This window comes from Pituophis catenifer, unplaced genomic scaffold, assembly GCF_029215685.1.
Source record: "Pituophis catenifer annectens isolate HBS135680 unplaced genomic scaffold, rPitCat1.0.hap2 SCAF_2, whole genome shotgun sequence".
In the NCBI taxonomy this organism is placed as follows: domain Eukaryota; kingdom Metazoa; phylum Chordata; class Lepidosauria; order Squamata; family Colubridae; genus Pituophis; species Pituophis catenifer.
Window position 1 is genome coordinate 140,353,408 of NW_027256882.1, and position 72,089 is coordinate 140,425,496.

The following is a 72,089-nucleotide window of genomic DNA, read 5'->3' on the forward strand; positions in this document are numbered from 1 at the left end:
GTAGCTGTACCAATTTAGAATTGTGTTTCCCTTCTTCCAATACAAATCTTGCCATATAAATGATCTACTACAATGTCTCACTGACAATGTGGTTGATGATATGGGCCGGGGGTAGGATCTGTTCAATTTGCATAAACCTGTTTGGTAGTTTGTGAAGTACCTGTTGCAGGGCCGGATTTTCCTATAGGCTAACTAGGCTTCAGCCTAGGGCCTCAAGATCAAGAGGGGCCTACACAGTGGTGGGATTCTGGCGGTTCTAGGGGGTTCGGCCGAGCCCTTTGTTAAATTGCTGGCTCGCCCGCCCCTCGCCTCCCACCCACGCGGCGCCAGCCTACCGTAGCCAGGGGTAGGCAATTGTGGCTCTTTTACAACCTGTGGATTTCAACTTCCAGAATTCCTGAGACAGCTTGGCTGTCTCAGGAATTCTGGGAGTTGAAGGCCACAGGTTGTAAAAGAGCCACAATTGCCCACCCCTTCCCTAGCCTGAGTTCCGCTGCCTGGGATCCACGTGGGCTGCTGGACGCAAGAGAGCAGGATGGAGAAAGCAGCTTCCACGCCTTCACTCACCCTCACTCTCTGCTCTGTTGGATCGCCGGCCGTTCGCTTACCCCGCTCACTCCCCATCTATTGCTGCCTCCGATGGCTAGAAGAAAAAAAAACTTCAAATTCTTGCCACGGGGCTTCAAAGGGCCGCCCTAGAGCCAGTGGTGCAGCCGAACCCTTTGTTAAATTGCTGCCTTGCCCCGCCCCTCCACACCACTATTTATTGCCAATAAATAGTGGTGGGCGAGGGGCGGGGGAGCCAGCAATTTAACAAAGGGTTCAGTGTTTTTTTTGTAATTTTATTGGCCCACGGAGCTTCAGCAGAGGCTAATTGGCCTCCCGGCTCTCAGCTGATTTGTCTCAGCTGTTTTGCTCAGGGCTCTTCTGCTTCGGTGCAAAGAGTGCTGATTTTTTTCCCCTACCTATGCTGAGAAACGAAACTGAAACTGCTTTGCTGTTGCTGCAAGGTTGGAAAATTAGGCAGGCAGAATTCTTTTCTTTTTCCTCACCAAAAAAGGTAGATGCAAACAATGGGAAATTTAGGGAAAAAGAGGAGAGTTCAGGATTTTAAAACACAAAAGAAAAAAAGCTCTATTTAACTAGGGAATTGTAATAATTGAGATACTATTAATTGTATATTTCTGAAAGCAGAAATGGTTAAGTTGTGGTTTGGAGGAATATATGGGGGAAATTATTTGGTTTATTATTATTGGTAAATATAATTAATTGATTTGTAAGAAATTGGATTGCATGGAAATAATTGGAATATTCATGTTCATATTGATTAATATACAAAAAAGGTAGTTATATAACTAATTTATTTATATTAAAATGTTGAATTTATATTAAACAACTAATATTACATAATTAACCAATGTGAGGATGGATATAAAAATAGATGACAATGGGAAGGGGTATAATATAGAATAGAAGGGAAAAATTGAATTTGATTAAGATTACAGATGAGGATGAAGGGTAATATTGGTTTTTTACAAAAATAGATGAAGAATAAATATGGCAAAAAGGAAATGTAGAAATTGTAAATTTAATTGAAATGACTAAACACTGTTTAAATTTGTGAACTGGCCAAATACTCTGTTCGAAGAAAATACATTGTATGTTTGTATGTGTGTTTCTAATTATTGTTATTTATTCATATTTGTTCTCTTTTATTCTTTAAAGTTTAACAATTCATTCTTTATCTTAACATCTTTATATTTGTTTGGGGTTGGCTTTCTTCCCTTTCATCTTTTTTATTGTACAGCAATCTTTCTCCTCAAACCTACCACCTCTCTCTTTTCTTTCCTTCTTACTTTCTCTTCCTCCCCTCTTCTTCTTCCTACTTCCTCTTCCTTTCTCCTTCTCCTCCTCTCTTCCTCCCTCTCTTACCCTCCCTCCTACTCTAATTTCCCTTCCCTTCCTTCATCCCTCTCTATTGCTGTATCCTTTTATGCATATGGACTACTCAGAGGGCTGAAAAAGTTATTTTTTACTGGTCCTCGCACTTTTGACCAGTCCTCAAACTTACGACTGTCCTCACATTTTACGATTTTGCCCTATCTTGTCACCATGGTGAAGAGAAGCAGTTGTGAAATGAGTGACATGGTTGTTAAGAATGCTACAATGGGCATAAATGATGACTAGTCATAAGTGCGAAGACTGGTCAAAAGTGCGAGGACCTGTCAGAAATCACTTTTTTCAGCCCTCTGGGTAGTCCTTTTGTGCATATGGACTACTCAGAGGGCTGAAAAAGTTATTTTTGACTGGTCCTCGCACTTTTGACCAGTCCTCGAACTTATGACTGTCCTCAAATTTTACGTTTTTGCCCTATCTTGTCACCATGGTGAAGAGAAGCAGTTGTGAAATGAGTGACATGGTTGTTAAGAAAGCTGCACGGGCATAAATGTGAGGATGGTCATAAGTGTGAGGACCAGTCAAAAGTGCGAGGACCAGTCAGAAATGACTTTTTTTAGCCCTCTGAGTAGTCCCTATGCACATAGCCACGCCCACCCAGTCACATGACAAGCTACCCATGCCTACACAGTCACATGATTGCCAAGCCACACCCCCAACTAAGCCACGCCCACAGAACCTGTTGTTAAAAAAATTGAATCCCACCACTGGTGAAAGGGCCTCATAAGTGGAATAGCCTAGGGCCTCTTTTCATCTAAATCCGGCCCTGACCTGTTGAATGTTCATGAGCTGTAGTTTTCTTTTTCTTTAAAAACAAACAAACAAGACTAGTGTATTCTTGATGGATGTGTTTGAGTACATCTGTCTGTTGAAGAGAAGGAAGAAAAAATGCTCTAGTCATTTCTCTATTTTACCCAAGAGAGCTGAAAGAGTCAAGTGAGTAAAGAATTGTGTGTGTAAGTAAGCAGATTGTGAAAATTGACAAAATGCTGGTGGTGGGGCAGGAATTGGCTGAGATCCTTTAAGTCCCCTTCTCCAAATCCTGTGCAAGACTGCTGCTTCTATGTTGGGCAGGACAAAGATGGAGGATAAAACTACTATAGGAGCCATTCTTGGCTTCCCAAAAACATTATTTTGAGCCAGAGCTTTTGGGGACAGGATTTGTGGAAAGACAGAGCCACTTCCTCTGTATGGAGACATAATGCCAGTCTGTAATAGTGCTAAACCCATGTCTAAAACAGTCCAATTATTCTAATATTCTAATAGACTTCCTTTGAATGCAGAACGTTTGCATAGTACCAAAGCAAGTTTTGACAGGGGGCAAAATTGCAGCTCTAGTCATCTGACAAAATCTACCTCCTTTCCAGCCTCGGTCCCATCCCATATTGTTTCCCCAAAATCTGGAGGAGACACACAACCAGGGGAATCTATGAATCACTTCTTATAACTAATCTGTCACATATTACAATTAAAAGAGAGCATCAAGAACTTGGCCATAAGGGCAGCAACATAAACCAACATATTTTTCTGCCAACTCAAAGCATACTTTTCTTCCAGCATTGTCGCTATGACAGTGCTTTGTTTTTGTTTTGTTTTTTAAGAATACAATAGCAGCCTTTAAGGTACCTGTTAAGCTGATCCAATGCTTGGAGACCAAGATAGACAGAATTCATCTTCTGTTTCCAAAACATGTCTCTCCCATATAATCCTCTTAATACAAGAGCATAACTGTTGAAAACTAGTTGGCACCTTTATCATTCAACCATAGGGTCATTACAGATTCATTATAGCTTCAGTTGCCAGCTAATGTTCTGATTTGCTGTGTAACAGATTTTAACAGATTAACAGAGTTGGAAGGGACCTTGTAGCTTATCTAATCCAACCCCCCGCTCAAGCAGGAAACCCTACACCATTTCTGACAAATGGCAGTCCAAAATCTTCTTGAAAATCTCAAGTGATGAAGCTCCCACAACTTCTGAAGGCAAGCTGTTCCATTGGTTGATTGTTCTCACTGTCAGAAAGTTCCTCCTCATTTCTAGATTGAATCTCTCCTTGGTCAGTTTCCATCCATTATTCCTTGTCTGGCCTTCAGGTGCTTTGGAAAATAGCTTGACCCCCTCCTCTCTGTGGAAGTCCCTCAAGTATTGGACAACTGATATCATGTCTCTCCTGGTCCTTCTCTTCACTAGACTAGCCATGCCCAGTTCCTGCAGACGTTCTTCATATGTTTTAGTCTCCAGTCCCCTAATCATCCTGGTTGCTCTTCTCTGCACTTTCTCCAGAGTCTCAACATCCTTTTTATAGTGTGGTGACCAAAACTGGATGCAGTACTCTAGGTGTGGTCTTACTAAGGCTTTATAGAGTGGTATAGTACCTCACTTAATCTTGATTGTATCCCTCTGTTAATGCAGTTTAGGATTGCATTGGCTTTTTTGGCTGCTGCTGCAAACTGCTGGCTCATATTTAGCTGGTTGTCCACTAAGACTCCAAGATCCTTTTCACAGTTACTGCTATTAAGCCTGGTTTCACCCAATCTATATGTGTACTTTTGGTTTTTCTTGCGTAAGTGTAAAGCTTTACTTTTCTCTACATTGAATTTCATTTTGTTAGATAGAGCCCAGTGTTTAAGTCTGTCAAGATCCATCTGAATCTTGAGCCTATCTTCTCGGTAGTCCTGCCAACTTAATATCATCTGCAAATTTGTTAAGTTCCCCTTCTATTCCCTCATCTAAGTCGTTTATGAAGATATTGAAGAGTACTGGGCCTAAGACGGAAACTTGTGGTACCCCACTGCTTACTTCTCTCCATGTAGACTTAGGCCCATTAAGGATTACTCGTTGTGTTCGGTTTGTCAGCCAGTTACGAATCCATCTGGTGGTGATGCTATCTATCCCACTTTTTTCTAGCTTATAAAGAAGTAGGTTGTGGTCTACTTTGTTGAATGCCTTGCTGAAGTCTAAGTATATTATGTCCACAGTATTTCGCTGGTCTACTAATTTAATCACTATGTTGAAGAATGAAATAAAATTGGTTTGGCATGATCTGTTTTTAACAACCCTGTGCTGACTGCTAGTTATTACTTTACTCGTTTCTAGATGTTGGCAGATCTGTTTTTTTATTATCTTTTCCAGTATCTTTCCAGGTACTGATGTTAGGCTGATTGGTCTGTAGTTTCCTGGGTCTGTTTTTTGTCCTTTTTTGAAGATGGGAACCACATCAGCTCTTTTCCAGTCCTCTGGTAGTTCCCCGGTGCTCCAGGATTTTTGAAAGATGTGGTACAGTGCAGGGGTGGGTTCTAAAAAATTTTACTACCGGTTTTGTGGGCGTGGGTTATTTTGTGGGCATGGCTTGATGGTCATGTGACAATTATTTAGGATTTAGCAGAGGTACTGGTCTACCAGGCTTTTAACTGCTTGCAGAGCTGTACCGATCTACCCATTTATTTTTGCAGGCACTGATCTACTCATGTATTTTTGCAGGCACCAGTCTACTCATTTGTTTTCTTTTAACATTGATCAGCTGTAGGGCGGCCCTTTGAAGCCCTGCGGCAAGAGTTTAAACAGTTTTTTTCCCTCTAGCCATCAGCTGGGACTCAGGAGGCAGCAATGGATTGGGGGTGGGGCCAAATAAAAGGTAAGAATAACATGGGTGGGTGGGTGGGGTGGGTGGGCCAGAACCGGTTCGGTAACATCATATCGTCACCGCTACCGGCTCAGCAGAACCGGGCGGAACTTGGAGGAACCTACCACTGGTACAGTGGTTCTGAGATGACATCTGCTAGCTCCTTTAGAACTCTGGGATGTAATCCCTCAGGTCCTGGTGATTTGTATTTGTCAAGATCAGACAGGTGTTTTCTTACTATCTTTTTGCTTACTTTAACTTTTATTTCTAGTCTGTAGTTTGCAAGTTTTTGGTAGGTTGGGCTATAGTTTCTTTTTGCGTGAAGACCGATGCAAAGAATGAGTTAAGCAGCTCTGCTTTCTCTCTGTTGCCTGTTACTTCCTTGCTGTCTTCTGTCTTTAGTGGACTGACTGTTTTCTTGATTTTTTTCTTAGAGTTTAGAGATATGACATCAGACACTTTGGATTCACTGCGCAACGCAACAGCCAGAGAGGGTAGCTTTGAATTATCTTCCATATTCTAATCTATTATGAGGTTAGTACTCAAAGGTAAAGGAGGAGGGGCAGGAGAATCTGCTCAACAGCATCCGGAAAGGAAGCTCAAATGATCCTTCTCCAACCATTCTCTCTGGAATAAACTCTTAAGTATTTTTAAAACCCATAATCTTTGGCAAGTGGATAATACATATTAATTAGGCTGATTGTATTGATTTTATATGGAGTGCTATGTGTAAGAATGCTTCTTTTCCTTCCGTATTCACGTTTTTCCTATAAAATCTTTATATCAAAGGCTTCATTGTTTTAAAAGGAAAATTCTCATTAAAGCTATTCCCATGTGCAAGATTTCACAACTGCACAGCTTCCCCTTTGTGATTTTAGGATTGACAAAAGTTTTGCAGAGTTTGTTGTGTGCAAAATTTTGCAAATCGCTCTTTCTATTTTCCTGAGCACTGGACAGAAGGGAGAAATACTAACAGAAGAAATTCTCTAGACAGACAGACTAGGATATGTTGGAAGGTTCAGTCTGATAGATGACAGCCAGTTTGATTGTTTTATTGGAGAACCCTTTGAAGTAGAGGTCTGTGCTACTTGTCTCTCCTTCCACGCCTTAACACATATCTGCCAGTGGTGGGATGCCCCCGGTTTGGTCCAGTTCTATAGAACCAGTAGTAAAACCGGCGGGAGGCCACGACATCATCATGGTTGATCTGCACGTGCACTCGCGCTCCCGTTGCAAACCGGTAGTAAAGGTAAGTAGAACCAGGGGTGAAATGCTCCCAGTTCGGACCGGATCACCCGATCCGGTAGCGATGGTGGCGGGTGGTTTGGAGAACCGGTAGCAAAAATCCCTGCCCCCCCCACCATGCCCAGCTGAGCCGCAGGATCATCAGAGGCTTTTTTAAAAAACTTTTAAAAGCTTTTTTTCTACAACCTCTTCCGACGAAAAAATGCTTTTAAAAGTTAAAAAAAAAGCCTCTGATGATCGCGCGGCTCAGCTGGGATCATCAGAGGCTTTTCAAAGCATTTTTTTCTGCAACCTCTTGGCCGAAGAGGTGGTAAAAAAAATGCTTTGAAAAGTCTCTGACGATCCCAGCTGAGTTGCCTGATCGGCAGAGAGGTATTTTTTAAAAAGCCTCTCTGACGATCCCAGCTGAGTTTCCTGATCGGCAAAGGCTTTTCAAAGCATTAGAAAAAATGCTTTGAAATGTTTAAAAAAAAAAAAGTTGCCCACGGCCACCCAGTCACATTAAACCCCCCTCCCAAGTCACACCCACAGAACCGGTAGTAACAAATTTTACATTTTACCCCTGAGTAGAACCCACCCCTGATATCTGCCCAGAAAAAGGTGGAGTACAATAGTTACAAGTGTCTCAGCACATGGAGAAAACCTGGCATTTGTATATTTACATTTACAGCAAGTAGCCTTTTTAAGAAGGGATAAATGTTTCCATGACAGTCATTTTGTGAGACTGTTCAAAATATGCTCTCAAAAATTCTGAACAGCAACAGCAATAGCACATAGACTTATATACTGTGGTGGCACAGTGGTTAGAATGCAATACTGCAGGCTACTCTGCTGCCTACCAGCTGCCTGTAGTTTGACAGTTCGAATCTCACAGGCTCAAGGTTGACTCAGCCTGCTATCCTTCCAAGGTGGGTAAAATGAGGACCCAGATTGTTGGATGCAATATGCTGACTCTGTAAACCGCTTAGAGAGGGCTGTGAAGCACTGTGAAGCTGTATATAAGTCTAAGTGCTACTGCTATAAAGCTCCACAGTGCTTTATAGCACTCTCTAAGCGGTTTACAGTCAGCAAATGACCTCCAACAATCTGGATCCTTATTTTACTGACCTTGGAAGGATGTGTTCTGACCCAGCCTTAGCAGAAACAAGAAACAGACTCCTTGTCATGAAAAAACCCTCTTTATTTATCTGTTGTGAATTAATTGCATTCACTCACCGAAAAGTCCAGGAAATAGACTTTCCTGGACTATTTCCTAATAAGGTCTGCAGTACAGACCTTATTAGTTCCTCTAATAATTGCAAGGCCGTGAGCTCCCAGCCGAAAGGCTACAAATTAAGTTCTGGCAAGCAGTCTTTGTGACACGAAACACAATGAACAAAATCTTCAGAAATACGAACTGTTGTCTCCTACAACAACCACCCCCCTTTCCTTCTATTTATTCCCCAGCCAGGGAGGGGCCATTCAGTGTTTTACTTCCCGAGTCGACTCCTTGTCCTCCATTGCTCACCTCTTCTAACTGCTCTGTGCATACGTATATCTGGAACAGGCCCCAGCTGTTCTTCTTCCTCACTCATATCAGCCTCCAAAGGCAGCTGCCTCTCCAGTGGCTGGGAAATGTCAGACGACCCTGGCTCTATCTCTGCGTCCCTCACAGAGCATCCATCAGAGCCTTCCCCAGACTCCAGCACTGACCCAAGTTCCTCCCCAACCTTCTCATCGTCTGAATCTGCCACCAGCTCTGATGGCAGCTGGCGGGCCACAACAGGATGGAAGGCTGAGTCAACCTTGAGCCAGTCAGAATCAAACTCCTGGCTGTGGGCAGAGTTAATCTGCAATACTGCAGTCTAACCACTGCGCCACCACAAACAGCCTCAGCAACCTAAAAAGATACACTCACCTCTTAAGTTGAAGAATTTTATCTACTGTGGTAGAATGAATTTGGAGAGAAGCAATGTTTGCTTGTGTAGCTCTAGTTCAGAAGTGTCCAACCTTGGCATCTTTAAGACACATGGTCTTCAGCTGCTGGCTGGGGAATTCTGGGAATTGAAGTCTTAAAGTTGCCAAGGTTGGACATCCTTGCTCTAGACTTTAAATTTTAACAGGGTTTTTTTTGGGGGGTGGGTGGGAGGGTGTCACTTTTTTTTGGCAAGACTAGCATTTCTGCTAGTGAGAAGCGGGTTGACCAGAGTATCCAGTGGTAGAATGGAGAAACACCATCTCTCTGCTTCCTCACCCAAAGTATTGTCCAGTTGTCAATGACATACAGGTTTCATGACAAGACCTATTGGAGAGACTAAAATAGACATGCATTTTCAGATGTCTCTCATCAAAGAGTGGGAAGGAGTGTTTCTTGGGGCAGGAGACTTGCAGTGAGAGGCAGGTAATTGTGAAGGTTTGATTGCCAATACTGATGGCCAGGGAGGAAGAGCATTCCACTTCTACCCTCCTTCCTACCCCCAGCTTTTCTTCTTGGTCTGCAGTGCAGGTTCTCTCTTGTTCAGATGTCCAACCAAACCTGAAGGTGAAGGGAGGGAGAGATAGGACAAACTAAGGAGGCCTGGATCACCATGCAACCCTCCCCCACAATAAGTTGTCTTTAAAACAGTGCCCGCCAAAACCTAGGTGATACATAATAAGTAACTGTCATCTGAAAGGCCCAAACTATCATTGAATGAAGAAACTGCCTTTCTAGGCCTCATCTTCACGTCTCTCTAATCCCTGGCATGAACATGTCCTAGTCACCTGGTCTTCATGACATTCTCTTTGTCTTATCCCCAGCCCAAGGCTGTAGTAGCTAAGTTGCCTTTGGCTATTCCGGTTTTAAAGTGGTATTTTCCTCTTCCTTCTTCCAAAATAACATTGCCATGGATATGATCAAGCATGCTTCATTGACTATTGGCTGCTGCTGACACAGTAAGATATGGAGTCTACTCCTACATAGTACACTTTAGGCAACTGTGGGCATGGGTTTCCCCTCTTCCTCCCAATCACTGTTCTCCATAGCCATTTTTTTTTGGCTTGGTTTATAGGGCAGAGCATAAATCCTATCCTATACAGATGGTCAATTTAAACTGGGAAAGTAAGTTGGGTTCCATCATTGATGTGCTGCTGTTTTTATCATCATTGGGTGCATTAGATGTTTTCTCTTATTTCTATAAACGGGATGTTATGCAACCATACTTTTTACTATTTTTATCATTTAGGGTAAAAAAAAAAGTATGCCATTTTGCTTGATGATGATGATGATGATGTTATCCATTCAGTTATGTCCAACTCTTGGTGATTCTATCGGCCAGGTTTCTCCACATCTTTTGATCTTACACTGCTTCTTTGAGTTGCTCTATCTTCTGGTTGGTGTCCTCTTTGATAGTGACCATTCTGTGTAGACTTCTCCAAATTTATGACTATTTATGGGCTACTTCTAAGTTCAGCCAGCTCTGAGGACAGAACTAGATTATTCAAGAATGGAATGGAACTGCTTCCCACTGTGTGCCTCTTTGCTTTGATCTGTCAACCACTCTATTTTGGGTATTGTCAGCATTCTTTCAGAAGAGCACTAGATCTACAGTACATTCAAAAAGAACCTGAAAAGTAACTGTCATAGACAATTGCCACACCTGTGATCTATTAGTCAGGCAACTTGGCAGATGGGTTGGTTACTAATTGTATTTAATAAATTTGTATCTCACCCATCTCCCAATGACTCTGGGCAGTTCAGGTGTAAAACATAAAAAACAGGAATGAACAAGAATAAAATAAAAATGGCAAAAAGTCAGGCAGCAATTAAAGTGTTCCAACATCACTCAAAAGGAGGCTTAGGTCACTCTTCTTTGATAAACACATGTCCCATCTATATTGAGCCATGGTGGCACAGTGGTTAGAGTGCAGTACTGCAGGCTACTTCTTCTGGCTGCTGGCTGCCTGCAATTTGGCAGTTCAAATCTCACCAGGCTCAAGGTTGACTCAGCCTTCCATCTTTCTGAATTTGGTAAAATGAGGACCCAGATTGTTGGGGGCAATATGTTTAGCGAGGGCTGTAAAGCACTGTGAAGCGGTATATAAGTCTAAGTGCTATTGCTATTGCTATTTACTCCGCCTGCCCCATACCACTCCATGCTAAGTAGAGTGACTGGTGGCTTCTTTTTCACCAACTGATGATGCTTGGTAGGTGGAGAAACAAAGTTGGGGAAATCCATCAATCACTTTATTTAATTTGTCCATCATTAAAATAGTAAGGGCAATACCAATAATTGGCCTTATCATTAGAGAAACATGGGGCTCAGCAAACGGGCAGTAAATTTTACTCCAGCATGTTTTTTTCCTACCTAAAAGACAAGTTGACATGTTTTAATATATATTTCTGGCTGAGCCCTGACACAGGCAGAACCAATACAGAATAGTAAGATGCTGAAGATCACACAGTGGAAGAAGAGTCCTGATGAACACTTATGATTGGGCAATGTAAAAGAAACAGAACCTCCAAGGTCAAAGGTTCCTTGTTAAAGATCAAGGAGCATTTTTAAAAGAAAGTATGATATAACCCTATTGGGTTGTAGAGGGCTAGGTCAGAGTGTCACTTGTTCTAAAGTTGACAGGGATTCTTCTTAGGTTGACCTTTGCACCTGTCCATCTCTAACTAGCTGGCAGGACCAGATGCAAGCAATACTCAAGAGCACCATTTTAGAAGCCAAGAGGGAGATGTGGGGAGAGAAAGAGCACAAACCATAAAACTCAGCTGGAGGACATATTCAGTAGGGAGCAGTGTATTTCAAGAACACTTGGTGCTGTGCCACCAAAATTATGATCAATTGACCACCTCTCTTTGCCTTTAAGAAAAAAGAGTTGGGGTTCATGCATTTGACCTGTTCACTTTGCACACTGAATTTATCTAATATCTTCCAATTGCATTGCATTACACCCTCTTTGGCTACACAGGCTGATGATCCTTATTATTGTAGTATAACATCCTTGGAATTACCAGAATCAGGAAGGCAGGGATCTGTAAAATTATAGCTAGGAGGAGGAAAATACTACTTCAAAATTGGAACAGCCAAAGCTGTTCCATAGCCATGGGCTGGGAATAAGACAAAGGGAAAAGCCCAAATGAGACGTAGGAGGAATCAGCTTAGAAAATTCTAGTAACTTCAAAGTAAGGTGATGATGATGTTATCCAATCATCCGATTCTTGGTGATTCTATGTGCCAGATCTCTCCACATTTTCCAATCTTGCACTACTTCTTTGAGTTTTTCTATGCTCTGGTTGGTGTCAGTTTTGGTGGTCATGTTCTCTGGTGGCCTGCTGCAATGTCTTGATGGGTAGATGTAAACATATAAACCAGATAAAGCTGGTATGTCCTTGAAAGAAGAGGTCTATCTGTAAGTGAAGACCATCTCCCATTCCTAAATTTTAAGAACATATTTTACCCGCACATTCCAACATTTCTATAATAATGGGAAGCGGATAATAAGCTTGAGTAATGCAGCTTGAGATTTATGTTCTTGTTGTGGTTGCTTATTACTCAACTCAGTGTAACTACAACTGCATGATATTCCTGAACCAAGCTGTAAATTAGGGTATGAGTAGAGTATGATTTCACAACAGCAAGGATATAGATATGGCCTGACCCACAAGGGATGTTCTTGGCAGAAGATAGTTTTAGTGTCTTGCCAATTCTGATCTCTACAAGCCAGGATAAAAGAAATGTGAGAAAGATCACAGTGTGATCCACAGTGTATGGAGTTCAAAAATGTTACAGGGAAAATCCTGATTTAAAAAAAAAAATTCAAAAAGAATCAATGTAGTGGATCTGTAATGATAGAGGTGGGGACTGGATCTTGGGTTGGAGAAACAAACTCATGGATCACTTCACTTTCTCAGGCGGTTTCTATAGTCTAAGGAAATGTCTCACTTGCCCAAAGGTAAAGCACAAACATGTGCTGATCTTGCCCACAAAATTGTCCTTATCTTGTTCCCATCAGGTGTGAAAAAGGCTTATGAAGTTTTCTGGTAACAAGCTTACAACCACAGCCTTTCCTCTCCCAGGATTTGCTATCCAGAAAGAGATAACATCCCTAATCTCCCCATTCCTCTCTGTTTTTTTTCTACCAACTCCTTCCCATGCTCCCAACATGCTCTTTCAGGATCTCACTAACCGCATACCTTTTGGCTCTAGTGTCTTCCCAAGTGCTACTTTATTTCACATTCTTTTAACTTGGAAGATTCCCAAATGAGATATGGGAGGGATCAGCTTAGAAAATCCCAAGCCAACCCCAAAGTAAGACCCCGCTGCAAAGCCTCAATGGGCAGATAGTTTCCCCATTGACTAATGATGCACCAAGAGGATAGCTGTAAAACAGGGGTGGGGATGAATAAGCCTCTTCTCTACAAGGAGTATCATATTTACAAACCAGGGGCTGAGTCATTTGGCAGTGACTCAGAATAGATGCTCCAGAACAGGTCTACACAACAGGAAGTGGCCACACCGATCAGTTAACAATATTGTGGGCTAGAAAGAAATACCTGTCGCACCAATCAGCTGCTTGGTGACTAGCAGAGACTTTGGAGGTGCCCAGTTGTACAGCTATGGCAAATAGAATAACTTTTTGAAAACATACTGATGAGTGGTACAAGGGTGCTTGGCCAGCTGCATATTGTACAAGCCTACTCTAGGCTAGAGATTGGCAATGGACACAACAAAAGCTGTTGGGTTACAAAAATCCAGAAAAAGTGGCACCAACTCCACCACACTTCTTTAAATTCCAAGATAGCAGGAACAATTGGATGATGATGATGATGATGATGATGATGATGATGATGATGATGATGATTTTGGATGTGTTGGGAATGAATGAGCAGGAACAACAAATAATTGGAATTCTCTGAAGAGTAGCAAAAAAATTCAAGAATGGATGTTACATTGCGCCCATTTTCTTGAGGGTGGTTTTTCCAAGGGTGAAATGTACATAGAGCTGAAGGGGGATGGCAGCAAAGTCAGGGGAGGAAAGCCAACATGTTGCCTTTAAGAAAGGCACACACCCAAATCGGCTTCCCCCCATTTGGCAGGGACTTTGGAATAAGTGCAATATTAGCAGGAGAATGATTGACAACAAGGGCAGGAGATTCAGAGCCAGCATTGACTTGGGTCCTTTCAAGGATTGGGTGAATAGCATCATCATTCCATTGTGGAAAGCGAAAAAACATGAGATTGTAATTAGAGTTCTGGCATCCTTGAGAAAAATATGAACATGTATGCTTGATGTAGTCAAATTCAGACATGGTTTCTCGCGAACCTGCTCCCGGTTCCCTAAAAATGCTGAAACAGCTGCTTTGGGTAGCTGTCAGCTTTACTAGTCTGCACAGGGAGCAAGGAAGGCTAGGAAAATTGCAGATTGAAGCTAAGCATTTCCAAGCAGGAAGGAAGGCAGTGCTCGGTGCTTCTCATTTGCATGATTTACGGGATGGTAAATCTTGGATGGCTGCAAGTTTCTGGAAGGAGCTGGTTCCTCCCTTCCCCACCATACCTAATTTACATATGAACTCAAGGGTCCAGGTGAGTGGTAACCTGGAGCTACGAGGTGATGGTGTGTAATGACAGAAAGGAGAATGCTTGTAGTATCTTGATATTCATACTATGAATCATAACCTGAACGTGTTCTGCTAATTCCCATGTGGAGTCTCAATGTTCTTCCAAAGCTATTGCATAAAATCAGAATATTCTGATATCTGCACCACTTTAAAAGATAAGACATTTCCTATGTTTTTTCTTACATACTAAAAAAAGAGAGAGAGAAACCCAACAGTTCATGAAGAATTCCCTTTTTCTACATTACAAGACTTCAAAGTATGGTCCAGCAGCAGCTGCAGGCCATAAAGGGATTGACCATTGTTGTATTCCATGTACTACTATATTACAGAGAGCCAGTTTGGTATAGAGGTTAAGACACCAAGCTAGAAACTGGGAGACTATGAGCTCTAGTTCTGTCTAAAGCCAGCTGGCTGACCTTGGGTCAGTCCCTTTCTCTCCGCCCTAAGAAGGAGGCAATGGCAGTAAAAAAAAAAAAAAAAACTTTCCCAAGAAGACTGCAGGGACTTATCCAGACAGTTGCAACGAGTAAAAATTAAGACAAAGAAAATAATAATACCACCAAGACCTTATAATAGACAGACAGACAGACAGACAGACAGACAGACAGACAGACAGAAGATCGATTGATTAATTGATTGATTGATCGATAGACAGATATACATATAGGAAAGAAAGAAAGAAAGAAAGAAAGAAAGAAAGAAAGAAAGAAAGAAAGAAAGAAAGAAAGAAAGAAAGAAAGAAAAAGAAAGAAAGAAAGAAAATGGTAGGTAGGTAAGTAGGTAGGTAGGTAGATAGATAGATAGATAGATAGATAGATAGATAGATAGATAGATAGATAGGCAGGCAGGCAGGCAGGCAGGCAGGCAGGCAGGCAGGCAGATAAATGGATAGATAGAGATATATATCTGTGATCTAGTTCGCTCTCTCTCTCTCTCTCTCTCCCTCCCTCCCTCCCTCCCTCCCTCCCTCCCCTCTCTCTCTCTCTCTCTCTCTCTTTATATATATATATATATATATATATATATATATATATATATATATATATATATATATATATGTAAATAGATCACATGTTTCCATCTAGCTCTGAACCTTCTACTTGGCAGACAGACACTACATGGGATCTCAAGCAGATTTTTCTTTCATCCATTGGTTGAGCCTTCCAACTGGGATAAAGGCATCAAATCTGAGTGCTCCTGTCTTCTGTGCCACCATAGTAAAATCCTGGCCCAGCAACATAGCTCTGAGAGCTATACTCCAGAGATGAGCAACCTATGACCCGTCAAATGAGGCTGGATTACAACTGTCAGAATCCCTTTCTATTGGCCGTATTAATTGGAGCTGCATATTTCAGCAACATCTGGCAAATCCATCCATTCTTCACTCCTACCACGATCCTTCTTCAGCAATTCCAAATAAGGACAAAATGGCAGAAATAATTTACTGAGAAGAGAGACTAAACCAATGGGATTGTCCTTGGTGTATTGGAGCACACAAAACATTAGCAATAATAAGAATCAGAGAACAAACAAATCAGTTTGTGGTTGGTACAAGTGGCAGTTTCACAGCAGCAATGTGTGTGTGCATGTATGTTTGAGGGCTCAATCTTTTCTGGAGCGACCTGATTGTGTAACTACTAAGGAAGCAGAAGAGAAAAGAAGGATGATAATAAATCAAACACAAAGGGGGGAGGGGGAATCTGAATTGCAAAACGAACAAAACTTGAAAGGTAAGATGTTGTGGCCTAGATCAGGAATGATCTTCAATGGCAAAGGTAGAGAGAAGAAGCTCAAGGGCACTCTAGGTTCATTTTATTTGACACGATAAGATGCACAGGGTCCCTGCTGAAATATTTTGGCAACATTCTAGAGGTCTATCTGGTTGATATGGTTTCAATTTTATTTGTGTGCTGTCCCAATTCTGTGATATCTGAGAGCACTATATCTAGAGTTCCATCTCCCACTCTTGGTTGGTTATGGAAAAGTTTCCACCAATTATCTTGGAATCTAAATTTGTATCAACCTCCTAACTAGGTAAGGAGGAAGATCCTGACCTATACCTGACCCCTTACAAGGGATATAGTCTAAACTCTAATGCAAAGGACAACATGTTTTGGGATTCCAAGGTCTATTTTCTCTTTTTATTAGGAACAGATGTCCACTGCAAGGATTTACTTTCAATATTGCAAGTGCAGTTCCTTTCACCCATACATCTATTCCTGACTCTCCATCCTTAACCTCCTTAATTAGAGCATCTCATTTGGGAAGGCCTAGTCAGGCTGTCGCTACAACCCGCTTTCTTTATACTTGAAAAGCTAAAGGAGGGAAGACCTGCTTAGGACTTGAATTGGACACCACTAGAAACCTTCAAATTATACGCAAGATTTGAAAGTTTAAAAAATTACAGAATAAAGTTTTCAAAAAGAATTAATGAGGACAGTTATAAAATTTCAATGTTATATGTTTTAAAAATTCAAGATCAGCGAAGATCACTTGATGCACCGTTGCTGGGTAGATTGCCACTATGAAGGCAGCCATTCTACTACTGCCAAATGTTTTCTAATTTATCACTCTGACGTTCACTGCTTTTTAAAAAAAAATACACTAATTATTCTAACCTAATTGTTGCACAAGATATTTATTCGGGAAGGTCCTCCAGACTGTTATTTGCAGCTGGCATAAGGTGAATATAAATTTGTAAGAGCAACTGCTTGATTAACCGAAAACTTTTGGTAAAACCTCAGTTCCTTTGATAGTGGAAAATTTAACTTAATTAAGAACTTGGTGATCCACTTGAATTTATACAAAACAGAATAAATTAAATTTACACTGTCTTTTTATTTTTCAACTAAGTCAATATGAAAGTCATTTTAAACCTGTTTTTAATTTGTGGAACCAAACAGCAATATTTTGGAGTGAAATGTATTGCCTTTATTTTCATTATTGGTCAAAAATTGGACATATTTGGTTAGGAAGAGAACCACCAATTAGTGTATTTACTTGTGTCATTATTTCATTGTTGCAAATCAACTATTTCCAATTGCAAGTTTCATATAAAGTCAGTTTAGAAGAATGCACAAAAGCTAGGGACATCAAATGCGACATTTTTCATATTGCAGTCTATGTCACTGAATGCTTTTATATGTGCAGATCACAGATATGTCTAATATACCATGTGCACATGTGACAAAACACTATATTCTTATGTGGCTCAACATTGCCCCCTAGAGCATCTGGTGAACAGTGGGCATCATGCCAGATGACGTGCATAGGTTAGATCTTATCTTTTGTTCTCCAATAAATATTTGTTTGCCAAGCTCATTTTTAAAATCAGCCCACCTGGCTAGAATGAATACACACACACACACACGGAATTGTTAAGAAGTGGTCCAACCACTACATTATTTTCTGATTTGTTGGTTAGCCTCTGACATCACAAAGGGGGGATGTTCCACTACTGGATAAATCAGCATAGTTTGTGGCTTTTATTGATCTCAGATTCTCATAAACATGTGACTTTGCTTTCAGTCTGACTGTTCCTAGGGAAAATTGGAGGCCAAAATGCTTCCTAAAATATCTGATTGAAACCTTGACAAAGCATTTGAGCCAACTGCTTATGTGGTAAAACCCAATGCCACTCAAGTAGATGACCTGCCATCAACTTAAATTAAAAAGACTGCAGATTTTATTTAGAATGCTCCTTTTATGTAATTTTTTTTTTTTTACATTTTCTGGTTGTTTTCTCTCTTTTCCAAATAGACTTTTGGTACTGTAATGTACAAGGCTACATTATTTCAAATGTTCTCCTATTCTTAAGATTTTCACAAGATTTTTGTTAACTTCTGCATGGGCCTTTCACCAATGGAAATTGAAAGTCCCTTCCAATGTTTTATTTTGGTAAAATTGTGTTCATAAGAAAAGACGCCCCAAATTGGACTTCCAAAGCTGGGTAATCTAAAGAAAACATTAATTGATCTTGACAGTCAAGTAGTAATCTCAAATTATAATTAAATGTTTTCTTACAATTACACCCACGCTTTGGGATTGAATCCCACCAACAAATCCATGACAGATTTTTAGCTGTACCACAATTAAGGGACAAATACAGGTATCTCCATCTGGGGGTGTCAAAAAAAGTCAAGATGGCCCTGTATGAACAAGAACAGTGGTGGGTTTCTACCAGTTCACCTCAGTTCAAGCAAACCGGTAGTGGTGGCGGTGGGAGGCTCCGCCCACCTGCCTGGACATCATCACGGACACTCTGCGTGTGCGTGAAGCAAAGCGTGCGTGCACTCACAGTTCCAAACTGGTAGCAAAGGTAAGTGGAACCCACTACTGAACAAGACCCTGTACCTTCTTCATGAACATGCAATGCAAATAAAAAAAGAGATCAGAGGCTGTACAAAGCTGTACAATTGTTCTAAATCAGGCATGTCTAACCTTGGCGGCTTAAAGACTTGTGGACTTCAACTCCCAGAATTCTCCAGCCAGCATTCTGAGAGTTGCAGTCCACAACTCTTAAGATTGCCAAGGTTCATTTCATTTCATTTAGACACCCCTGGTCTAAATGAAATGAGTTAACAGTGCTTTATTTGTGCTTAACTGTAACTCGAACTGAAAGTCTACTTAATATTCAGGCCAAGCAGGTCACGACAGTAATACAATGCATGTAAAAGCAGATATGCAGGCTTTATATATTCCTTCGCTGGGATGCTTGACACAGGGAAAGCTGAGCATGAGAGGTCAGCTTTTTTTCCCCTCAAATAAATGCAAGTACATCCTTGCCTCCATTCAGCCCAAGAGGCTTAGAATTGCAAGGTTGAAATCCAAGAAACAGAAGGAAGAGGACCAGCGGGTATGCTCTTTTTGTTTAAATACCCTTCTTGGCTGCATATCTCATCAGGTCTGCCTTCATCCTGTAAACTCCTCTTTTTGTTAGCTTCTCCATTTCTCTATTCTAACAGAACGACTTGCCTCCAGAAGTTGTGGATACTCTAACACTAGAGGTTTTTAAGAAGAGATTGGACAATCATTTATCTGAATAGTATAGGGTCTCCTGCTTAAGCAGGGGGTTGGACTAGAAGACCTTCCAATTCTGTTACTCCATAGAGAATCCATCCTTCATTAGTTGTGCATTTCCTCCTGTGTCCCCTGCATAGACACACATCTCTTCTGCTACCTTTGTACATTAGTTCCTCTGCAAATCCTATGCCTCCTGCCTCTCTTCCCCTCTCCTTTCACTTCAATTCCTCTCTATGGGGGAAAAAAAACCTGCTTCTTTTCTTCCTCACAAGTGCTACTCAATACCCCCTCCCCAGTTTAGCTTAACACAGCACAATTATGCAACTCCTCATCAACCCATGAGAGAGGCAAGCTTGTCATAGCATTTAAGCAGTATTCTCCCCTCCCCTCCTTCCCCCACTCCCTGCATCCCAATACAGTCCAAAGACAGCCTTGAGGCATGTAAAATCTGTTCCACTTCATCACCCATTAACTTGGAGGGGAAGTTAGAAAAATGGGCCTGAATAAGGGTGTGCTTGGGAAGTGTTGATAGGTGCAGGGATGCCTCCTCCTCCTCCTCCCCCCCCCCACTCACTAACCAGCCCCCACCACAACCATTTCTCCCCTCAATTTTTGCCCTCCCCATCAGCACTTTGTACTCCCTCCTGCCTCCCTTTGATACCTATCAAATTCTTCCTGTTTTTTTCAGGGAGCAATCATTAAAATTGTTCAGAAAATCCAGCCCAGCTCTTGAAGGAACCCAGTATGGGGCCACCCTAGCCACTTTTCATAGGACAGGCTTGCAGGATTTGGCTCTTTTGTTGGCCTTCAGGTCCACCAATGGGAGTCTGGTGCAAAAGAAAATAAAAGAACAGCTTACATTTAGCATTCTATAATTCTTGGCTGAGTAATCTGTTTTGAAAATCAGAAGGGAGCCCAGTCCCAGCTCCATTAAAAAAAAAGGGGGGGGGAATCCATTCTTCCTTACAAAGGCCCTGCCCTTTTTTCTTTTTTTTCTTTTTTTCATCTCAGCAGAATAATTTAGGAGGGGTCATTTTGTTGTTGCTATTATTAAGTGATGTAAGTGAGAAATGTACTACAAATCATTACCCCATCTACTTTTTACTCATCCCAATAATAGAACACCAAATTACTAAACTCGGCTCTAATGCACTATTTCACACCCGGCTGCCTGTGCAGAGATAGGGAGCCTCCATAGCTACCTTTCCTAGAGAAGGCAGACAAGAGAACCAGGGAGAGCAGATTCAACAAGATGTGTTGATGTCTGCTATTGGGGGGGGGGCAGGGAGACGAATTCTTGCATATTCTTTCCCTCTAGATCCCAATCTAGATCCTACTCAAAACACGGCAATTAGTTACCGACATTTTGAGATAAAATGTTAGTAGTTCTACAGAAGAACGTTAAGATGGCTAAAATGGTGCAGTACTTTGGGTGAAGTTAAGCTTTTTAGGAACAGAACCAAGGTTGATAAATTTAACTTGAAGGGATCATATAAGCCATTTAGAGGGAGGTGGTTGATTGAGTAATAACAGATCCCACCTCCCCCCCACTCCGGCTCCCACCCTCCCCATGTGTCCTCGGATCTAATGTCTGATTTTAACTTTTTATGTTTTAACTGTATATGTAACTGTAAGCCGGCTAGAGTTACCCCTAAGGTAAGATGGGTGGATAATAAATTTAAACAAACAAATTAAATAAATAAACCTTAATTCAATATGTTGTGGGCCTGCCATCCAAGCTGAACCATTACTTTGTGATCTAAGGTTCATTCATTCTTTGCTCCTTTGGCTATATTTAAATTTCAAGGCCAATGCTTTTGTGAAAAAAAAGCTTTTTGTGCAGGTTTCAGTCACGGAGACAGAGGCTATTCAATTTGAAACGTGCAGGTGAGGATCATGTGGTGCCACAGACTTGAAATGTGCTTGAAAATGATTGATAATCTGGGTTGGGTGGCTGCAATCGGCAATAATTTATTTCATCTCCTGTTCTCAGCCCTCAAGGCTATGAAGATAACCTCAAAACAGTGAGTCAAGCAAATAGAACGTGTTTAAACTTGCCGGAGAACCGAAGACTTTTGTACACTAATTCAACAGGGGAACAAAATGGGGTGTAGGGATTCCTTCTTCTTCTCTCAAAGGGCCTTTGGTGATACCCATTTGGCAATTTGTGAAATGGGTCACTTCTTGGTTTGTATAAATCTCAGGACCGCTTTTGGGCAGTTTGACTCAAATGGATCCAGCAGAAAGGAAGAGGAGAAAGAGAGAAAGAGGGAGCCCCACTGTTGCTAAATGTGTGCAGGGGAGATTATATGGGAAAAGTGTATGGAATAGTTTAAGAGCCTTTTGTCTAATAGACACATTGACCTTTCTCTGCAGACATATACAACAAAAGGACCCCTCCCCTCCCTGGAGGCCCCTGAATCATCCTTTCTCATTGCTTGGGCTTTAGATGAAAGGTATTTGCATGGAAGACAAAAGCTTCCAGTCAATTGCTTTATTTCACCTACAGAGCAAGAATCAATAGCAATGGACTTCTTTTAGTCAGGTAAGAAATGCCTCCCACTCTTATTTCCCCCAACTGAAAAAGAGTGTTCCTTTAAAACAAGAAAAGAATGAGAACCAATTGGAAGTAAGGGAAAATTTGGAGAAAAAGTTATCTCTTTCAGCTCTAATCAGTTCAACCTCCTGGCCCAAGAATACAATTGTAAATTTAATCCATTCCTGCCAAATAATTAAAAAAAAACTTTCCATAAACCATCTCCATTTTAATTGCCTTGTACATCCTATAGTCTGGTGGAACCTTATTTAAATAGAGTTAATTTTGACATTTGGAAGCGGCTTGTAGAAATACTTTGACCGAAACCACTGAAATCAAACCGATGTTATTTAACATCTGCACAGATTGGGGTTTTTTCCCCAGTCTAAATTCAGTTCCACTCAAGTGATTTCAAATAATCTGAAATAAAACCCAATCCCAAAGACTGTTGCTAAAATATGAGGTGACTCATATTGGGTGGGTGGAAATGATCTGAATGAGTAACTCTACAGGACTCAATAATATAAGTCACACAAAAACATTTGTTATTGTGATATCCTGCTTTTATCTGCTCTTTTCATTTTCAGATATTAAATCTTTGGACTTCAAATATTTTGTGGCTGGCCAAAGAAATCATTTTGTGACTAACCATAATTCTCATGACAGCTCAAAACTCCCTAATAAGTCTGGGCACTTTTTGAGCCTTTGCTGCAACAATGGAAATCTTCCGATGAAAATCTTCAAAATGAAAATAGCTTCTCCACGACCAGTAATGTAAACCAAACACTTGTATTAGATTATCCTAGTCGTAGCTATCTGGACTATTATTAGCCTCTTCGAATCTAACAGTGGGAGAAACAGTTAGTGGTGCATTAGCCATTTGAATCAAGTTACTGAAATTTCCAAAGCTAATGGTGATTGGAATTGCCTAATCTTCGGAGGTTTTTCTTTATTTGTTTCATTTTTTTCTAGCTTCACACATAACATTTCTTCTCATTTGGGGCTAAATGAGTTGGAGCACTGTCAGAATCATCTCTGAGCAAAGCCAGTCCCATCGTTAGCTGAAACAAAGCAGCAACTTCAGGCAAGGCACTAGAACAAGATAGAAGTTAATTCGGGTGAGGCCATCACCAGATGGCATCCTGATTTGTCATCCAGGAACGGATCCCTCACTGCATCTATGACAGGACTCTGTGCAGCAGCTTGATGCCCTCGTGATCCATAGGAACTTTGCTCTGTTGTGGTCTTCACAAGAACAAGTTGTGACATGGGCGCTGGCACTACAACATGAATACCTGGTTCTCAGGAGCTTTCTGGAACAATTATTAGAGAGATGCTGGGTGGAAGAGTGGCTGACTGCAAGGCAGGTAGCACCACCACTGCTACCAGGAAGAGTGAGCGAGAAGAACCATATGGTACAAAGAAGCAAAAAAAGAATTGGTTTTGCCCCCGGCTGCAGATACCAGAGAGTCTTGGAGCAGACAATCTGTCCTCTGCACTCAGTGGTCCTTGTTGTAGGTCTTCCACAGGATGGAAATTCAAGCAATGGAAGTTTCTTGGTTAGGAGCTATCTGAGGGGAATGAAAAGAGGAAAATTAGAATAAAGACAAAAGAAAATAAGTACGGTTTTTGAGTGTCTAGCTGGTCCATTTGAGTAAAGCAAGATGGGATAGGAAGCCAAGGAAAAATAGGTTTTTTTGAAAAAAAAAATCTGAATTTAATTAATTATGGTCTGCCTGCTGTTCTGAGTCATTACAGTAAGACTTACTTCTGAGTAGGCATATGTTGAAAATCTTGTTGGAAGAGAAAATAAAGAGGAAAAATGCCATGTGTTTCTTTCCCCTATCTTGTTCACTCATTATGCTAAGCAATAAGGTGGCTTGTTTGCTTTTAGTTTTTCACATGGTGTGATTCCATCATTAAGGTTTGTTTAAAAATCCATGGTTTAAAAAATCTGGCTTAGTGTTATGTATGAACCAGGCCAATTTGTTATCTCTCACTAGAGAAAAGGATAGAGATGGGATGTGCTGAGTGCAGGGGGGAAATAACTTTTTCCCTGGTCTTATTTTTACAATGCCAAACAAAACAAACAATGTGAATAGGGGCAGGAAAGAACTGTGCCTATTGTACTCAGGTCTATAAGCATGGACTTCATGCCTTCAGATTTCGGCTGCCACCAGCAGAGACAATTGATCCATAAAAGTTGTCCATCTCTCCTGAAAATGAAGGAGACTAGGAAGAGAAAAAAACAAATTACTCGTATTTTTTGGACTATAAGATGCTCTGAAGTATAAGACGCACCTAGCTTTTGGGGAGGAAAACAAGAAAAAAAAAATCTGCCTCTGCCTCCCAGCAATTTGCCTCCTTGCAGCAAATAACAAACAGCTTGGTCAGCTTCAGCATTTTTCACATTTACGACCATTGCAGCATCCCTCTAGTCACGTGATCAAAATTCAAACGCTTGGCAACTGGCGTGTATTTATGACGATTGCAGTGTCCCAGGGTCATGTGATCAACTTTTGTGACCTTCTGACAAGCAAAGTCAATGGGGAAGCCAGATTCACTTAACTAGGATGTCACTAACTTAACTGCGGTGATTCACTTAACAACTGGTGGCAAGAAATGGGGAAAAACTCCCTCAACTGTCTTGCTTAGCAACAGAAATTTTGGGCTTAATTGTGGCTATAAGTCAAGGACTATGTGTATAGCATGAAGTCTTTGATGCCATAAGAATGAGATAGCAACGTTAAGGATATCTTACATCCTATGGTATAGGGACGTGATGGCTAACCTTTTTGCCGTCGCATACCAAAAGTGGGAGTGCAGGAGGGTCATGAGCACACATGTCCACACCCATAATTCAATGCACCTTGCCCCCCCCCCCCGTGCATGTGCATGTGACCCCCCCCCTGCACTCCCCCTGCTTTTGGCATGCAATGGCATGGTGGGCCCAGTAGGCCTGTTTTTCGCCCTCCTCAGGCTCCAGAGGCTTTCTAGGAGCCTGGGGAGGGCGAAAACAACCTTCCCCACCCCACCGGAGGCCATCTGGAGGCCAGAAATAGCCAGTTTCCCGACTTCCAGTGGGCCCGAAAATCAGCTGGCTTGCGCACACATGCGCACTGGAACTCAGCTAGGGCAAAGCTCGCATGCCCACCGATATGGCTCCATGTGCCACCTGTGGTATATGTGCCATAGGTTCGCCATCACGGGTATAGGGTAAGTGTTGTGGAGGTTAATAAATCAATAAACCGTGAACCTCTATCTCTATGAGATTCTACTTAAACAAATGAGCCTCTGAAGCAGCCTACAGCAAATGTTTTTATTTACACAATAAAAACATAATAATATATATACAATTAATAAACATCACTAAGTTACTATTATAAATTATACTGTCAGTTATCTACCTATATACATATCTATTCTCTCTAAGCTATGCTATCTATGAATATTCTTCTTCAGAAGAAATACCACTTTATACTACAGAACTGCTCTTCTAACGGACTTCCAGACTGCTCACAGTTCTCTAAAGGAAGATCCTAGAATACAATACAATACTAGACAGAAGATCAAACTGAACAGCAAGGTGAAGAGCAAACTGAATACCAAACTGTAGAGCAAGGGTTTCTGTTAAGAATCACCTTTTTTACTGTTAACCGTGACAGTTATAGGAGGGCCCTGGAGATTCAAACCTATTAGCTGCCCTCTGATTGGCCCATGCATCTGTACATTCCAAAAGCCATTAATAGGCACAGCTATAGAGAAATAATTTTTCTCTAACAGTAAGGAATGCCCAAAAGACTTCAGGCCGTTTCCTCCAGTTTTTACTCTTTCTCTGGCATTATACGAGATTCAAGCCAGCAATATAACAAACGGTGGACTTTAGAATGCCCAGATGTAGTAACTCTTATAACCAAAGTCCAACCAGCTTGACTCTTCTCTCATTGCTCTAGCAACAACTTACTATCAGTCTGTTTACAAATGGCTTGATAGCCATGCTCTGATTATCATCAGACACCACGTATTAGTCAAGAATAAATCCTAAATGACAGCAAGGGGGCTTAAATGAAGCAATCAGGCCCAACACACTTCCCTGCCTAAGAAGGAGTAACACATGGCTTCACCATGACTAAGGAGATTAATGCTCAATGTCAACCAAGTTGAGATAGGCAGAACATCTTAAGTTCATTACCCTTGGAATTTTAAAAAAAGGAACAACTACTTCTCTCTGGTCTTCTACTAAAATCTGTTGCCTGAGATAGGCCTGCCCTAGATGCCCTGCAAAATTCTAGACAACCAGAAGATGGAAACAAATGTCAAAGTTTTCTGTAACCATTTGCTACCATCTAGTGGTAATTTGCATATCTGCAGCCAATACCCTCAGCCCTATCTGATGTAGTCAACTCATTCTGTTGAATGATCTTCAAAATTACCATGAGTTCCTTGAAGAAACTTTCCTCAGATAATGAAGTAAGTAGCCAGAACTTCAGGCCCCAGTCTACTGCAGGAAGTCATCCTGAGCTGGACATCCACAGCATCAGAATATTTAACCTCTGATCCCACCAAAGCCGTTGAGATCCCACTGAGCTCTAAGTGATGCCAGGGTTTTCAAACAGCTGGCAGAAAGAGATACAAAGCTGTGTTGTGAATGTCAGAGAGCAGTATAGAGCAGGGGTCTCCAACCTTGGCAACTTTAAGACTTGTGGACTTCAGCTCCCAGTGTTCACCCAGCAAAGCTGGCTGAGAATTTCCGGGAGTTGAAGTTCACAAATCTTAAAGTTGCCACGGTTGGAGACCCCTGATATAGAGCACTTACCGGTACTTGCAGAAAAAGTCTCCATGGGGCTAAGGAAAGTTTTGAAGATATGAGCCTGTGTCTTCAAAAAGTCTTTGCAGCAGGAACAATATCTAGTACTGGCCTTTACTATGTGTTTGCAACATTATTGACCAGTAATTGTCTTTTAGAACCTTTTCTGTATCTGAATTCGTGGGCCAAATTTCTTTGATTCTGGAGTAATTTTCTTTTTCAAGTCTTCATTCTTCTCTGGATTTCTTCGGGTGTTGTCTTTCTCTCTCCAGCTTTTAAAGCTGACTTATTATTGCCAGTGGCATGATCTGCAGATCTCTATCTAGCATTTTTCTTACTTTTTGGTGACCTGAGGGACACACACACACACACACACCCTCCCAAAATAGGACAAATAGGAGTAGAGGAAAGACAAGTCATCTGAATGTGAGTGTCCAAGCTTACTGGCCTTTTCAGGATGCTCAGACTACAGGTTGTAGCTGTTTCATCTGCATCAGGGGTATCAAACTCGTGGCCCGCGGGCTGGATGCATCACACGCAGGCCACACCCATCTCCATTTTAGCGAAGGGACGGGGAAAGTTGTGATACGTCACGTGGGGACGTGACAATGTGTCATTGTGAGTTTGACACCCCTTATCTACACTTTTTGCCAAAAGGGGATTTCACTTTCTTACCAAAATAGGGAAATGGGTAAGGAAAAGCAAGCTGGTGGTTGGAGGAAGAAGTAGTGCTAGTGTAACTTTGGGCCAGTTATCCCCAGCAATAAATATTTCTGATCCCTTCCAGAATATTTCTGTCCACAGCTGGTAATTATTTTCCCTTGTCTCTCCCACACATTTGGTTCCAAGGTCAACACTGTTAAGCCTTCACTCCACCCATACCAAACAGAAAACTTTATTACCAGACGTTGGTGAGCTTTTGTCTCAGTTTATTCCTTGTTTGTTTAAAATTATTGCATTGTCTTTGCAGTTCTGTCCCACCCTGCAAAGCACCATCTGGCATAAGAAAGATCTAAGAATAGCCTTGCAGAATGAGGCCAAGATCCACCTTCAACAGATTAACAGAACTGGAAGGGACCTTGCAGATCATCTAGTCCAACCCCCTGCCCAAGCAGGAGACCCTACATCTGCCTCTAGCTAGGATCAAACTCCCAACCTCCTGATTGTGAGGTAAGAGCTCCACATCTAGGCCACAGTAGCCTTGGCACCTTAATCCAACATTGTTATGCACATAAGGCAATCAGATGCCTCAGAAAGGGTTATAGCAACAAGGTCTCCGACAAGCCCCCAATGAGGCCAAAATGACCACAGATGCACATTGCTTTCATGATGAGAATGCCACCCTCATGTACTGGTGCAGGGGTGGGTTTCACTTACCTTTGCTACTGGTTTGCTTGCGCACCACTTCTGTGCATGCGCAGAGTATATTTGATAACGTCTGGGCATGTGGGCGGAGCCTCCCGCCACCACTGCTACCGGTTCACCCGAACAGGAGTGAACCGGTAGCAACCCATCACTGTACTGGTGTCCCATCATCTAATGTATGTTAGATGTATGTTAATCTGCAGTGTGTATGTCCTGATGGCGGGGCATATACAATTCAACATTTGCCTCCCTTTGATCTCCCTGTGGCTGCAAGCAGTAGCAGAATCATACATTCCTTCCACTATTGCCCCTTCATAGTTGGTTTTTTGGAGATGTGCTGCTCCCAACCAGGAAGTAATATTAGAAGCCAACATACTGTAACTGACCACCAAGAACATTTGTATCCACTTCTGCTGTGAGCAGATATTGCTGTTGTCCCTTTAATAAAGGGCCTGCTTACTAAACTCAAAAGACACACCTTGAAAAACCTCTGGGACCTACATTGCCCAGTGCACATCCTGAATCAGGTGTGGGCAACTATGGCAACTTTACGACTTGTGGACTTCAGCTCCCAGTATTCTTGAGCCAGTCATGCCAACTTGTAATGCCAATTTGTAAAGTTCTCAAAATTGCCCACCCTTGCCTAAACAATATGTTCTCCAAATGCTGGTTGCAGTTTGGGTTGCAGTTAAATGAGTCCATGTGAGAAACCAAATCTCTCTGCTATAATGTTACATACAAGGAATCATAATTCTATACAGGTAATCCTCACTTATTATCATTTGTTTAGCAAGGTTCGAAGTTACAATGGCATTTAAAAAAAGTGACTTATGACTTGTGCTGATAACCATCTCAGCAGCCCTATAGTCACATGATCCAAATTTGTGCACTTGGCATGTATTTACAATGGTAGCAGAATCCTGGGGTCATGTGATCAGTGTTTGCAAATTAAACAAAATGTTAAAAAGTTATGATATTTATGTAATTACTTACCAAGCACATCTAAATTATGTTAAAGTAAGCCAAATATCTTTACATCCCCAAGGCATGTCACAACTTTTGAGCACTCCTAATGATTGGAAATTGAACGTGGAAAAATTTGACATACCCTAATTTGCAACCTTCCCTGTTGACTTCCAACAAGCAAAGTCAATGGCGAATGCCAAATTCACTTGTGATTCACTTAGCAACTGCACTGAGTTGCTTAACAATCATGGCAAAATAGGTAGTAAAATCAGGCACAGCTCACCTTGCTTAGCAACAAAAATTTGTTCCAATAGTGGTCATAAGTCGAGGACTATATGTAGCTCTTTAGAATGTCATAGCATCAAATAGAGGAGTTTGTTGGTGGAGGCAGTTAGAAGACTTACAGAATAACAGAGTTGGAAGGGACCTTGGAGGTCTTCTAGTCCACCCCCCTGCTTAGGCAGGAAACCCTATAGCATTTCAGACAAATGGTTATTCAATATCTTCTTAAAAACTTCCAGTGTTGCAGCATTCACAACTTCTGGAGGCAAGTTGTTCCACTGATTAATTGTTCTAACTGTCAGGAAATTTCTCCTTAGTTCCAGGTTGCTTCGCTCCTTGATTAGTTTCCACCCATTGCTTCTTGTCCTCAGGTGCTTTGGAGAATAACTTGACTCCCTCTTCTTTGTGGCAGCTCCTGAGATATTGGAACACTGATATCATGTCACCCCTAGTCCTTCTTTTCATCAAACTAGACATACCGAATTCCAGCAACTGTTCTTTATATGTTTTAGCCTCCAGTCCCCTAATCATCTTTGTTGCTCTTCTCTGCACTTTTTCTACAGTAGGGCTGTCAAACTTGCAGCCTGCAGGCTGGATGCATCACTAACTGGCCATGCCCCCGCCTGGTTTAGCAAAGGGTGTTAAAGTCCGATACATCACGTGACTCTGCCCTGACAACATGAGTTTGACACTCCTGTTCTAGAGTCTCAACATCTTTTTTACATCATGGCAACGAAAACTGGATTCAGTATTCCTAACCCTTACCAACGCATTATAAAAGAGGTATTAACACTTCACATGATCTTGATTCTATCCCTGTGTTTATACAGCCTAGAACTGCGTTGGCTTTTTTGGCAGCTGCAGCACACTGCTGGCTCATATTTAAGTGGTTGTTCACTAGGACTCCAAAATCCCTCTCACAGGTGCTACTGTTGAGCGAGGGACCACATATACTGTACCTGTGCATTTTGTTTTTCTTGCCTAAATATAGAACCTTACTTTTTTCACCATTGAATTTCATTTTGTTAGATAGCGTCCAATGTTCAATCTGTCAAGAATCAGGAATCTGATGAAACTGAGTTGGCCCTTGGCTTCATCAGAATTACTAGCAGATTATTTGGATCCAACGGACTTTCCAGCTTGAGAACCAAATGCTGCATATCCGTATACCTTACAGCAGGGGTGAAATCTAATTTTTTTTGCTACCGGTTCTGTGGGCGAGGCTTAATTAGTGGGCGGGGCTTGGTGGTAAGGTGACTGGGTGGGCATGGCCAAGTCAATGTCACTTCTTTGCCCTTTTTTAACCTACAAAACACAACAATACACAACTGGCTCATCCACAATGTAAAACCAGCTGTGCAAGACCCAAAATGGCCCCTGCAACAAGCAGGAACCTCACACAGCCACAAAAAGCCCAAAAAAACAACTTTCACACTTTACACACACAAAATTCCACATACAGCTTTGTGAGATTTTGTGTGTTTGTGTAGTTAGAGTGAAACACTACAGAAACACACTAAATCTCACAAAGCTGCACAAATATTATTTTATTTTATTTTTATTTTTATATAAAAGCAGCTAAATTTAAAACTTCCTAAACTTTAAATGGCTAGGTCTAAAAAAAGAACAACTAAAAAAACCCCCAATTAACTATTTTTTTTAAAGCTCCCAGAGGGGAAAAAAACTTACCCAATAGAACAGGGGTCTCCAACCTTGGCAACTTTAAGACTTGTGGACTTCAACTCCCAGAATTCCTCAGCCAGCTTTGCTGGGAGTTGAAGTCCACAAGTCTTAAAGTTGCCAAGGTTGGAGACCCCTGCAATAAGAAGGTATAAGGCAGGAAGGAAGGCAGGCAGGCAGATAGAGCTGCTCACCGATGAGCTTGATTTCAGGCAGGGAGATTCAGTTGCTTGCTGATGCAATGGATTGCAGGTATTTCAGCAAGCGAAGCAAGGTAGGCGTTGCGACCAGCAGCTAAGGTAAGCAAGCTGGAGGCTGGGGGGGGGGGGAGAGAGAGAGATTTTTGCTAGTTAGCAGGCAACTCAGCTGGGATCGTCAGAGCCATTTAAAGGGAAAAAAGGCTCTGATGATCGTGCGGCTCAGCTGGGCATGGGGGGTGGGGACAGGGATTTTTGCTACCGGTTCTGCGAACTGCCTGCTGCCATCGCTACCTACTCGCCCGAGCCGGTCCGAACAGGGAGCATTTCACCCCTGCCTTACAGTGTATGTCAAGTGGACAGTGATTACAGACTAAAACTAATGGAATCTAAGACTGATACTTACATGCATCAAAGATCACTGTACATGCCACAATATTATTCTTCTGCACAATCCTAAACCTAGGAATGCAAAATGCCAGACGTGCAAAAACAAGCAAAGTTATTTCAAAGGTGTTTTCTTTTTTAAATTAGACATTAAGAATCATAAGACATTAAGCAAAGTTCTTGAAGTTATTGGGCTGAAACAAAATGCTCTGACATTCTGCAGATACGTTAGGACCGCAACTGGCAGTATTTCCAGCTGACATGTCCCAGCATATCTGGAGGATAGCAAACTGTGAAAAGCTGGGTTAAATTTTCAATATTCTCTTACCGTTGAAACTGAAACCCTAGATCAGCATACAAGAACAAAGCGAATTCTAAAAAAAAGAAGACAAGAATCTTCTTCATTTAGTCATGAAAAGCAGAAACAGTTAAACAAGGCTGGTGGAATCTGATCATGTTGTTCTCTTTTGTACTTTGTACTTCCATGCAGCTGGAAATTGCCTAGATAAATAGCCACAGGAAAGGATGCTTAACTGTGCCCGGAAAGTGCTTGAAAGATTGCTTAGATTCTGAAAAAGTCTTCTTAGGGATGCTTCACAGATGCCTACGTATTATCTGATATCATCTCATCACTCAGTGACTGTCAGATGGTTGGGTAGCTGACTATTTAAAGAAGTGAAGTCAGGTGATATGAAAGCACTTTGGGTCTGAAGTTTGATCTGTGATGCCTGCTTTATATTTGTGGGTCATCACTTCATTTTTCAGTTATTGAGTGATGAATCAGCATGTGTGAACTCATCTTGAGAAAAAGACAGTGTGGGGATCATTGTATATATCTCACAGTTAGATCACAGATATATTACTTTAGAGAAGGGCTGAGGTCAGCTTACTCTCGTTTACTGATACTTCAACTGCAGATTGCCAAGTAATGGTTTTTCTAGAAAATTCTGCGAGAAGAGAAAAGGAGCTATGTTGGATCCAACCAAAGTCTTGTGGTTCTGGTGTTCTGTTCCCACAGTTCCTAAGCATATACCTGTCATAAGTTCTAGTAGGAGGAAAATAACTCTGTTCTGTCCATCACTTGAGTGACTTGGATTTGGAGACGTGCTGCCTGTGATCCAGAGGTAGCAGATAGCCATCATGTCTACCAGCCACTGATAAATCTCCTCCATAAATTTCTCTAATCCCTTTTTAAAGCCATCCCTTCTGGCAATGAATTCCATACTTTAAGTGAAACATATTTCTTTTGTCTGTTTTGTATCTCCCACCATTCAGATTCTTTTTTTAAAAAATAGTTTTTATTGAACATTTTCCAACTTTAAAAACCACAAGTAAAGAAAAGAAAAAGAAATAAACCATTGGCTATAAGATAAAGATATATGTATGTATGTACAATCAGAACAGTTATAATTAGTATTATATTATTATAATATAATTACTATACTTCTACTAGAATTGTTAAAATCTATGAGAAGGCAAATATTGAATAGTGAAGTACGAAAGCAGAATATACATGCTGATACGGAAAGCTGTAAAATTTATAATACTTCTGTGTTGTTTGTTTTTCCTATTTGTCAGACTCTATTATTATGAGGAAAGGACATCTTCTCTACATTCCTTTCATTTACAGTATTTTTACCAAACCCTGTATCATTTTATGAACTTAAACATATCTTCATTTATTATTTCTTTTATTTGCTCCATAAAATGTACAAACACCATGGCCTTTCCTCAGACAGAAGGTTCTCCATTCTAGTAATACTTTTGGGTTGTTGTTTTTTTTTTAGTAGATAGTTAGGTTTTAGTATCTTTATACTGCTGGAGATGGGCAAACAGAAGGGTATATAATACAGGTAGTCCTTGACTTACAACCACAACTGAACCCAAAATTTCTGTTTCTGAATGAGACTCTTCAGTGAATTTTGCCCCATTTTACAAACTTTCTTGCCACATTTGTTAAGTGAATCACTGCAGTTGTTAAGTTACTAACACAGCTGTTAAGTGAATCTGGCTTCCCTATTGACTTTGCTTTTCAGAAGTTTGCAAAAGGTGATCACATGACCCTGGGTCATAACAACCTTGCTTGTTGCCAAGCATCTGAGCATCTGAGCATCTGAGCATCAACTTCTGTACTACTATTGCAACACCATTTAGAGTGTCCTGACATACGGCATTCTTGCATGGTATGGGAGCAGCTCTGTAGCGGACAAAAAAGCTCTACAGAGAATCATTAAAACTGCCCAGAATATCATCGGACTCCAGCTACCAGCCCTGGACGACATCTTCGAATCTCGCTGTTTGAGAAAGTTGCATAACATTCTCAGAAACTCTTCCCATCCTGCTTACAATCTTTTTGGACTGTTGCCTTCTGGCAGAAGATACAGAACAATTAAAACTCGGACCACACGTTTTCTGAATAGTTTTTATCCCAGAGCTATAATTGCACTCAACAATGAACTAAAGGGCTACCATCAGTGAGCTGTTGGACAGTATTACTTGGTCTGTTGTGTGGATGTTTGGGTGGTTTAGGGGTGGAGAATTGTGGTGGGTGGGAGTGTGTTTGGGGATTGTTATGTGTGTTGGACTTGGTCTTTGGGTGTTAAGTGAATTTCGTTGTATGGGTATACTGTGCATACACGTACAATGACAATAAAGTTATTTTATTTTATTTTTATTTATTTTATTTATCTGAATTTTGATCATGTGACCATCGGGATGTTGTAGCAGTTGCAAATATGAAAAGTCGTAAGTCACTTTTTTCAGTGCCCCTGTAAGTTGAAATGGTCACTAAATGAATGGTTGTAAGTCAAGGACTACCTGTATACGGCCAACACTTTTACACACTGTGTTACAATGCATGTACTAACATTCCCCGGAACAGTTTCTGCTGTTTTAAAACATAAACTAAAGAAATGGTTGTAAGTCAAAGACTACCTGTACCCTAAATGGTCACATCTTAAATATGTCTCAAAGCCTTATGATATTTAGCAGATCTATTTTTGATTCTTTCCCTACTGATTCCTAACCATCAAATTGTCTTTTTTTCATAGCCAACATAAAGCTAGGCTATATCACCCTGCTGTAGAACAAAAGTCCCCGAACCCTTTAGGTCAGGGGTCTTCAAACTTGGCAGCTTTAAGACTTGGGGACTTCAACTCCCAGAATTCTACAACCAGCATAAAGAATTCTGGGAGTTGAAGTCCACAAGTCTTAAAACTGCCAAGTTTGAAGACCTCTGCTTTAGCTCATCAATCTCTTCAGGAAATGTCAGATTATTTATCAACCCCTAAACCAGGGGTGAAATGCTCCTGGTTCGGACCGGATCGCCCAATCCGGTAGCGATGGCGATAGGCTGTTCGGAGAACCAAAAATCCCTGTGTGCCCCGCCCACCATGCCCAGCTGAGCTGCACAATCATCAGTGGCTTTTTTTTTTTTTTTACTTTTAAAAGCATTTTTTCTACAACCTCTTCTGATGAAAAAAATGCTTTTAAAAGTTAAAAAAAAAAGCCTCTGATGATCGCGCGGCTCAGCTGGGATCGTCAGAGGCTTTTCAAAGCATTTTTTTTCTGCAATCTCTTGGCCGAAGAGGTGGTTAAAAAAATGCTTTGAAAAGTTCTGATGATCCCAGCTGAGTTGCCTGATCGGCAGAGGCTATTCAAAGCATTAGAAAAAATGCTTTGAATAGTTAAAAAAAAAAAAAGTTGGCCAGACCCACCCAGTCACATAACCCCCCACACACACACACACCAAGCCATGCCCACAGAACCGTAACAAATTTTACATTTCACCCCTGCCCTAAACATTTATTCTATGGAAATATTTTAATAAATACGACTTTAACTAATGGTTCTATGAATAATGATAACAGCAACGTAAAGCCTTGGAGAGTCCCCTCGACCTTTGGGGTTCATATTGGCCACTTTGGGGAACCTTGATTTAAAATATGCTTCCCAGAGGCCCATGCGGCATGCGCCCTTCCTGCTTTTTGCAAAGCGGTGATAACATGCTGGCTCCGGTATTTTTTGCTCTAATTGAACTTGCTAATTGTGGGCATTCCATCTGTGGATGTATGGTTTTTGTTGTTGGCTTGTTCAGTTTTTCAATTTGATTGTTTTATTCTCTTGCTTTGTTGTACACCACCCAGAATCTCATAATGGAGGCAGTGTTTACAACTATTGTCAACCAACCAACAAACGACTTGCTGTGTTATAGCAGCAAAGATGGGACAGAAGTGAAAGGCAGGTGGGAAAAAAATTGCCCCTCTTTTGCAGTGAGAAAACTAGGAAGAAAACCTCAGTATGGATGCATAATGATATTTAAATATTTGTGTAAGTCTGAGGCCCTCAACATGGCATGCATGAATAGCATCTGCTTGCCAACAGCTCCCTTGATACCCACTAGGCTCTTTGTCTTATATGACTATTTTTTTTTTCATGCCTAGGAAACTCTTTTAATTAAAAAATAAATAATTAGGAAGCTGGCAAGTTGTAAACCACTCCATCTTCAATATTATTTTTAGTCACCAGAAGACCTTGGTTTCTAAGAAAATCCCATGGGCATCTTTAGTAAATAAACTGTAATGTGTACTTGTAGCCCATGGTTTTCTTTGGAAGGATGCTCAGAAAAAGGGGTGGGGGAGAGGGAGAGGTGTGGAAGTGAGAGGGATCATCTGAAAAAGCAAGAAGGACTAGTGATGAATAAGCTGCCCTATTGAGTCTGCAAAACTCCAGAAGACCAATAGAAAGTAGTAAAGAGTAGGTTTTTCTGAATGCAACTGCACCTGCATCCAGTGATCATCTAGAATTTTGCAAATTGGTGCGGCAACAGTAGGGACAGGTAATCTTTACTTTCTGCTAAACTAATGATTCTTCACTGTTCACAAGCACTGTGACAGACAAACTTAATGAACAGGCATTTTTTCCTCCCTAACAATCATATGGTTCAACGTCCATAACATTTTTTTTTTTAATTTGATTTATATGCCGCCCTTCTCCGGAGACTCAGGGCGGCTTACAATGCGCTAAGCAATAGCTTTCATCCTTTTGTATATTTATACAAAGTCAGCTTATTGCCCCCACAACTGGGTCCTCAATTTACCTACCTTAGAAAGGATGGAAGGCTGAGTCAACCTTGAGCCTGGCGAGATTCGAACCTGCAGTAATTGCAGGCAGCTGGTCTTAATAACAGGGTGCTTTAGACCACTGTACTACCAAGGCTCTTAGAATTCTTAGAATTTCCAGCATATTCACTATTCCAAAAGGTTACACCCCACCCCAAATTCCTGGATCCAGGAAGGGACACACACACACACACACACACACACACACACACATGGAGAAAAATGACATTGTAAGATGCTAAAGGGAAGTGTGTCCTACCAATTCCAAGTCCTGAAATTATTAATCCTGAAATTAATAATAGTTATTAAAATTATTAAGAATCAGGCATCATGGAATAAGGTTCACTTTCATCATGTGGTAAAAATCTTCAAATTCTACTAGTTTTCATCCCCCAAAGGGTTTTTGGCTACCCCCTTGATAGCCAGAAGAGGTGTGGAAGAAGCCATGGTGCTATTCAACATTTAAAGGCTTTCAATTATTTTAATCCATTAGAAAGTCACCCCAGAGAATTCCTGTCACCATGAAATATGTGATAAGTGAGACTCTTCTTTGGAGTTATGAAATTATGCTGTTTATCCAGTTTTAAATTTAATTTTAATATCAATTATCTCTACATCTCAAATGCTTCAGGGAGTCTTATCCCAGATATAGGATGCTAATGGTGGCTTCTCAGCACTTCTGCTGGACTGTCAAAATGCTGGGTCAGATTTCACCTCCAACTCTGTCTTGTTCAGTTTATTCCTTTAATTCCAAGAGAGGGATATTAGGTACTCAGAACCATATCTTTTGCTTATGTCTTGTCTGCCCCTTATGCCAGCTTTTCCCAATCAGTGGCCTTTAAAAGTACTAGTACCTCCTGTTAAGTTGGGTGAATGAGGACACAGCAAGCCAGGCAGTGAGTAACAACAGCTCTTTAATGTAGGGCGAGAACCCAGCGACTGACCTGGGGAAACAGCTCCCCTTATATACCTTGCAGCTGTGGTGGTCAGCCAATCAGCTGATGGCTAGTTAATTCAAACTTCCCGCCAAAACCTATATATATAACACTCCTCCCCTCCCAGAAGTCACTTGGGGTGGACATTAGCATACGTAGTCCCGCAGGTGACCAGGGTGTGTCCGCACCCTAGTTGACCTGCGCAGTTCAGTCGGAGGTGTGGCGTCGAGCGGGTCGGAGGAACTCCCTGTTTCTCCCTGCTCCGCCAATGGAACCTCCGAGAATTCGTTGTGGGCGGCGACTTCTTCGGCTGGTCGATCTTCCGCGACAGCTAAGTCCTCCACTTGACTCGGGCTTGAGTTAGCTCTGGAGTTCTGTTGGTAGTTAGGGAGTGGTTCGTCAATGATGTCTTCTGTGTCAGCGGCTAATCATCTCCATAACTGATCGATGTGCCGGCGCCATATCCTCCCATCTCCCATGTCTACCCTATAAGACTTGGGCCCGGTTACCTCCGTAATTATCCCGGTTTCCTATAGGGGCCCATTCCCATAATTTCTTGCGTGTACTGGAGTCCCTATGGTGAACTCTCTAAGCTTCCTATCTGTCCCTCTGAAGTTGTCAGGGGAATAGCTGGGGTGTAGCCTGTCCAGGACTCCTTGGAGTTTTCTCCCCATTAGAAGTTACACCAGGCTTCGGCCTGTGGCGGTACATGGTGTGGCATGTTGGGCCGTTAAGAATCTATCTATTCTTTCCTGCCAGTCTCCGGGGCCTAGCCGTGAGATGGCTTCCTTAGCCATTCTCACAAATCTCTCCGCCAATCCATTGCTAGCCAGATGAAACGGGGCAGAGAGTACGTGCCTGATCCCCAACTCCGCCAAGTACCCCTCAAACTGCGTGGCCGTGAACTGGGGCCCGTTGTCTGAAACTAAGGTGTCCGGTAGGCCATGGGTGGTGAATAACTGCCTTAGCTCCCTAATGACTGCGTCGGTGGTGGTGGCTTTCATAAATCTAATCTCCAGCCACTTTGAGAAGGCATCCACGACGACCATAAATACCTGCCCATGGAATGGGCTAGCAAAATCTATATGGATCCTGGACCAGGGACCCTGAGTCCGCTCCCATTTCCTTATCGGTGCTGTAGGGGGTCTGGCCTAGACTCTTGGCAGGGCTGGCACTTCCCCACCCACTCAGTGATGTCCTTATCCATTAGGGGCCACCAAATGTAACTCCTAGCTAACCCCTTCATCCTTACAATCCTGGGGGTGCCCCTCATGCAACAGATTCAACACTTTTTCCCTTAGGCACAAGGGAACAATGACCCGATCGCCCCACAATAGACAACCCCCTTGCATTGTCAGCTCGCCTCTTTTGTTAGTGAAGTGTTTGAATTCCCCACCCTCAGTCTTTTCGGGCCACCCCCTCGTGACCCAGCTCGTGACTTTCCGAAGTACATGGTCTTTGGTTGAAGCCCTCGCCACCTCTGCAGACGTGATGGGCCCCGAGTCCAAGATGTCAATCAGCAGGACTGGGATTCTGGGTGTGGGGTCTTCTATCTTGTCTGGCAATAGGGCAACAGCTGAGGGCATCGGCATTGTCCATGCTCACCCCTGGTTGATGTACCAGGCGATAGGAGTATGCTGCCAGGAAGATGGCCCAGCGTGTCATCCTGGGAGACAGGGCTGCTGGGGTGGGTCGGTCCTCTGCTATGAGATCCAGAAGGGGGCGATGGTCCGTGATGAGGTCAAAGTCTCTGCCGAACACGTACTCGTGGAACTTCTTGACTCTGGAGATGGCTGCAAGGGCCTCCTTGTCAAGTTGACTCAAGTTGACTTCCTTTCGGCGCTTGAAAGAGTCTGGGAGTAGTAGGCGATGGGTGCCTCTAGACCGTTCAGAAGTCTATGGCTCAGGATGGCCCCCACGCCGAATGGGGACGCATCACAGACTAGAACAAGGGGAAGCCTAGAGTTGTACTGGATTAGAGAACTCTCGGCCGACAGGAGTCTCTTTACGGAAGCAAACGTGATAGCCTCAGCCTTCCCCCAAACCCATGTGGATTTTTTGGCCAACAATCTATGCAGGGGCTCCGCTACTCTTGCCTTGTCCTTTAGGAAAATCAGTCCCAGGAACGCTTGTAGTTCCGCCCTGTCTTTGGGGGTGGGGGCCTCTTGGATCGCCCTAATCTTGCTCTCGGTGGGGTGTATGCTGGTTCCATCTACCCGATACCTCAAGAATTCTACAGAAGGGACTGCGATCATGCACTTGTTGCATTTGACCCTGAGTCCTGCACTTCTGAACTTCCCTAGAACTTGTCTAAGTCTCCCCCCTAGCTGCTGTTCGTCCTCTGTGGTGATGAGCACATCATCAAAATACGGGACCACCCCGGGGATCCCCTGTAACAGTCGCTCCATGGTGCTCTGGAACAGTCCGGGAGCCATGCTGACTCCGAATTGGAGCCTGGTACACTTGAAGGCACCTCTGTGTGTAACTATAGTCTGTGCCTCTGTGGTAGCGCCATCTACAGGCAACTGCTGATACGCCTGTGCAAGATCGAGTTTTGCGAAGATCTTGCCAGGCCCTAGGAAATGCAGCAGATGGTGTACGATCGGAACCGGGTAAGCGCTCTGTTGGAGAGCCTAATTGATTGTACATTTATAATCCGCGCAGATGCGCACAGACCCGTCAGGCTTAACGGGGTCACTATTGGGGTCTCCCACTGGGCATGGTTGACTGGCACTAGCCCCCTTGCTTAATCAATTTGTCCAGTTCAACATAGATTTTTGTCTTTAGGGTGAATGGTACCCTCCTGGGCTTCAACCAGATGGGGGCAATATTGGGGTCAAGGTTGAACGAAATAGGGGTCCCCACATACTTGCTGAGCCACTTGTCGAACACGTCTTGGAACTCCTGCATCAGGTCGTCTTTCAGGGTGCTTCACACATTGCGGACTCCGGTGAATCCCATGCCCAGGGCTCTGAACCAGTCCATGCCCAGGAGGCTTGGGAGCTTTCAGCTGACCACGGTGACGGGAAGCTTCTCCCGGAATTCCCTGTACTCCACCTGGAACTTGCCGATTCCTTCCACGGGGATGTGGTTCCCCTGGTAATAGCGCAGTCCGAGTCGCTGCTGCCGTAGGTGCCATTTCTGGACGCTGGGGATGGCCTTTTGTAGCTTCTCCCAGGACATGATGGTTATTGGGGATCCAGTGTGGATCTCCATTACACACTCATGCCCTTCGATTTTGACCGTCGTGTAGGTCTTCTCTCCGGGGGATGTGCAGATCCGGCCGATTTGAATGGTGCAGGCTTCGAGGTCCTCAGATTTCGCGCCCTTCCTGTGGCCACCCTTCTGATTGATCTATTTCCGCTGTGTTGTCTCTGATTGGCTAGCGCTGCTCTGCGGCTTGTAGTTGGGGGTCTGCTTGGATCTGCAGACTCTAGCAATGTGACACTTCCGATCGCATTGCCGGCAAATGGCATCTCGGAACTTGCAGGTCTGGCGCGGATGGGGTCACCCACAGCTGGCACAGGTGTCTCGGTGACCTTGCCGGTCCTGCCGGTACTGTTCGGTTCTGCAGACCTCTTCATCCGACTCCTCCTCGCTCTCAGTGCAGACGGTCTCTTGATGAACCGGCGCTGACCTCTGTGCCATTCTGACCTGTGTTGTCCCCTGTAGTCTCTCGGCTGCTTTGGTAGAGGATTCTTGAGCCCTTGCCTCATCTAGTGCAATGTTCAATGTTAGATTCGTCTTTGAGAGCAACCTCCTCTGCAAGCGAATATCTCTCACTCCGCAGATTAGTTGCTCTAGGAGCATCTCATCTAAGTTTGCAGCCTTGCGCAGGGCAGCGACGTACTCGCTGATCGATTCTCCCTCCTGCTGCATCTGTTGCCGGAACTCGTACCGCTGGACGTATTTCGATGGTGTTGGGGCATAGTGGTCCTTCAGCAGCGTCTGCAGCGTTTGCCACAAGATGGTGTGGACCGAGTTCGGTTCCGACAGGGCTTTGGCCATGTCGAACACCTTGGGTCCACAATGGCTCAGGAACAGGGCTTTCTTCTGCACGTTGGGCAGCCCCTGTAGATCGCTGGCCACCAGGAAACATTCGAAGCAGAACATGTAGGATCCCCACTTCTATTCCGTTGGGTTGAAAGGCGCTGGCGGTACGTAGGCAGACATTGTTGGTAGATTCTCCAGGTACTCCGCTCGCTCGCCTGGCTGGATTCGGGGTTGCAGCTCTCTTGTCGGCTCGTGGCTTCAGCTCTTTCCATGGCTTCTGGCCTCAAAATCCCACCCTTGTCGCCAATGTTAAGTTGGGTGAATGAGGACACAGCAAGCCAGGCAGTGAGTGACAACAGCTCTTTAATGTAGGGCGAGAACCCAGCAACTGACCTGGGGAAACAGCTCCCCTTATATACCTTGCAGCTGTGGTGGTCAACCAATCAGCTGATGGCTAGTTAATTCAAACTTCCCGCCAAAACCTATATACATAACACCTCCAAACCGCCGAAGCCCGTAATCCAATGTCAGCAGCAGCAGCGGGGAAAAGTTCCTGATGTAATGGATTGAATAAATCAAGGGAAAGACCTTTATGTTTTGATAAAATGAAAGGCTTTGAGCATTTCTAAAAGCACTAGGGAGAATTTAGGGGCAAAGTGGGCTTCAAATCAAGCAGATCTCTGAAAGTCTAGATCCTCCATTTGACCTCTTTCGATCCATTCCAGACAAGTGGCTATCCAGTATCTTCTTAAAAGCCTCCAATGATGGAGCACCCACAACTTTTGAAAGCCAGCCATTCCACTGGTTAATTGTTCTCACAATTAGGAAATTTGTCCTTAGAAATTTCACAGTAAGAAGTTTCCTACTGTTCTCTGAAGAGTTAGATGTCTCTCTAGTGTTGATTTGCTGCTAGAGAAGTAACTAGAGAGAACAAGTTGTGAGCTAGCTTGGTCTGCTGGTGCCAAGAAGGTGCTTATTATCCCTTTGCATATGGATTTCTTTCTCTCAAATTAACTAAAGGAGCACCCTTCAAAGTACTGTGAGCTAGAATGTGTTAATAGCTTTTGGCAACTGATTTCCGGTGACAACAAAAAGCAGCAAATGGTGGCTTGTTTAATATATTGCTGTTGTATATTTTTTATGGCTGAGGGAAAAGTACCATTTGTTGGTCAACTCAAGCCATAAAATATCTTACAGGTGCTAACTGTCAACTTGTCCGAAGTAGGTTTAACTTGCCTGGAGAAAAATGAGCCAAGAATAGTTTAGGATGTTTGCGAAGGAGAATAAGTAGATATGGGGGTCGATTAAGCACTTGCCAATATTTTCGTGCATATTTCTACTCATTTCCCAGGTTGTTCATCTTTAAATTCTACCAGAAATTTGCTGGAGGAAAAGAAACTGAGCATGTCCCCAGGGGGTTGGAGGAGAAAACATTAGCAAGGAAGAGCTACAGTTAGATGAAGAGTTAATGCTCACTCCAGGCTATTAGATCTCTCCTGCAAATTTCTCCCTCCCCACTCTCTGATTACCATTATTTGATTCTTAATGTATAGTTTAGCATTTATCATTATTTGACTCTTAATGTATAGCTTATCATTAGGGAAATGAAATATGGAAAATGAAACTAGATGTATGAATCAAGCCTCCGACAAATAGGCTGGAAACAGCCTTCAACCCTTCCATGACATTCCACATTCTACATTCAGGGACACCTGTTCGTTTTGGCCACAACACCTGAGCTGCTGGGCCTGGATCCAGCAGTCATGGGATTTTCTCCCAGGTGCACCTAAACATGGTATGGAAGTTCTTCAGCTGCCTTCATCTCATTCCTAAACCACACTTTTACCCTGGGTGCAATCTGATGCATATCAGTGTTGAAGTCAGGATGTGCCACCCCACTCCCCCAACATCTATTGGTCACTTTAGATTATTATGGGAAAATCTCGCACACCTCCAATCTTTGGAAATTATGTTCTAGAACTGTGATGGTGAACCTTTTGGACTTGACAGCTCAAAAATTCAGAAAATGTCTACCTTGATTCTGCAGGCATGTCACTTTCCCCCCCCCTCTCTCGCACACACACACATACACAGGAACAAAAGAGAAGTAATTCTTTATATATTCATATTTTTAAAATAAAAAATATAGCCCAATTGTGTATGTGATTCCCAGGATCTGTTGCGAGCTGCTTCCCTACAAGCGGTGTTCTTTTTCTGTTGACAGGCCCCTGTGGCAGCTCTGGATCGCAGGAGGCTTTCATTCTTGCAGCAGCTTCAGAGAATGCTCTTCTGTGGCCTTTGCAGCTTCTGAAAACTGCAAAAACACAACCCATTTTCACACAATGTTTTGAGGCCACATGAAAGCACGGCCCTCTCACACAACTCCTGCAGGCTGCACGAGAGCGTACCCCATTCTCCCATGGCCTTAGAAATCTCTGAAAATAACTGGAGAATGGGGCATGCTTTCCAAAATAGTAGTTGGCGGGGTGATGGTGAATGCTGGTGTGTTACCAAAAACTTTGTGGCATGTCATCTTTGACACTTGTGTCATAGATTCACCATCATTGCTCTAAGGCTTGGGTAGCCAGATAGCTCAGTTCTTTCAAACCAGGCTACCGACCTGTAACAACCAGGTGTAAATCCCAACTTGGAGATATGAATGATCTTGAACAGCAGATCTCTGGAGATAGAAAGGTGGGGGAGGGTGGATTGCAGGGTGAAACAGGAGAGAAACAGCTCTTCCTTGCTTCAGGTTGCAACCTTCAGCCTTTTTTCAGATGTTCAGCTGTTGTTCAGCTCCTGTTGAACATGGGTTTATTATTATTATTATTTATTATTTATTAAATTTGTATACTGCCCTACTCCCGAAGGACTCAGGGAGGTGAACAGCCAAATAAAATACATATAATACCAGGAAAATGCTAAACCCAAATGCTATAAAAAAAAAAAACCAACAAAGAGGCATCATATGTACATGTGACAGACCTTGAGAAGTGAAATTGAAGAGAGCTTTCCCACTCTCTGGAGCACAGCACTCAGCTGAGTCACTTTTAAACATGGCTTCAATGTTTTCCTGAAAGAGTGGTAAACCCACATTCAAAAGCAATCTGAATATGAATGCATCCTTCTTTCAGAAGAGCACTAAACCCTTGTTTAAAATTAGTCCTCCAAACAGCTGGCAGGCACTGGGGGGGGCAGCTCCCCCCCCCAGGAGAAGCAGGTCTCTCTTTCTTCACCCTGCATCCACACACACTCCCATATCTGCCAGCTGTTTTCTAGACTGCATGACAGATCTTGATAGATTGGCTTCCCCCAATTCCATTGCATCAGAGCTTTGGTGGGTAAAAAGTGGGTAAAAAGTCAATTTCTCCCTTCTCCCACTACCCCTCCTAGCTGTGTTTGGGCAGTCACGGGCCGGCCTTCACCAGCAGCGCCTCTTCTGTTTTCCCAGGCAGCTTTCACCATCCCCCAAATCAGCTGCCTCAGCATCACATCTTGACAAATGGCTCCAGCTATCTTTCAAAACTCATTTCCTCTCCAGACCACATTAAAGAGCCTGATTGGTGGGCATTTCCTGCTGGCTGGTGATCACGGGGAAGAGAGAGAAAAATAAAGCTGGTGGAATTCATCCGCCCCTTTTCTTAATTTGACCTGTACAGAATGAATAGAACACTTTCATTTGGTATCACAATCACAAGATAGAGATTGGCAATTGGGATGGGAGCAGCATATTTTACACCAGTATTGTTTTTTCTGCCACTTCAAGGATGGGTGAGTAGCACTTTAACATGGTTGTATGGAGTAAGTCAATGGTCCTCACCCCCTGTGCAAGACAAAGTCATTTGTGCAGACATAATTATTGCCCATCTGGAAGAAATAATGAAGTCCTTATTCCCCATTCCAGGCAAAAGGGAAATGAAATATTTCACCTGCTTTTTTTCTATGGTTCATCTCCTTATTTCTCATCGTCTGCATTTCTCTGCCCATATGCAGAGAAAAAAAAAAATCTAGGAATTACTAGAAGAGAGAAGTGCAAAGCCTATCAGGCCACCTTTCCCTTTGAAGGACCTGAAACAGAAGTTTATTTAGTTAATTCAATTATTTTTAATCCTGCTTTTATTCTTTCTATAAATAACTCAAGGTGGTGCGGATACCTTACTTTTTCCTCCTCCTATTTTCCACAACAAGCATGTATGGTGAATTGGGCTGAAAGAGAGTGATTTGCAAATGTGGAAGCAGACACTTGAAAGCTATAGGGATCTTTCTTTCTTTCTTTCTTTCTTTCTTTCTTTCTTTCTTTCTTTCTTTCCTCTCTTCTCTCTCTCTCTTTCTCTTTCTTTCTTTCTCTGCATATTCTCTGATTGCAGAGGTCCAGGGCTGCTTTCAAATAGATGGGAACCTCACATGCACATGCCAGAGACAAAACTGATTACAAAATAAGGTGTTGAAAGATCAGTTGGCTTAATAAGAGGCCTCCTGCTTTGAAGAACTTTTTGTCTCTTTCTATAACAGCAGCAGCAGCATTTTCACCATAACCTTATACTTAGCAATAACAATGAATGAACTTACAAGTGCCATATAACATAGGTCTTTGTTTATTTCCAAAGTCCTAGTGGAGGAAGTTTAAGAAACAACAACTTGTTTTTTTTAGAAAAAAACCCAGTTAACTAGTTTCTTAGCCAAACTCTCCTCCATACGGGTTAGGACTACAAAACTCATAGGGAACTTTGGGAGTTATGCCATCCCAAACATCTGGAAGACACCACATTTCAAAAAGCAAAATGAGTACACGAGGTCTGTCTTGAGAAGGAGACTTCCCAAGTTGCAATTACTATGATTATCTATGCTGCACATGAAGTCATAAAAACAGCCTGTCTCTCTGGTTTCAGTCACTCAGAGCTCTTTGCTCACTGGAACTTTAATAACCACAAGAAATACATCTGCTGGATGACTGTGGCCGGCTTGTGGTCTTGACTGATTGGCTTGACCTGTAGTTGACTGCAGGGACCGGACTGGATGACCTGTGCTTTTGACTCGCTCTACGATTTCTGGTAAGGCTTCCTGCTCTGACTCTTTGCTGGGCACACCCTCCTGGAATGAGCCAGCTGGCTTAGCCAACAATATGTTTCCAATCGCCTCCTCCTTAATCCTTGAAATCCAAACCATGTGTTATCTGCTCACCTGCATCTCATCAGCCCCAAACTACTGAATAAATGTGTCCCATGCCTCTGTGCTTGTCTCACCCCACCTCAATGCTGGCTCAGTCCTTTCCTCCCCCCATCTCTCCGGCCCGGTCTTCACAGTGTGTGCCAAGCACTGGCAGCTCCCAAAAAGCATGGAAAGGGACCGTAGCATTCTGCTTGGCAAGGCTTTCCTAAAAGACAGCTCTAGGAAAGGGCCTGGAGGAAATCCGGCTGCCTTCCAAGGAAAGCAGAAGATTCAGCCTTCCATTCCAAGGAGCTGCCTCTGCAGGATAAATGTTTCCAGCAACCTCTTCAGCAGGGGTGGCTCATGGGGAATTGGCCCCAAGGATGATTGCTAATCATGTAGGATTTTCGGTTTGACCAATAAAACTGCACGGCGTGAGGTAACTAGTGCTGAAATTTGAAAAGCCAGCAGGCTCTAGTGCGGGGCAGATTCCATTCTTAACATATTCCAGATTCTGCCCTGACTCATTTCCGCCACCCCCATCCGTGGGGAAGTCAGGCTTTTTTAAAAAAATAAAAAATGGAACAATCTCAGCCGTTAAGCATAGGCAGGACAACTCGGATTCCCGCTAGCTCTTGGAACCCACAAAATAGGGGATGTCACAAGCTCAATTCTGGTGAGCCAGATCCTTCATTCTCCACACACGGTACTTCCAAGAGTTTGTCTTAGCAGCAATTCTCCAAGAACTTGGACTTGAATTTGTCCAGCAATACAGAGGTTGAACCAGGGACCTTCAGTATGGAGAAGGAGGCCCTCCTCCATTGCAGGCTCAGCTGCGATGAATGGTGCATGACTCCAGCAATCCATTTTCAGAAGCTTTGCTGTGAAGGCTGTCTTTGCACCAACAAACCCTGGTTTGGTAAGAGGGGGAAAGACCAATGAAGCATTGTGGTTAAAGTAGTGGCCAGGCGAGACGTATTCAAGTTTCATCAGTCTAAAGGTTCACTGGATGGCTTAAGGCCAGCCACTTTTTTCAGTCTAACCCACCTCATAGAGTTGTGGAGATGAAATAAGACAGCCCTTTCTATATACACTCTTCAAGTCCCAGAGGAAAAGCAAGATTAGAATGCAATATTAAGATGATAAGATAATAAGATAAGGTATTTGGCACAAGCTGAACACAAATAGCTATATACTTCATTACACAAAAAAGATCAGGCATATTGATTTTGGTGATAAGGCAGAAATATGAAAATGTGGCTCATTGCTATTTTTAAAATTTACCACCTGACTCCGGTAATGACAGAGGAATCTCCAGACAAATTCCGAAGCAGCAGCAAATATGTCCAAAAGGAAGACTGATGGTTTGCGTAAATAGGTAAACAACAACACACAAAGGATCTCAGCTGGTGGCTGTGGCCATAACTCAGGATTGCCTTCCACCTATGGCCTCTAATCTTCTGCATGTGCTTTGTACTCAGCCCCATATCTTGTTTCTCTCTCTGGTTGGAAGCAGCCCACTGCTTCTGAAAATGTATATGGACATTTTCCTATAGGAGTCAAGTTGGGCAAGCAGCATGCTTAAACATGCGCTCCCAAATTCCACTCCTATTGCCCCAGGCAACATGGCCAGCAACAAGAAAATGAGAGAATTACAGCTTAAAATTTCTAGAAGACACGACAAACCCCTTAATGGATTTAGGAGTATTGCTAGGCACAGCTTTAATAATTGTTGTCTAATATTTCATTTGCTAGGGAAGCTGGGTGCTTGCTATCAAAAGCTGACCCAGTGGCTGCTGGATTTAGGAATCGATCATTAGAGAGGCGGGAAAAAGACCTTGGCAATAAGGATCATTTTGTTTCAAGAAAAAGATAATATATATTTAAAATAAAAATAACAACTTGGGCATCAGCAACTATGTGCATTTGTTTGTTTGTTTATCAAATTTATATAGCCGCTCATCTCACAGATGTGACTCTGGGCAGCATACAATAGAAACAAAACGATTAAAAACCAATTAAAACATAAACATAAATGAAACTAACTGGAGGAGCGTGCATTCAAGTGTACACGCAATACAGTCATTTCCCTATTTCCATAGGATCCACTAACAGCTTTTAAGAGATTTCCAGAAATTTGATAGGATTGGGTTCAATCTCAGCACAAAGATGTGCAAAGGCCCTCCTAGCCACCACAACCGCAATTCCTTGCTCTTTGAGTAGGAGTTGCGAGTCCAGAAGGACCCCCCAGATGGCACACAGATTCTCCTGGGGACAATGTAACTCCATCCAGCACAAAGATAGTAAAGTCCCAGATTGAGAAGGCCTTAAAATCCAAACCCCGCTCAGTCTTGCCAGGGTTCAGCTGAAGCCTGTTGTCCTCCACCCAACTCCCCACAGCCTCCAGGCACCAAGACAGGACATCAGTAGCATTGCTTGGTTTGCCAGGGGCAGAGATGTATAATTGGCTATCATCAGCATACTGGTACTTTACCCCATGGTGGTGGATGATTTCACCCGGCAGCTTCATGTAGATGTTAAAAAGGAGTGGAGAGATTATCCAGTCCTGTGGAACTACACATTGTAGTGGCTGAGGGAGGGCCTCTCACTCCCAATCAACGCCAACTGGAATCAACTTTGTAGGGAGGAAGAGAACCAGCACAATACAGTGGTACCTACTTTGAATCCCCAGAGCTGATCCAGAAGGATTCCCTGATCATGGCCAGCTATTGATGTTGCGTATTCAAGCCCAGTCATTTCCCCCCTCCCCCATCTTTCCCTCCCAAAAAGCCATGTGAAGGAGGAGACACAAAAAGAAGCATCATCACCAATCCATATTGACGCTAGGCCCATCTGCTACTTTCCTGATCTCCTGGCTATTTTATATAGGCAATGTGCACGGTGGCTGTGGATGATGTGAGCTGTAGTCCAATGCCTATGGAGCGCACTAGTACAGGGAAGGCTGTCCTAACCAGAGAAATCCATGCTGGGGTCAGATGAATTAAGAGCTTGAGCAAATCGGCGGCAGCTTCAGCTCAGCTCTTTCTCTCGCTCTCTCTTGCTCAAGAGGGCTGACAAATCATTAATTTTTAAGCCGTCTTCTGAGACATCTTTCTTTCCCTCCCCAGCCCCCCAAACCAATCTTTTTATTTACTTTTCAGCCCCAGTTAAAGGTTAACCTTATTTAATGCTTGCATAGCTTTCAGTAAATTAACATCTAAGCAGGTATTTTATGCAGAGCAATGACATACACTTCCCTATTGTGTGTTCTGCTTATGCAGGATTTCTGACTGGAATTTTTCTTGTGCTCCCTTCAGTATCGCCTCCCATTCATTCTTGCCTGTTCCCGCCCTCACACACACACCCGGGTCTCCCCCCTCTGTCTGCCCAATCTCTCCAGGCCTGGTGGGAGGAAAGGTGGGCAGCAACCCCATTTCACTCCCCCTCGGCCAGATATGAGTCTTCTTTGCAAACTGACAGGGGTGGCCACAGAAGGTGATCTTTGGTTCACTTTCCCTTTCTAGCCCTGGGCACTGAAACTTTCTGCAGAAGAGTTCTCTCCCTCAACACATCACTCATCAATTTTATTTTATTTTTTTTGCTTTGCTTTCAGAAAATTGGCTGGTTCTTTTAGAATCCTTTTGGGGGCTTTCCATCCTCTCTTCCAATCTATTTCGAGAAATCATCTTTTCCCATACATCATCTTGAAAAACACCCTGCACAACTCAAATGCATACATAATTTCCTGTACTCCTAACTTCTCACACCTAGGAATCAGCTACTGGTATATCTGGTCTGAGCTTCATAAACCGTATGACCCCGAGCACCTGAACATTTTTTCTCCCATCAGAATTAGAAAAAGAACAAGTAAGGCTTGCAACAACAACTTGCATTATATGGAGAACGCCTCTGCAGTTTCAGCAAGTCAGCAACACCCACTCCTGGGATGTCCCATTTCACCCTCCTATTATACAGGTAGTCCTCCACTTACAACAGTTCATTTAATGACTGTTTGAAGTTAGAACGGCATTGAAAAAAGTGACTTATGAATGTTTTCACACTTACAACTGTTGAAAGTATCCCCATGGTCCCATGATCAAAACTCAGACACTCGCCAACTGACTCATATATACGACAGTTACAGTGTTCTAGGCTTCAGGCGAACTAGTAGCGATAAAAAGTACTGGTTTGGGCAAACCGGTAGTAAAAAAATGCTTTAAAAAGTAAGAAAGAGGTTCTGACAATCACAGCTGCTTGATTGTCAGAACCTTGGACAATCAAGAAATAGGTAGTAAAAAATGCTTTAAAAAGTAAAAAAAAAAGTTGGCCATGCCCACCCAGTCGCATGACCCCCCCCAAACTATGCCCACCAAGCCACACCCACAGAACCGGTAGCAAAAAAATTTGCATTTCACCACTGGGCAAAACTCACTTAATTGTCTCACTTAGCAACAGAAATTTGGGCTTAATTGTGGTCATAAATTGAGGACTACCTGTATTTTATACTTACTTAGGAGAGAAAATATCTCTATGGGAATAGTTTTGTGTACATTTGCCATTTTTGCTGTGGTCAGTGTTGTTGCCAATAGGAAAACAGGGCTGCATAACCCTATATGGCAGAGGTGTCCAACCTTGGCAACTTTAAGATTTGTGGACTTCAATGCCTAAAATTCTGGGAAATGAAGTCCACAAGTCTTAAAGTTGCCATGGTTCAGCACCTCTGTTTTAAGGGGCTCCATGACGATCCTGCATACAAGGCAAGCTTCTTGGCCAATTGACAGAAGAAACACCTATTGTCATCAGGCTTCTCCTCCAGGAGTTAGAAATGTGAACCAGATTTTTGTTGTTGGTGGTGTTGAATGGAAGAGTTAATCCATACTCTCCTGATTTTGTATGCTATATGGCCAGCATAGCTGCCACAAATGAAGCTGGCCACAATGCAGAGTTCTACAATGCACAGATCCTAAACACCTAAAACTAAAGAGGTTGTTTTTCAAAAGCTACTTTTATAAGGTAAAAGGGAAAGACAGAAAGAGACAGAGAGAGAGCATGAAGCACAGAGCTGAATAATCAGACACAAACATAGTTCCTACTTTACAAACTACTCTTTGAGCCACACTTTTAGAAAATACAAGGTCTTTGGATATTAGTAGCTCTGGTTGGTAGTTTAAGCTCCGAGCTTGGCGATTTGGTTGCAAACGTTTCATCCCCATCCAAGGAGACATCTTCAGTGTGCTTTGGATTGTGCTTATCTAGGGGAGCACTGGCCTTTAAATACCTTTCTGAGTCCTGGTCTGATTTCGGGTTGTGTGATTGGCTGGTCGGGACATCGACCCAATCTACCAACCAGTTAGAACAGGGCTGTCTCAGGAATTCTGGGAGTTGAAGTCCACAGGTTGCAAAAGAGCCACAATTGCCCACCCCTGACTTAGAACAAAATAAATAAAATAAATAAAAGAACATCAATCACGATCCCGTCGCCAGCATTTAAAGACCAATGAACAACCATGCTGCCAACAAATTTATAACTTGACAGTTCACAAGAAATCAGACCACATCTGACACAGCTGATCAAATCAACCCGAAACCAGACCATGACATCATCAGAAGACATCCAAACAACAACACCAGCATTAATTTACATCACACAGACGGGACTTATAACCAAGGACTATGACTCAGCAACTACAGCTAGCCAATCAAACAACCCAAAATCAGACCAAAACTCAGAAAGGTATTTAAAGGCCAATGCTCCCCCAGACAAGGGCAATCCAAAACTCACTGAAGATGTCTCCTCGAATGGCGATGAAACTAATGGTGAAATCCAAATATTTTTACTACTGGTTCTGTGGGAGTGGCTTGGTGGGTGTGGTGTAGCTTGGTGGGCGTGGCTTGGTGGGCGTGGCAGGGGATGGATACTGCAAAATCTCCATTCCCTCCTCACTCCTGGGGCCAGCCAGATGTGGTATTTGCCAGTTCTCCAAACTACTCAAAATTTCTGCTACCGGTTCTCTGAACTGCTCAAAATTTCCGCTACCGGTTCTCAAGAACCTGCTGGATTTCACATCTGGATGAAACTTTTGCAACCAAATCACCAAGCTCGGCGCTCAAACCAAAAACATAAATACGAGGTTTTTCAGATTAACTGCACAAAGACAAACTATTGAAGACCATACTGTTATTGACTGAAGGACCAGAAGAATGGGTGACCCTAAGCCAAACTGAGTTATGCAAGACAGAGTTTGAGAGGGATATTTGAAGCCATTATAATTGTATCTCAGTTTGAGAAAATCCTTATTTATAACACTAGGCAGTTTTTCTATGAATCAGTTGAGCCCTTTGATGGTAGACTGAGGCTGTAAAGGACTTCGGATTCCAAGGCCAAAATATGCTTTGAAGTGCATGAGGTGCTTCTATAACACCTGTCTTCAACTCTTTGAAACAGCTGTGACTTTTCCCAGGAAATACATGGCTGCCCTTTGCAGCTGCAGTGTGAACCCAGGAATTTTTTTTTTTTTTAATTTGATTTATATGCCGCCCTTCTCCGGAGACTCAGGGTGGCTTACAATGCGTTAAGCAATAGCCTTCATTCTTTATGATGTGTTTGGAGTTTTAGATGGTGTATCCTTATGTAAATGACAACCAAAAGATTCAAATTCAGCCTTAAATGGATCTTAGTCTAGGGAAACTTCAAGGCTTTTTGGACAGGTGTATAACCTGGTCCCCCCTCCCTTAGGTGGAAGAGTTTGTGGTTGGAATTCCTTTACTGCTTGCTCTCCAAAAAATCATGAATTGTCAGAAGATACTGTAACCTTCTAATTTTGAGTACGAAATAACTAAGCTTGAAATAGCCAGAGTTGTAAAAAGAGGAGAAATGAAGAGAGCATTGCTCTTTCCCAATGTTAGTGAGTTTCAACAAAGAATAAAATATAAAAAACAAAAAGAATTTGGGAAAGGAAAAGTCAGGGATAAGGAGTTGCAAAAAGTAAAAAAAGTAAAAAACAAACAAACTTGATTTTCTTTGATACAGTTACAAATATAAAGTACTTTTAACCTCTAGCTCTAAAATTCACAATACTACCCACTGCTTCCATAATCATAAGCAGTTCTAATTGTCAAATTCCATAATCAAAGTTTCATTTCCTTTGGTTTCAAGAAAACTGTCCAAAAATGTTTTCAATGTAGAAACAAAGCTAGACAAACTCTTTTTTTTCTAATCAAAGGGAGAGTTGCAATGAAAAACTTTTTCTTCTCATAGACTCAGCAAGGAATACCCCGAAGGTCTAGCATGGTTCACAACATGAACAATCTAATCCAGGGGTCGGCAACCTTAAACACTCAAAGAGCCACAAAGGTCCTAATGAAAGCCCCCCATTCAATTCTGGAGCTGACCGGAAGTCCAGTTCCCCCACCATAGAGTCTCCTCCTAGCGCGGTGTCCTTTTTCCTCTACCTGCACTAACCAAAAGCCCTATCAATTGGGGAGCCAACCAGCAATAGGGAGCCACAGCGGAGGGATGAAAGAGCCACATGCGGCTCCAGAGCCGCAGGTTGCTGACCCCTGATCTAATCTGATCTGCCTTCCCAGTCTAAAGCACAAATTGGGACACCATCATCTCTGAATTTTGTCATCGAGTTTTTAAGTTTAAAACCAAATGAATGTGAAAATATGTATTTTATAACTAAATGCATCAACTCTGATAATACTCCTCAAAAATACAAATATATGTTTTTCTGCTACTTTTTTCCTTTGGCAGAACATGAAAATGGGAAGAGTTATGAAGGGATAAATTAATTACATGCTGTAACTCCACAAATTGATATATCCCATTTTAATATTGACCCTGAAAAGAACCAAATACTGACCTTGAGGTCAAAGTGAACTCACACACACACACACAAAAGTTGGAGGGTACAAAAGTATTATTCTTGGAATCCATGCATTTAATTCTCATGTGTTCTTTTAATATTTTCACTTCTATCAGCATGTAGCGCTGCACTGTGACTTTTCACTATTATTTCTTGGCAGATAGTGGAACTGAGATACAGAAATGTATATAAGGCCAGATATCAGAAAAGAGTGGATTATTATTCCACATTTCAGAGATTGCAGATGTTTGGGGACCATGTTGGTAGAGGAGAAGCAGTGGCAAGAACATAAATCTTAACATAAATAATCTGGTTTCCCCATTGACTTTGCTTGTCAGAAGGTTGCAAAACCTGATCACATAACTCCAGGGCACTGCACCCATCATAAATATGAATCAGTTGCCAAGTGTTCAAATGTTATCATGCGACCACAGGAATGCTTCAATGGTCAGAAGTGTGAAAATTGGTATTGTCACTTTTTTTCAGTTTCATTGTAACTTTTTTTTTTTTAATTTGATTTATATGCCGCCCTTCTCCGGAGACTCAGGGCGGCTTACAGTGCGTTAAGCAATAGCCTTCATTCTTTTGTATATTTTATACAAAGTCAGCTTATTGCCCCCACAAACTGGGTCCTCAATTTACCTACCTTAGAAAGGATGGAAGGCTGAGTCAACCTTGAGCCTGGCAAGATTCGAACTTACTTTAATTGCAGACAGCTGGTGTTAAATTACAGTGCTTAGTCTGCAGAGCTATCCAGGCTCCTTTTCAAACTTCAAACGGTCACTAAATGAACTATTGTAAATTGGGGACTACCCATATATTCAGGACCTCATATATTCAGGACCTCTCTAGTGTTGGCTCAACATTGGATGATCTTTGGTTAATTGTTGGAAAAGTAAATGAAATGTATATGGGGGGGAGGTACAGATCTCTATAAACTTATCTATGCTAAGCTATTATACATGGAAATGTAGAAATGGTCACTCCAAGCTAAACTGTGAAACAAGACATATTTCACTGGGAAAGATGTGTACAAGTGTAGGGAGTTAGCACCCACCCCTTTCCTAGAAGAATGAAATATTTTAGGAAATATTAAAAAGGCAGAATATTTTCCCTAAAAGAGAAGTAAAAACTCAGAGAAACAGAAACTCAGCCCCCCACCCGTTGTCAATGGACCATCATCTGCAACACAATAGGACCCATCTAGCAACAGAAACTCACCACATGGCACCTGGGAAGATTACATCAGCCAGCAAGGCTAGCTAAGACCCCCGCCCCCTGGGAGTATGACAACCAATCAGGATACTCTTTCGGGACCCCAGGAAGTTCAAAGCCAGAGAGGGCATAAAACCTGGGGACTCACTGCATCTCGTCCCTTTTCTGTTCAGGAACTTGAACCATGTGATCCTGTCCACCATTAAACCGTCTTTCCAAGCAGTCTCCATGTTTCCAGTTTCTTTTTCCCCACTTGGAGCTGAACCCAGAAGGAGAATTCTTCTAACACAAGTAGGTTCAGGGGACCTCTCTGCATCTGTCCTAGGCAAAAGTGGGTGATGTGTGTTTTCAAGGTCCTTCTCTTGGTTGCTTATCTTTAAAGTACCGATAAAGGAGAATATTTGTAGCTCAGGGTTGAAATGAAGGGTCCTGGGTGCTTGGTTGTTTTCTGGCAGGTGTTTCTGATGATGTTGCCTAGTTTGAGTAATGAAATTTCTGCCAGAAAGAAACCAGGACCCCTCATCTTTAAAGTAGGTATTGACTGGATAGTTCTTTACGGAGAGATATGGCTTCTGGAAAGTGGGACACAGCCATTCTGGGAACCTAAAAATCACCAAACTGGATTTCTGGCTGAGCAGATAGGTAACAATGGTCTCCCTTCAATTCCTAGTAAGTTTATGGATACATTGCATAGCTTTCTTTACAACAATATGGAAGTGGATTGCTATTCTCTTCTCCCGGGGTAACTTTTCACTTTCCAGTTTAGCCTAATGGAATTTTTCCTGATAGCTTCCTGTCAAAGACCTTACCTGGGCTAACCCACTTTAGCTGTCAAGCAGAGACCAGGTTGATCAGGTGTGGCCACCCATCTCCTTTAATTGTGAGGAATTACTTTGACTCAGTACAGCTCCTACTCCACCACTAACAAAAGAGAGCTGTCTGTTTGACTATTGACTCACCCTATTAAGTGTTTTTTTCCCCCCTTTCTATACCTTGGTCCATTATTACCACAAGAAATTGGACTGTTGTTAACAGCTTCTGGTGAAGTTTTTGCACAATTGTTAAACAAATCAAGTAGTTTCTTCTAATTCCTTTGCTTTAATGAGAGAAGGAAATGGGGTTTTATTAATCATTGGGGGCTTTCAGAAATTGCCTTTAAGTGCCTCACTTTGTTAAAGAAAAATCAATAAAGAAAAAGAAAAGCTTAAGTTTGTAAATGGACACAAGTGACAAAACTCCACCAATTACCCTCCCCTACCCCCTCCTCCTCCTTGTCTGCCCACCCCAAATGAAGCACTTGCTAAGCTTCCATTAACTCAATTATCGTTTCAAAAGCATCTCTGATCATGTAATCCTCCAATCCACACCACACTGGGCTTCATTTTTATATCCAGCTCCAAAATGATTAACTTGCACAAAGTTATTTATTGGAATGAGATAGCAGGGCTTGTCTTCTTTTCTGGTTGAATGTATATGGCACCCGTTGCTTCTGTCCGGTTGGAGAGCCTGTACTCAAGCAGTCTTATTGGCTTAGAGTAGCTAGCACACCCAGGTACCTGTAGATCTGCTAAAACTGTAGTTCCTAGTTACCCTTCACGCTGGCTGGGTTGCAGGAGCTGTGATTCAGCAGCCTCTGAAGGGCTACAGGCCTTCCTGTTATAATGGATCAAATATGCATCCAAACCTTTTCAGACAGCAGGCAGCCCTGCCTCTCTGGAAAGTTCACAAATGAGTTAGGAAAGTGACAGTCTGTTAGAACTTCACACTAAGTTTTCAGAGACACATATTCCTTCTCTAAAGGAAGGTTTCACTTCACAGGAAAGTTGTCTGCTTTGCTCTTGTGCTCTTAACAATCCAAAGCAATCAGCAGGGAAAGCTTTTCAGAGGGATATTCACCAGCAAAATCGACTGCTCTGTCTGGTATCCTACCAGCAGATCCAGTGGTGGGATTCAGCCAGTTCGCATCTATTCGGGAGAACTGGTTGTTAGAAGAAATCATATTTTGTTTTTTTTTCCACTTTACAGGGCTAATCCTGTAAGGAAGGCAGGAAGGAAACATTCTGGTGGTGTTTCTAGCCTAATCTTTATTGCCCTGCTTACAGAAACTGCCTCTCTGCTTAACCCTTATTACATTGTAACAGCTAAGGCGCTTCGCTCATAGACATGAATGATGTTGAATTGGCCACGGCCACACGGTCACATGACCACTAAGCCACGCCTACCCAGCTGGTCATTAGGGCAGAGAACCAGTTGTTAAATTATTTGAATCCCACCACTGAGCAGATCCATCGCTATATAGCCACGTTCTTGAGGTTTCCTACTCCTAATGTGGATTCTGCCACATCCTACAGCTCTTCAATCAGTTTGTCTTAAGGGCAGATATCCCCTAAGGCAGAGTGTCTATGGAGATTCTCAGTCATCCAGGTCATGGTTGTCCCAAAGGTGCTTTTTTCAAGAGGCAGCTGGACTTTCTGGTTTTTCTCTGAAGACCTTTCGCTTCTCATCCAAGAAGCCTCTTCAGCTCTGACTGGATGGTCAGTTGTGTCTTGAAAAAAGCACCTTTCAGAGTCTAAGGCAGAGGCTTCCAATCTTTTGGGTACTAGGGACCAGTTATGTGGAGAGAGGAGTTTCCATGGATCAGAGAGGGCGTGCTGCCTGTAGCTCACAGATGGAGCTTCGCTTGTTTGCACGGCCCAGTTTCTGGCATGCCTGGTGCCAGTCCATGGACCGGGGCTTAGGAACCCCTGCTCTAAGGGTAGGGATTGGTAATCTTTCACTTATTAAAGGCTGCACTTAATGGACTAGTAAGGTCTGCAGTGAGTTTTGAGAATTGAGCAAAGCAACCTTGCCTTGTTTAAAATGAGTTCTCCCTTTGACTTTAAAACTGTTAAATCCCTCTTTGGGATTGGATTACAGATAGCCCTCAATTTATGACTTGAACTTGTTTAATGATAGTTCAGTTACAACTCAGAAAAAGTGACTTATGACTTGTCCTTGAAGTTACAATTGTCAGCCCCACAATCGTTGTACCATCCCTACAGTCACATGATTGCAATCCAGGCACTTGGCAACCTGTTGTCTTGTGATTTGTGACAACTTCCCGGCTGGTTTCCGACAAACAGATTCACTTAACAATGTCATGATTCGCTTAATAATCATATGACTTACTTAATGACAGTGGTTTAAAAATGGATCTAAAATTGAGTCTGGTGGTCATGTGATGACTCCATAACTGCTTCGCTTAGCAATAGTAATTCGAGTCTCCATTGTGGTCATGACTTGGGGACTAACTGTACCATATATGTGTGTATCTCTTACAAACCAGAAATGGGGATACATGAAAACTTCACTGGCAGATTTCTTGCAAAGATGTCCAGGAACAAAACTTTAATATACAGGATGTACCAAAAGACAAAGCCTCATAGACAATTTATTATATGAATTACATTAAATGTTCAAATTGGTTACCATTTTCTTCCAAACAGGTCCTTGTTGTTTGAAACATCATCTCTGAAGCCTTCTAAGTACAGTAGCATTTCTCCAGGGGTGGGGGGGATAATTAACAAAGCATAGTATGACTGGCGCAAGCGGTTTGGTCCATTCTATATACTCAATAGGCTGCTACCTATCAGGTTGAACCTCCTGAAAGTTTCTACAGCAGAACACAAAGGAGATCTTAGCCTTTCTACCAAGGACTTCTCTCTCCTTTAATAATATTTTGGGTTTCAGTGCATGAAATCACACCTAGAGTACTGCATCCAGTTTTGGTCACCACACTATAAAAAGGATGTTGAGACTCTGGAGAAAGTGCAGAGAAGAGCAACCAGGATGATTAGGGGACTGGAGATTAAAACATATGAAGAACAGTTACAGGAACTGGGCATGGCTAGACTAGTGAAGAGGAGGAGACATGATAGCAGTGTTCCAATACTTGAGGGGCTGCCACAGAGAGGAGGGGGTCAAGCTATTTTCCAAAGCACCTGAAGGCCAAACAAGGAATAATGGATGGAAACTGACCAAGGAGAGATTCAACCTAGAAATGAGGAGGAACTTTCTGACAATGAGAACAATCAACCAATAGAACAGCTTGCCTTTGGAAGTTGTGGGAGCTTCATCACTTGAGACTTTCAAGAAAAGATTGGACTGCCATTTGTCAGAAATGGTGTAAGGTCTCCTGCTTGAGCGGGGGGTTGGACTAGATGACCTGTAAGGTCCCTTCCAGCTCTATTACTCTTATCTAATCTCATTGCGGACGGGATGGTTGGAGAAAGATCATTGGGCTCTTCTGCTTGGACATCCTTTGACGGGCAACTGTTTCCCCCACCCCAATTTCTTGATATCCATATATTTATAAATATGGGAGTTAAATGAAAGCCATCCTCTATTTTTTAATTGCATTTATATCCCACCCTAACTCAAGGCAGTGAACACACCTGATACTTTTTCCTCCTCTTCCCTACAACAACAACAATAACCCTGTCAGTAGAGGTGGTTCCCAAACCACAGGCACCGTGGGATTACAAACTACTAACTCAAGGTAGTTCATGGTTTTGGCTTAGGGATCTTGTGGAAAAACTACAAAGACCTTAAGGGTTTGGTGAATCAAAGAAGTTTGGGAGCCTCTGCTCTTTGGGGAGACTGCTTTGTTCAATCAAAGACAATATTCCTTCTATGATCTCCTGGGTCTAGTCAGCCAAGCAGTCATTACTTAAGGATAGAATTTTAAAGGCAATGTCTAGTTTTCACTAGTTTATAACAATCCCATTGTTATGAGTGGTGTTACATGGGAGGTACATGTATGGGGAAACAAAACCCAAATTCCCTCTATTTAGCCTCTCAGCTTACCATATGCTTTAGGGGGCACTGTGGTGCCATTTCAAAGCCAGGAGTCTCTCTCTTTTCATACACATACACACAGAGACACAGTTTCCTATTCTGGTGCTCCAAGGTGTCTTGGAGATGCAATTCCCAGAATCCCTAGCAAACAAGGGGCAGGAAAGTCTGAAAATTCCCATTTGAAATCCCCATTTCAGAATTTCCCAGAGTATCCAGGCTCCAAGCATGCAAGGCTGCTATAGGTTAGGCAGGGGACAACTTTGGGCCAAATTTATATATATTTTAATTGTTCTTAATATTTGTAGTTCATGTTCTTAATTCTGGCTGTGCACCGCCCTGAGTCCTTAGGGAGAAGGGCGGTATATAAATTGAATAATAAATAAATAAATAAATAAATAAAAACTGTTTTGTGAACACCCCAGCATTGTTCTGTAGAAAGTTAGCACCCACCCTTCTCCTAGAAAAACGAAATATTCTAGGAAATATTAAAAAGGCAGAATGTTTCCCCTAAAAGAGAAATGGAAATCTTAAGGGACACAGAAACTCAGCCCCAGCAGATATTTTGGTGCCAGTTTATCTACAACACAAAAGACCTTCAGCTCCAGGGTGATAAGATTAGCCCTCACTCAAGATCCAAACCAGGACAAAGCCATTAAGCCATAATAGGAATTGCCCAAATTCTCTTCATTACATTACCCAGCAAGATTCAACCAAGCTTGGGACTCAAGGCAACATACAAAATTACCCCTGCATGGCCCCATGGGATCTGACAACCAATCAGAATACATTTCTTTCACAGGAACAGGAAGCAAGTTCAAAGCCCAAGAGGGTATAAATCTCTCTCTTACACACACCCATGTGCTCAATGGCCCAAGACCTCAAACCATGTGATCCTGTCCACCAATAAACCATCTTTTCAAACAGTCTCCATGTTTCCAGTGTCTTTCTCCCCACTTGGAACTGAACCCAGATGGACATTTCTTCCAACAGTTCCTTGAACTAAATCATTTCATGAGGCTCCACATCCAATGTACACCACATTAGCATATTAATCCTCTATTTATTCCAACAATTCTTTCTTTGGAAGCTACTTTAGACAGACAAAACGCATCTCCAGAAATGTGAGGTTTATCTGGATGATCTTCATGCTGCTTCAGATTGCCAAACTAAAAAGGGTTAAGTAACACAGAAGCAAGCAGCTTCCTATTAGGTCTTAGACTTGGTCTTTTTCTGGGGTTGGGTGGGTATAGCATCTTTAAGTAATAATGGGGAACTCTCCTGTTCAAAAGGCCAATCAGATCTGCTGCAGTTGTGGACCCTTCTGACTGTGCTCCAAAGACTACCCCTATCTTAAAGTCTCCCTTGTGGCATCTGTGATATGATCAGCCATCCCCATGAACTCAGGAAAAGTCATAGCGACACAGAATAGCACAGACTGATTAGCACAGATTAACTAAAAAGCAAAAATCTTTAGGGTCCTATTGCATTCAGGCTGAAGCCTGAATCGTAGCACCCTTTGTAATCAATTTATTTACATTCCTAATTTCATCTGTCTTTCATTTTAACCAAAAAAACAATATAGTGGATTTTAGAAGGGCAATAGCAGTGATACGTAGGTCCAAAGAAAACAGTCACCTTTGGATAATTAATTCCCAATTATCCTTTCTGCATTATGACCCACATATGTGGATCACAACCTCCTGTCTGCTCCCCCTGTTTGCCTCAAGTTCAGTTCACATCCTTATACACCATTCTTTCCTTGAAAATGAGATATATATCTTGTCTGGGTTTCTTGCACCACAGCTACTTTATTTACTGTATTTTACTATGTACTTAATGTTGTAGAAGGCACAGTAAACAAAATAAGAACAAGACACGTGCCTGCCAAGACAGCCTGCAATCTAAAATAAATGTACAAATAATGGCAACTGGCTTTGCTCTGCAGAATAAGAATGAAGTGTTTAGCATCCTTCCCCCCCACCCAACTGTGCAAAACAAGAGAGTGAAATTGGATGCAATGCACATAGAGCATCCATTCAGTCACAAAAAATGAGCTTCCCCATGATAACCCACATTGAATCAAATATTTTCACCTAAGGCTACACAAATGGTAGCCAGAAATCTTTGAGCAATGGATCACCTTTCTTGGATGAAATAACTGTGCTAGACAAATTTCACTGGCACACTATTCCTTAGATACTACTAATAATCTAACCTGCTAGGAAAGCTTTGATCAACTGTTTTGGATGGAATATCAAATCCTACTAATATTTTTTTGCCTGCTCCAAAAACAGGAAAAGTTACTGATCTCCAAACTATGTTTCCTGCACAGCTATAACTCTGGAGAGAATTTCTCTTGTCTACCTCCTTTTCTTTTGAGAGTTCTTCTACAGAGAGCAAAGTGAGATGAAAACAGCTACAAGTTTTTTCTTTTCTTTTCTTCTCTCTCTCTCTCTCTCCTCTGGTCTTTGATTGGATGAGCTGCAGAAATAAGAAAATTAACCTCTTGTCAATGAAACAGTAGATTATCTGCTTTCTGCTAAAATAAGAAAAAAATAATCCACACACTACTACATTTATACACACAGACACTCTGAAACGATAGATAGATAGATAGATAGATAGATAGATAGATAGATAGATAGATAGATAGATAGATAGATAGATAGATAGAGGGATGAAAAATATATGAGAGAGATGATAGACAGATAGAGACAGACAGAGATAGAGAGGCAGAGAAGAAACAGAGATGGAGATTCTTCCGTTAAATCATGGCACCCCTCATCTTGTCTAATTCCCTGGCACTTGCCCTCTTGTCAGAAAAGAGAAATGCCAACTTCCTTTGCCAGAAATCTGCCCCTCCTCAGAGTCCAGAGTTGAATGTGATGTCACTTAGGTTTTTTCCATTTTTTTCCCCTCCACAGCATCAAAGGAAACTGCTATGAGGGGAAAAAATAAAGAAGGGTTTGCAATGCCAGTTAGCTATTTTAGGCCTCATCTGCTGGCCACTTGGAGTGAACATGGCTGAGTAGTTGGCTCAAGAAGGGGAAGGTGAGGACAGCTGTCAGGTGCTGCACTGTGGCATAAAAACGTTGCTCGTGGGGGAGGGAGGCCAGCCATGTGTGGAAGGAGACCTCGCAAGATCAAACCACACATTAATGGACAGATTGGAATTCATGGGGGAAAGGGGGGGAGGGATTCACTTGAAACCCCCTGCGGGATGCCTGAAGCACAATCCTTTTTCTCCTAAGTTGCAATAAGAGGTTCTAAGGAGGAATCTGAGACTTGGGAACATCACAGAGTAAATAAGAAGCATCCAGTGAAGAAGGCTGTAGAGAAGAGTACAGCTAAACAGCACAGCATTCATCCAACAATGGCTTTGAAGCCGGAGAGAAGCAGGCTGAAGCTTACAGCTGCATTCCAGCCGGAGGGCTGTGGAGCTTCTCAGAGGCCTGAAATACTGTAAGAACTCTTACTGCTTGCTAAAGGTCGATAGTATAACTTCCCGTTTTGCTTAAAGGGAATCCTACTTTTCCCAAACTGATGCCCTCCAGATGTGTTGAACTACAATTACCATCATTCCCACTGAGTGGCACAGATTTTAAAGGCTGGTTGAGCTAGCCAGGGAAACAGGAAGCTTAATCCAACTTTTTAATGTCTCATGCTCAGGGATGGCGATACACATGGCCATTCAATATTTTATAAGGCAACACAGACCCGGGATATTATGAAGGTTGTTGGCACATCACCTCCCCATTTAAATTAGTGGAAGCTGAGCTCTCGTGGTGTTATTTTAACTCTGCTCTTATACCAGCATTTCTTTCTTTCTTTTTTTTTAATGAATTCAATTCAGGATAGGCACCCTGTTACTTACACAACTTAGCTTTCTGACTTTTGTTCTTTGTAGTATTTCAAGGAAACCATCCGAATTAATCCTTCTGAAGACCCCAAAATGCAAAGGTTGTACATTAGGCTAATTGAATTAGCATGATTTATGCACACAACCAATCCTGAACACAGATGCCGCCTAAATACAGGGCCAGAGAGCATTCTCTGTGGAGAGCCCAGGTGCTTACCATAAAAGAGAGGCTGCCTCTGGGGACTGAATTCCAAGGGAAGGCAATAGCCAACTGCATCATTTCTTCAGAGGCAAGCTTGGGACTGGAAGCTCCCATCAACCTGGGAGACCCAGAACTGCCCACACAAACAAACACAGCATAATATCAGCTTTCCCTCAGCAGATGCCTTTCAGATGTGTTGGATTAAAATAGTTTCCCCCACCACCCCCTCCTGACTGAGAATTGTGGCACAATGCATCTGGAAGCTACTGAGTTGGGAAAAGCTTTATCCCATGGTGTGCGTGTGCGTGTGCGTGTGCGTGTGTGTGTGTGTGTGTGTGTGTAAGTCTTATAAACAGGCCTAAAAAGGATATCAAAATGGTAGCATGACACATTGGAATGATAGCATCTGCCTATTGTTGTTTAGTTTGATATATGCCACCCAATAATCGATAATTCTGTAATTTGAGATTGGTTAGTGGGTGTCACATGGCCCCGGGCATGTTATACTTTGTCATTTATATAGCATACTTAATGCACACTGTACTTTACCATATTTATCTTGTTCGTCCTCACACTCTGAGAGGAGGCAGGTCATTATCATCCCCACTTTATAGATGGAAAATTGAGGCTGAGAGATAGTAAATTGCCCGAGGCCACCCGGAGTGCTCTTGTCTGACATGGAATTTGAACTGAGGTCTGCCATTCCATATTAACACTTTATCCTCTGAGCCATACCAGCTTTTTAATATTGTTTGACTGGCTGAATGAAATTTTAGCACACTCTATTGTCATGCAAGTCCTAAACCTATCAGGCCAATCAATACTGAATGCTGGATAATCCTATTAATGAGGATAAAATTCAGCAAATATTTAGGTTTCAGCCCAAAGTGCACTTTTAAAAGTCACCTTTTAAAATTCTTTTGACTGAACAGAGGACACAAACAAGAGCAGAGATTTCTCATAGACAGAGACTGCATCCATATGTTCCGACTTCAGCCTGGCAGGGTGGAAGAAATGCTTATTTAATGAGTCACTGAACAGTTGGGAACACTTTTAAGATCCTGACAGATCACAGAAAGGATCTAGAGCAATCTCTCTGCTTCTACCTAAAAGTAGAGCAAGCAATTTTTAAAAGCTTCTTTTTGTTTTATGATATACACAAGGGACTCCTCACACTTGTGCTAATAAACATTTTCTTGTTCCAATGATGCAAAGTAGCAGCAGAGAATTCTCTTCTTTCACATATTGCCCTTGCATAGACTATAACCCATCAAGTTAATAAAATTAATCTATTAAGAGAAAGAGGCAATTTTCCTAGCAATCAATTATAATATCTGGTTGTTGAGAAAATGTAATTTCTCGCTCCCCACTCCTCTCTGAGTGCATCCATTTCAGTTTGGATAGCTGCTGGAACCCTGACACTTGAAATGACAAATATGTCTACTGGCTTTGAAATGTTCACTTCCATTCTGTCTGTGACATAATTGGTTACCATTGACACCTTTCCCTCCACTGTATCTTTCTGAGAGTTGTTTTGAGGACTCTGAGACAGCCATCACATGCAGGTGCTAAATCCATTTCCCAATCAGCCCACAAGAGAAGAGGAAAACCATAGCACCAAAAAGTGACGAAATGGCAACCATGCCCAAGGTCCATAAGGATGCCACCATTGTCCCACTACCACTATCACATGCCATCTACACCTAAAGGGAACCAACAACCTCAAGAAAATGGGATAAATCATCAGCATACTGCCCCAGATCCCAACCAGTGTCACTTCTTTGAATCCTCAGGGCCAGTGGCCATCTTTCCCCATTCATAACTATTTTGAAGCACTGCTCACCAAAGGAAGGGAAGAGCCCACTGAACATGGCAACCCTCATCAGAGAATGTTAGGAGACTGGCTATCATCGACTGATTTAATGTCCTGGAGGAGGAGGAGGAGGTGGAGGAGGAAGGGGAGGAGGAAGAAGAGGAGGAGAAGGAGGAAGCTGTTTTGCCCATGCCAGACATACATTCCACCCCTTCTTCCCCATCCCGTCTCTTCTCAAGCTTCCTCCACTGCTGTCTTGAAGAGCCTCCAGCTACATTTCTGCAGAGGGCAACCTTGCAACATGTCCAAGGACACCTGTGTTATCAGGACTGGTCAGGCAATCACATGGGAAGACAGGGTTATAAAGAGGTTACTTGAAATGGTTCACTGGTGGGGGGAGGCAGAGATTAAATTAGAGAAAGGTCCCATAACTGCCTGCTGACGGGGGATTGCTGGTCTTCGTCCATTTTATTGTCTTCGTAGCTGCTACAGCTTTGCCATTGCTATGTAGGCGGCCTCCCCTTGGCGGATTCAGCAGCCTGTTAAACGTGTGACCTCCCTCAGCAGGCAGTACAACATTCCTCAGCCTGACACCCACCAGCCATGCTGGGAGTGTAACTCCTAAATTCTGCAAGTTGCTTTCTCAACCCAACCCACCTAGAGGGTGTGGGTAAGGAGCACTGCCTGAGGGGAGCAGGTGTGTCTTCTTAAGGACAGCAGGAAATCCCCAGGGATTTCTAGGGAGGGTGCTGATATCGGGGGAAGGCATACACTGATTTCATTGTCCATCTATTCCTTTGACAGGTCAATTTTCTCTGGTATTTTACAGGGGCTTTTGGGTGCACCAGAAATTTAATCTCCCAGCTGATTTATTTGCTTACCTGGTCTTTGTTTGAAAGTATTCTGTGGCCTCTTTGACTCCAGCTGCGCAGAAGCAAAGTGTCCCATTTCAGTAGGGCCCCCTGCTACGATTTTGATCTCTCCTCTTCCTGATCTCACTTTGCCGTCTGTCTCTAGGATGGCTGAATGGCAATTTAGACCAATTGTGTGCCTTCCAGAGGTTCCGACTACAGTTTCCCTAATCCCCAGTCAACAGGGCTGATTGGGGATTATGAGGCTTACAGTTCAATATCTCTGGAAAGAACTGAGCTGGGAAATGCTGATGTAAGAAAAAAAGATTACCAGCACATTAGCTGTTTTCTTCTGTATTGTTTCTGTTTCCGACTCTTACCTCAAGAAATGCTGGATAAAATACAGGAACTTCTAATTTAGATAGAGATATTGGGTGGATTCAGGGATCAGGTTAAGACATGGTTTGTTTTAATCATAGCTTGTTGAACAAGTCACAGTGGCCAGAAAAGAGGGGGGGGGTCCTCTCACAGAAAAATGCCCTTCGGAGTTTCAAGTGAGACATAAACTGCAACTTCAGAGTAAGGGTGAGGGTGTGGCTGTTGTCATCCAGGGGCCTTTAGGGCAGTGGTGAAATCCAAGTTTTTTTACTACCGGTTCTGTGGGCGTGGCTTGGTGGGTGTGGTGTGGCTTGGTGGGCGTGGCTTGGTGGGCGTGGCAGGGGAAGGATACTGCAAAATCTCCATTCCCAGTCCACTCTGGGGCCAGCCAGAAGTGGTATTTGCCAGTTCTCCGAACTGCTCAAAATTTCCGCTGCCGGTTCTCCAGAACCTGTCAGAACCTGCTGGATTTCACCCCAGGGGGGCTTTAGGGGGGACTCTAGGAGGGACTGGCTGAGACACATGAAACATGTTGTTCTAGAAGCACACACATAACTGCCTGCATCACACTCTTCTGGACCCTCTTCAAGTACATCACATTAGAGTTTTCCAATCAGAAGATGACTATGGCATGAGTGGCAGAACTCTCCAATCCAGGAACAGGCACAACTGGTGAATAACAGAAAGCTATGCAATGGCCCTCCTAGACATATCTGCCACTACTCTTCGAGCAAGAGTTGTGAATCCAGGAGGACCCCTATATTGCACACTGGGCCTATCTGGGGCAGTGCAACTTCATCCAGCATCAAAGGTAGAATAATCTTGGAACTGGCAGGCTGCAAAACCAAAAGTCACTCAGTCTCACCAGGGTTCAGCTGAAGCCTGTTTTTCCACATCCAGACCTTCCATCGCATCATTTAATTTGCCAGGGTCAAACACATATAGTTAAGTATTGTCAGCATGCTAATGATCTCACTCCGTGGCAATGGATGAGCTCACCCTGGGGCCTCATATAGATGTTGAATAGGAGTGGGGAGAGCACCAAATCCTGCATCATACCACTTAATAAGGGCTGAGGGCTTGAACTCTCCTTCCCATTGACTGGAATCAACCTTGCAACTTGTCTCTCACCTGGCTCCTCCAGCTCAGACAGACTCCAACTACAGATCTTCAGCCACAATTTTGCAAAAAAACCCAAACAAACATGACATCGCCAGAAGTGACAGGTAGGCAGGCAACCAGGAGGCAAGTGATAGGCAGAAAATAGGTGGTGGCAAGTGGAAAGCGTGACCAATAACAAGTTTTCCAGACAAATTCTCCAGACTTGGCAGCAAATTCGCTAGAGGCAGGCAAATGACAGACAACAGGCTGCTTCAAGTGACAGGCAGGGTGCAGCAGGCCAGAGGCTAGGCAGCAGGCAAACACAGGCAAGCCTACCTCCAAATGCTTGACTCTAAACACAGGCCAGTGCCAGGCAAGCAGCAGACAGCAAGCAAGCAGAAGGCAATAGGCAAATGTAGGCAGACCTGATTCAAAATGGCTGCCTCAAAATGCAGGCTGGTGGCAGGCAGCAAGCAGCAAGTGTGGCAAAACAGTGACAAGTTCTCCAAACACGACCAATACACTTCTCCAGCCTGGATGAAAGCCAAACAAGCGCTGACCCAAATATTCATACAAACACACGATATATTTCATACAGATACACTAATACCTAAAATGAGGACAGGCCATTGTGGCTCCTGCTCTCTCCGACAACTCTCTGATTTCTTCAGTATGGACAGTCATGCAAATCTCTTAAAAAATAAAGTAAAATAAAATAAGTAGAAGTGGATTACTTGGACTCTTTTCACGGGATTCAGACTGAGTCATAGTACTAAGACAGCATTGGCTGCATTTGTGGGAGACCTCTTGAGGAGTCCAGATGAGTGATTTCTCAGTCGCTTTCAAACCATGGTATCCTTCTGGAATGGCTTAGGTGATTTGGATTCGGAGGCATGGTTATTCGGTGATTTCTCCACCTTTCTTAATGGCTGGTTACAGTGAGTGTTGGTTGAGGGAAGAGAAGAGATCTAGCCCTAGTCTCCTCTTATGTGGAAAGGCTCAGTTCTTTCACCTCTCCTATTCAACAACTTCAATAAATCTGCTGGGCAATGCCAGCCTCGGCACACAGTATAATCTGTATAATGAGGATATACAATTGTACTTCTCTGGCCCAAGACAGAGAAGTAATGCCGTTCAGATGCTTGCCCAGGCCCTGATGGCTGTGAGGATTTGAATAGGGAAGAACCAGCTATGATGTAACCCTACAAGGCTTTGGTTTGGGGGGGGGGAAAATCCCCTGGATCTGGAGACTTGCCATCTTTCACTCTTGATGGGGTAGCACTCCTCTGGATGCTATTGGTGTGTAATTTAGAGATCTTCCTTGAGGAGTCATGGTCAGGGAGGACTTTGCACAAATTCATCTTGCGTGGCAATTGGAGTCATTCCTGCAAAAGGTTGGGAGGGGTTGCTCATGTCCAATTGTGCACTAGTCACGTTTCATTTGAACTATTGAAATGAGCTTTATGTTGGGGTACTCTTGGAGTCCCACCCAGAAACTTCCATTGTTCCTGTATGCAGGAGAAGTTGCCCAAGGTTTACCTGCGTTACACTGCTGCTATGTAAATTGCACTGAATTACACTTTCCTGGTGTAATTCAAGGGGCTAATTAAAATTCTGTATGGCACAGGGCCAGGTTATTAGAGAGACCAATTCTCCCTAACAGCATCTACCCATCCCAATGGTTTGGACAGGATGGGCTTGCTTCAGCTCCCCTCTGATTAGATGTTCTCATCTGGTAGGATTTAGTAAGAAGATTTAGTAAGAAGATTCTCCCACACTGTAACACAACCTCTCTCCATCAATATGGAGACTCCCTCCTTTCTTGTCTTCTAGAAGGCCATTAAGACCTCACATACTGGGACATTATCCAGAATCAAACAAACTGCAACATCTTAGCAGGATGGGCAAACTGAGTGATGACTAACCAGAGATTTCATAGAATTACAGACTTGCAAGGGGTGTTAGAGGACTAATCCATGTGTTCTTCTATGAATGGTATTATAAGGTTAGAATTCTAGGTAAGATTAGAAGAGATGTCTTCAAACAGTGGCTGGATGGTCATCCATCAGAAGTGATCTTCCTCATTCCAGGATCCGTTAGATCACCTCTGGCAGATGACCATCCAGCCTTTGTTTGAAGACATCTTTTCTAATCTAACCTAGAATTCTAAAGTTATACTACCATTCATAGAACACAAATGCCCTAAACCCTGAATGGAGCATTTTTCAGTGAGAACCTAACAGTTTTTTTTCCATCTTGCATTCCACGTGGAAGTCTTCTATCTAATTCTAAGGGTAATAAATAATGCTCCAAGAATTCTTGGTTATGATCAAACCATTCTCAAAGATTATTGCATCACAGCAATATTTTCCACTGAATTCTGAATAACACTGTGTGTGTAGGGGCCTCTATTTTGCTGCTCTCTTACCATGTCTGAATTTCCTTACTATGATTACATGAATCATTTTATAATAGCTAAAAGGCTGACCTAGAAATAGCTTACATGTGGAAAAAGATATTTTTCATAAAAATGCTCCAAACTGGAACAATTTGCCAGGAGAACTCTTTAAATAACTCTGCAAAACTTTTATTCGTTTACAAGTAGCGATGGTGCTGAGGTTGTAGGCCAGGCATATAACACAGGTTTGCTCCTCCCTTTTGCACACTCAACACAGCTCCTGCCCTGCTTCACTTTCCAGCTCATCTCATCTCCAGCAGTTCTTTCTTCCTCTCTTCTTTACCTACAAATCATGCACCTTTCTCTTCCTTCCAGCAATCTTGAGTTTTTCAAATAATTATGCCATACATGACCACGGGAAATTTTGTAGACCGTAGTGTAAATGACACATAGAATTCCACGTGAGGGATACAACAGCCCAATTACGCAACTACGTAGGAATCACCTAAAAAGTGGGAAGGTTTTGACCAAACCTGGAATATACTAATTTAGACGTACACAACAATTGAATCTAATTTAAAGAGAATTGCAATCCTGTCCTGTGGGGGGATCTGTGGCCAAGTAACTTGTATATTTGTTCCAGGTGTTACCTTTGAATGAATAACTTCAAAGATTCTGTTTTCTCTTTTTCATTGTTAAACTGGATCTGAAGTGGGCAGCACT